We start from the raw sequence: 55,480 nt of genomic DNA, 5'->3' as shown, positions 1-55,480 counted from the left end.
GGAAAAAATAAGTGATAACCCCAGATCGGAATAGTGCTGACAATAACCTATGTTGCCTAAACCCAGCTCAAAGTTTAGTAATCACCTAACACTGACAGCAAAGTAAGTCAGCTAGTCGGCATTATGCCTTCCAGCTGGGACTTTACAAGCTCATTTGCAGCCACTTCTCTGACCTGTTTGCTTCATTCCCCCTTTCCTAGTGCTGTAGTGAGCCCTGCACTACATCCTCAAGACTGCATGGCCTAAAATACCAGCAAAACACCACAGCCTTACTGCTCCCACCACAAGGTCAATTTGCAAGCATGCCCATTCAAAGGAGCAGAGGGAGCGCACTCTGTAGTAGGGAAATGAATAACAGACTCTTAGCTGTGTAAATTGTTACAATATCATCATCAAACCCAGTGAAAGAAGAAAGCAAAACAATGAACAGCATCAAGGTTAGGAAGGCAGTATTCATGTGTTAGACACACAACGAAATATACTCACCTGGGTGAAGCTTAAAAATGCCACAGATAACAAACAGCAGGCAGCAAATCAGTCCTTCAGATTGCAGGAGAAACTTTCAAAAAGCGGTCATTAATTTGGCTACTGTGATGAATTCCTCTGTGGAGAAAGCAGCAACTGACTTCACTGCTTCACAGATTCATTGCCCAGGAGGCCCTGAAGAACACTATGATAATTTAACCTGTCTTCCTGCATAAGACTCTAGCTACCAGCAATCTTTTAGAACGCCTTCATCTGGCAGTAAAAGGGTGGTTTTGATGAGACATCTTTCATACCCTTGTGTTCAGCTGTTGCCTCCCTCCACTTGAGGAACCTCCTCTCAACTTCCCACACAGGCGATGGAGAGAAAGCCCTGCTGCAGAACCTCTGCAATTAGCCCCATTTTGCTTTCCTTTCATACTCAGAAAAATACAGAAATGTCACACCAAAAGACACACTTAGCAGAGCAAAACTGCACTGTGCGGTCTCCCTACACATCCCATACAAGGCCTATTACACAAATGGCTGAGCAGGTTACTGCTGGCCAGGTGTTCAGCCACATTACACAGTATCATAGATGATTCTCACATTGGATATCAGCCCTAGATATGTAGTCAATGGCACACACAAGTGCAGGACTCAGGGGAGTCTGGATCTCCTAGTGGTTATCCTACCCCCAGGTAAGCCTAGGTCAGTCTTTTTCTTCTTTATCCCTTCTCATGCTCCATATGTTTGAAGCAGTAACTGCTGATACACAATTTCTGCTCCCCAGATATGTTTTCAGTGCTTTGCATTCTAAGCTATTCTAGTTAGCTTGATAACATAAGAAAAGCTGTTACTCACTGAAGCAATGCATCAAGTCCTTGAACATACCTCCCTTATATCAGACTTATGCAATTAAAACTATCAAATTCCCTTTTTTTCAGCTTTACTCAGAAGCTCTGCTTGTTGTTACTGAGTGTAAAGACACTGGAAATATCCATCATGTGTGACTGTTGATGACATAGAGGAATTAAAAACATTGCTGTTTGAGAATATTTCCACGCATCCTGACAATTAACAGCTGTACTGGATCCTGAGATTTCCTCATCTTTTAGACTGGGATCTACCAAACATCAGTATTCCATGCCACATTTCAAGTCTCCCTCAAGCTTTTTCTCCCTTAACCACTTGATTTTTGCTCTGGTGAGATTGCCTCTTTTGCTTTCTACCTGTGCTATTTGGCTAAGAGCTTTTCTGACTCCCAGTTAAACTTTTTCTCTTCCATAGATCACATCTGTCTTACTCTCTCAGTAGTCCAACTAAGTGGCATAGCAAAGGCAAATTCAGGGCAATTGTCATCTGCCTATATCTAGTTTTGATGCAGGCTACTGTTATTGCAGGCTTGAAGGGGAGCTTGGGGGCACAAAAACTCATGTGTTTTCCTCATTTCTCAGTTCAAATACTAAAACATGTTACCTTACCTGGCAAACCTGATCTATACTCTAAGTTCATCCTAGCTAAAACAATCAAATGCACTAAGCTGTCATAAATGGTAGAGCGCTGGATGGTTTGGCTTGCTTTTGATACTGGAAAACAAACACACATTTACCAGGCATTTCCCTTTGATGATGCTCCTTTACAGTTCTGCCAACTGGTATTTGTCCTATCACAGTGCAATTGGGTGACCCAAGTTTAATTTCTCGAAGTGACTAAATGCAAGGCAATGTCATAAAAATTGTGTCATGGCACTATTAATGAAGAGATTCATCCTCTGATGACTGCAAAACTCCACTTGGCTTGGGCTGTATACAGGCAACCAGTACCACCATAATTCATCACTCAAGACTAAGATATATGTATAAAATGCTGTTGTGGTTTAACTCCAGCAGGTAACTCAGAACCACGCAGCCTCTCGCTCACTCCCTCCCCTTCCTCCCCCCTGCTCCAGGAGAGATGGGGAGGAGAATTGAAAGAATGTAACTCCCACAGGTTGAGATAAGAACAGTCCAGTAACTAAAGTATAACACAAATCACTGCTGCTGCCACCAATAATAATAATGATAAGGGAAATAACAAGGGAAGAGAATACAACGGCTCACCACCCACCGACCGATACCCAGCCTGACCTGAGCAGCGATCTGGGCCTTCCAGGTAACTCCCCACAGTTATTATACTGGGCATGACATGCTGTGGTATGGAATACCTCTTTGGTCAGTTTGGGTCAGGTGTTGTCTCTGCTTCCTCCTGGCTTCCCCTCTTCCCTGGCCAAGCATGAGACTCAAAAAGTCCTTGGTCAGATTAAACATTACTGAGCAACAATGGAAAACATCGGTGTTAACAGCACTGTTCCCAGGCTGAAAGTCAAAACCACAGCACTGCCCCAGCTACTAAGAAGGAGAAAAAATGACTGCTACTGCTGAACTCAGAACAAATGCTAGAAGAAGCTGCATTTCAAAAGAAAAGCGATTACATGAAGAGAAGCAAAAACAAAATCTGATTTCCTGTGCACTGTCTCACTGTTCATTGCAAGTTCCAATTTAAGTTTTTCTTCTGCTTGGATCATTTCTTGGGGAGCATCTCCCATGTGGTCTTTCTAATTTCTAGTATGATTTCAGTCCACATTGTAGTTTTTCTTTTTCTTTTTTGACACACACAGGATCTGTCTCTCTCTTCCCTCTACTTTTCTACACACACATCATCAAAATAGAAATATAATTATGTTTTAGATGGCTATCACTCTGTTAAATTTGGTTTGAAAGGTCAGTGGAAAGGGACACACAGACACAGAGCATGAGTGTGCATATCTCATTTCCACAGGAAACCAGTCTTAAAAATTGAAGATTTACAAAGAAAATCATCTGCACTTTAGCTAACAACAATATACTAATTTGAAACACCAGATATTGCTGAATATAAAATAATTATCTATATCTTATCTATGTCTTATCTATAAGATAACCCTGTGTGTTGTAAATCCTCAGAGCTCCTCTGAAGTCATTGGATTTACATTTATTAATACGCATTAATGTCATATTTCTAAGGGTGTGTGTCAGTTAAGGAGATAAGACTGTACCCCTAGCCTGACACACGTGAGTATGCATGTACACCTGCACACTCAGAGCATTCACTAGAAATACCACATTTCCATCCTAAAGGACAGAGATTTGCACCCAAGTCAAGGCCAAAGCTGCACCACACTGATAAGGTTACCCAGGGAAAGAAGGGGAGTGCAACCCATTCATTTTTCTCCCTCTCCTTCACAAGCTCATAAAAGTGGCTTTCTGATGGACCATTTCAAAGTCACCTCCACCCACCTGAAACTTGGCTGAGGATCTCAGTCTTCCTTTATTACTGCACAACTCTATTAAAGCTCCCAGTGGAACCGATGAGTGAATGTCCCAGCCAATTTTACTTTTTCTATTGAAAAAGAAAAGCACACACTAGTCTATTGAAAAGCATTTTTAAGAATTTTAATCATAGGAAATGTGTCTGAATAGGTTTCATTAAAACAGCACTTCCACATATACAAAGGACAAGACTGCAGAAACTGGCCTACAAAACTATCATGTGTTGAAATGAAATGGTTGGGAGGGGTGGTTAGAAACTTAGCAATTTTTGGGATGCTTTCTAGGACAGACAAAGCAAGCAAAGAATGCTTCTCCAGACATTCATATTTATCAACAGCACTTTGATTTCACCTTTACAAAGTCAATATTTGACAAAGTTTTGACATGGCAGCCCAGCAGCTCACGTATCTATAGCCCTTCACAAGAAGGGGGAAGTTGTCTAAAACCAAGTTTCATGTGCTCTTGCTTCTGAAACATGTCAAGGACTTCAATTCACAGCTACTGAACAGTGCCAGCCTGCTTGTTTAGCTAGAATATAATTAACAAGAGTTGGGGATGGAGCCTAGGGAAGGCAGGGGACCATGTAAAACAGAGTGTAAAACAAGGAGCAGAAATGGTAGGAGAGCTGTAGGAAAGCCATGTAATACCTGTGTGCCTGAGGCTAAACTCAACCTTCCAGCTTCTGGTTCAACTGTTCTTAAAATAGAAGCCAAACCTTCATTCAGCTCTTGTTTTAATTAATGTACAAAGTACATGGATACATGCACACATCTTCAAGGTTGGCACTGAAACAGAGAACTAACTCTCACTTCAAAGCTGTGCTGAGGACACTTCAGCTGACATGAAGACTGTTCAGTTATTTCCTTTCCCTTCTTATTTTAATACTTGTCAAAGTTTATTTGCCTTCACCAAAAAAAAAAACAAACCCAAATCTCCCCAATCATTCAGTATCCTCACTCCTTCCTATCTACCTTAGCAATGCAAAAACCTTTGTTCATAGGGATAGTGCAAAGAGGCCTGTGGGATGGGCTTTTTAGGTCTGCTTTAGGTTACAGCTCTCTTGCAATGCCTTTGGAGCAATTAGGGATACGGTAGCTGAAGTAATCTAAACTGATATAAACTGCAAGTAATTCAAAATACACATCAGGAAGCTGACAAGCAGCTCCCCCAGAGAATACATGCATGTGTGCAGTCAGTCTTGCCCTTTGTCCACTGCAGCCCTGTGCCGTACCAGACCACTGCTCTCTAACCATAGACTGCAGCAGGGAGAATGCCTCATTGCAAGGACTGCCACTACTCCTTCTTCAGTTTCCAGCAATCACATCTGCTGACTGCCAGGACTTAAAAATAATTTTCTTCTCAGAGGTCCTCTGCTTAGCAAGGTTTATTTTCCAAAACAGGAAGCTTACTGAGATCCATTTGGAGCATAGTTGAAATTCGGGGGCACCTCTCCTTTCTCCTGATGGAGTTTAAATAGCTACAGAACAGATGGCATAAACGTGTCCTGAAAGAAGAGCAGCTTTACTCTTCTTTTTTGTTTTTCCTAGTGTCTGTTTTTGTTTTTACAAAACATTTATAAGCAAAATGAGGGTGGGGGAGGAGGAGGGAGAGTGAAAAACACTTTTTAGAGCCTCCCATAAAAGAGTATCCAAGCAGCACGCTAACCCTCAGCACAGCAACAGATGCAGCACCCTGCCATGACGCAGCCTACCTCAGGGCTGCCTTTCTCATGTGGAGCTGACTAGAAGGGCAGGCTCTCCAGCCTATGGGATAATGGGTGGCCAGGAAAGCTCTACATTTGTGACAACTTAGAAAGCTGGCGGAATTTACAGAAAAGTTCTCATGTTTCTTTTAAATCTTTAAAATCGTATCTACAGCAGAGGGCCCACTCTCTGAACGGTGATGTTGGTTGGACATTCCAGCAGGGAGAGTATTCTCATTAAGTCCTTATGTGGCTATTGTTTCAAGAGAGATCTGTGGTGGGTTACATCCATGCTTCAACGTGTTCAACATCTGCCTTGAGACATCTCCCCTTTGGCCACCAAGAAAGTACAGCAAGAGTGGACTGTGCTGGGATGATTTAACCAAACTCCCATCTTCCTTTGGCAAAAATTGGGTCAATGAACCAAGCAAGGAATTAGCAGTCTCTTAAGGAGATGGATAATTTGCTGACAAAATCACTAAATAACTCCTTATCAAAGGCTGCTTGTTTTAGATCTATAAAATGAGGGCTGCCACTGCATATGGGAAATATGACAGAGATCCTCAGAGGCCGGGTCCACTAATGGCTTTAAATGAGGCATAAGACTCAAGTTTGATCTCTGAGAACTGACAGTCACAACTAATTCCACACATAGTGCTCTGTGTGTTCGACATCCAGGAAGTCCAGGATCTGCACATTTCAGCAGGCATTTTGAACTCAATAGGCAGCACATGACATTTCATTAAGAATCTGGTGTTATTGCACTTTTCAGCTGTTAGGAGGTTTATGAGGTATTACAAAACAGAAGCACTTACATACATTTTGAAACTCAGCAGACATAATCCAAGGCATGAACGTGAGATTTTCTTCTGCTTTGTCCCCCTTCCTCACCAAAAGAAGTGGAATCACAAAATTCATGTCACTGACACACCAGAATAAAATTTAAAAAAAAAAAAAGAAAAGAAAAAAATCCTGTTCATGAATAATTTTAAAAGCCAAACTGTGAAAATGAATTCTAGGCTCTGTGCTGTTCTCTCTTGCTTTGCTGTTGCTTTAAAAAAAAAAAAAACTAGGTCTACATTAAAGAAACAATAATATAAAATACTCATTTAAAAAGGACCTATGGGAATAACAACAGGCAGAGAGGTATTGCAAATAAGACTGCAGGGAGCCCTGGAGATGTTCCTATTTCTGGGGAGACTTGTTGCCCTTTTCATCAATGGAAATGCAGTAGAAATTTGCAGTTGCTTATATATACAAAGGTAAGTTTCTCTTTGCAAATTTGCAGGGCAACGGGATGGCCAAACACGCTGAAGAAAAGGAAACAGCAGACGGCATGCTCGTAAGGAAACAGTACAAAGTGCTTTTTAGACTTCTTGTAAAGGACAAAAGAAAAAAACTCAAACCCAAGGATGTCAGGCATCAGCAATAGTAAACAGAGTATCTCGGTATTAAAAAATATTCTCATTATTCACTACTCTTGACATTTCTCTCGATCCCAGGGGTTTGCTGGAGCATGCTTGTTCTGACTGGATGGCTGCCAGAAGACAGTCAGTGTTGCAGTTCTTTGTTTATCACAAAACCATGCTCCTTGCTGGTAACATTTTACAGCTCTTATCACACTGTTCAATCCAGCTACAACTATCCAAATCTTGTCTTCTTTCAACCAGAGGAGGTCAGAAGGAAAAGAAAGCCGACTCTATGTATCCATTGCAGTTAGCCAGTTTAGCAAATATAATTATTAAGCAGGGATTCAGTTTTATCAACCTGTAGGTTTAGCAAATCCCCCAGCATTTCAGCACAGGAGGAAAGAAGCGATTAGAATTCAATTTATTTCTCCTGATATTTTTAAATCATCAGTCTGGATTCCTAGGGTGGGCTTTGGTGGGGGTCTGAACTGCAACCTTTTTTGTTGTTCTTATTTTTTATACCACCAAGATTTAAGAATTCTTCCCTATGTACAATGACCAATTAAAAATGGGAGTTACGGAAATACAGGTTTCTACGCTCCAGTGCTTGAAAACAGCAGCCTTGGGGTATTACAGAGCCTGTCTTAGTCAATATGCTTTCAAATTTCAAAATAAAACCTTCCCAAAAGCAAGGCTTATTACTTCAGATGTTCTTTAAGAATTGTGCAGACCAGCCAGGTCTCAAGAAACAAACACCTAAGTGTAAAGTCTACCTCTATTCAAGAAAGTAGTTAAGCTTGTCCTACCGAATCCCTTCAGCTTCCTTGGATTTAATGCTTTAGTGCTTTCTCAGCATATTCTCCTGAATTATGTCCCAAATACTGCAAGACATCCCTTAAGCAAATCTTAGAAAACATCTGTGACCATCATTCCAAACAATTTAAGCAAGAAATTATTCATTTGCAGTTCAATCAGCAAAGTGGCCATGCTTGGGAACTGAGCTCCTTTTTACCCTCAGTCAGCCACACACCTCTGCTATGTGACACCCTGTTTTGAAAGTACTGTAAAACCCCAATGATTCAGACCTCATCAGTGCCTGCAGGCTCTACAGGGCAATGCTTCCAAAACTGATCAGAGCAGTGACAATACACAAATAATTTTGTATATTACAAAATACACATATTTTATAATTCCCAAGGTGATAGGCAGGTATATAACCTTCACATAAAACTCAGGTTTCTTATTTCTTTGATTTACTCCATCTGAAAACCAAGCCAGGAAGCTACAGACCCCTAACCTAATCCTACTATATCTTATCAGTGCAATAGCAGTGTCAAATAGCCACTTCTTTTTCCAGCTTTTCAGATCTAAGAGGTTCAATACATGTCTTTAGTTGTTTGGCATTCATTAAACGTCATCAACTTCATTATTTGACTTAGGACATAACAACCTGCTTTTTGTACATTCAGGCAACACACATGCAAATAAAAAAGTTTTTACTTTAAACAACATGATGCATTTGCACACACCAAGAATTCAAGGCTTTGCTCTTTTATCCCAACTTCTTCTTGCTGAATTCCTGTTCAGCTTGTGTACCTGAGTCCTGAGCTTCAGTGATGATTCAGCACCCTAAAAAATTTCTGCACACCCATCAAGTTTTTCAGTTAGGTGGAAAGCAGCACTTCTGAAATAGGCTGCTTCCCAGCTCAAAGGTGTTGAAGGAAAAGCAAGATCTGGAGTTTCACTGCCATCCTAGAGATCCAGTTTGACAGAAATGACATATGCAGGCCACTGTAAAACATGCCCAGAAAACGTTTTTGCACACACTGATCTCAGTTTCCAGGCTTCTGCCTAATTGTTTGCTCATTTCCAGGTGTCTGTCTCCTTCTGCACCCTTTCTTCACACTTTCAAACCAGTTCAGGCCAAGTCTGTATGTTGTCGCCTTCAAGCTTTCAGGAGTGCTTTATGCAGCTCTGTTTTGAAAGACCTCCGCTTGAACTTACAGACCTCCGATAAACTAAAAGGCATCTGACTGTTCCTGTTTGGGTGGTTATTCCCAGTCTGGAGCCACAGAGAAATGATGTGGCTCCTCATCTGAATCCCAGAAGAGAAGTCACCTGTGAGTTCCATCCAACAGCAGTACAAGTCAGTTTGCAGTAGATAGCCCAGAGGGGGCTGTAACTCATCCCACATGAAATAGATAGCAATACTTAGGCTTCATGCTACTAATCTATTTCAGCACCTCATCATCCCAGGACCATACAATACATGACCATATCGCGATATAAGAGCCCAAGGCCCTGTTACTAATCCTCTTGGCCTCTCCCTACTGTTTGTGAGCATGTGCTATGTGTATACCCTCCCCAAGTATGGAAATATGTTCCTGTGATCGTAAGTGTAGGCATTCCATGCATGCCCAGGAGTCCCCTTTCACCCCCATACTTAGGTGCTTCAGTGTAACATAGATGAGGAGAGTGAAAACAGACTTGTGTAGATCTGTAGGGGACTGTGGGATGGATAGGGGGAATAGGAAATATTTTCTTCTGGATGTGGATCTTACCTAATCCCTGTGAATTGCCTTTGCATATTCAGGAACATGCTTAGCACAAACATTACACGAATTATAAAGAACTAAAATTAAAATGTAATGAAGCACAAGGAAATACTTTAAAAATGCATTTTCTGAACATTTATTAAGCATTAAATTTCACTGAACTTGAAAGGTAACTTTTTCATTAGAGATGCTTGGGGCAACTTAAGAAATGACTGTGAAATCATTCAACTTGAGGATAAAGCAAGCAGCTTTGCTTGTTGACACAAGCCTACATGAGGTAAAGTGACAAAGAGAAAGAATGCAACAGCCCAAGCTGTCAGGCCTACGGACAGTGTACAGCACCAGAAAGGTCACCAACATGCTGTAAATCCATTGCAGCATTTCCAGACAATGTTGTCCTACTGAAACTCTTGCACAAAAATCTTTACCTTCAGGGCAGGCAGATTCTTCAGCAGCCTCCCAGATGATGCTGGGACTCATTTGCTGTCATGTAGCTTCTTCTCTCCCTCTCCCTACACCTATAGAAAATGTCTGGAAAAACAAATCTGAAGCCAAGCTTTCTGTGTAACTCAAATAAGAAAGCTTTTCAATTCTAATATTTACTTCAGATGTGTTCACTTGACATATGAATGTCTCCTGCAGTACTTACGCAAGTGACTCATGCCAGCAGGGCACGCTGCCTGGGGGCAGTTTAGCTGTGGATGATGGGCACAGCCCCTCTCTATGACTGGGAAGAGGCAATGTCCTCTGCTACATGGCATTGCTGTGAAAAGATCCAGGGAACATACAGTACAATACATACTTAAGGCCTCCATACATCCCTCACCTCCGTAAGTGAAAAGTTTACTTAAAACTTCTAAGTAAGTCACCTGTTTAAAACTGAAAAAAAACAGAATAAAAGTTTTGTGGCTCAGTTGTCACCAGCTACAATTCTGTATTCCAAAGTGATTAAAACATGAACAACCTTTTACTATTTACCACAATCCACACTTGACACTTTGCCTTACAAGTGTCCTTTTGAAGATGTTGCCATTTTTACTTAATGGCAAAGTAAAAGAGGTACCATAATTCACTTGATATCATTCTTTTCCCACTAATGTTTTATTCATACTGAGCTTCATTAATAAAGATGAAACTCTGGACTCATGATTGCTCCATGTTTACAAAACATCCAGTCTCCTTTACATCTTGGTTAAGCATGAACAATCACTGAACACAAGATTTCCTAAAAAAATACCACATACCAAAATTGCATATTTTGAATTTTTAAAATTCACTAAACAAAATTTCACAGAGTGAACCCTAAAGTCTGTTTGCCAGCAAAGCACAAGCCAAAAATGGAAGTTGGGGCCCTCTAGAAAAGAAAATTAAGCCAGACCCCAACACACATCCTTCCCATTAAACAAGCAAATTAAATACACATTCATACGGAGTAATTCGCTCTAAAAATGCAGGTGCTTGAGTAATTACCCACAAGTTTTAACATAAATTTTGATTGCTTGAATAGCACTGTGTCACAGTAAGTTTCTTCCTTTTTTGGTGGAACTGGGCAGTGATTTCTTACTGGACACCAGAGAACAAAACCTAGCCCAGAATATGACACTTTTGATACAAGTCCAAATGCATTTTTCCACAGAGAAAAATTAAAAAGATAAAGCTGTAAAAAAAAAAAAAAAAAAAAAAAAAGTAAGTTAGAGGTGTATATAGCAGTATCACATTTTTAAATGTCAGGTACTGGACCAAGGAATGGGACAGACTGCACTGCATTTTTAAAGTAGTATGACTATTGACATACTAGGGAAACATTTTAACACTGTACATTACAACGAGCTATTTAGTTCACTTCTACACAAGTCAGCAATAAAGCTAGGTGATCCAACATGATATGGCAGCTGCAAATTTAAAATGATAGTCACAGTCTAAAGCCAGAGTGAAAACATCTCTGGAACCCCTAGTTATAAAACGAGATGAAGGTACGCACCATGCGTGCACACGCAGGCAAAAATCTTGAGGTTTTACTTATTGCTCTTACACAAGGCTGTGAGCAGGCAAATGTCTGGATCAGAAATTAGGTCAAACATGCATTTCAGCAGGCAAGAAAAGTACAGGAAATTCATATTAATGAAACAATGTACTGTGATAATACAGGATGGTATTCTGCCTAATGTAATACTTATGTCATTAATACCGGATAAACTCCAGGTCTGCCTGTTGCATAATGTGTTATGCAGTGTAGTATTTTAACCTAATTTCTGATTCCTCTTTCATACTTCACACCCCCATGTAGGGACAGAAAAGGTGCTTTTCAAGACAGCCATTCTTTGCAACACAAGAGAAACCTTGATTTCAACAGCTTCAGGCAGGCAGGTACAGCCGGAAGGAGGTTAAACAGTAGAAGGAGGTTAACAGTATCAGCACTGTAGCTCCAGGGCCTGCTCTTTGACTGCCTCATGGTCATTGACAATTTGGATAAGCTGGTGAGAAATGCATCAGTGCTGTTCTTAGAGCATTTTCCAGCTATGCCATACACCCTCTGGTACTCCTAGCCATTACTACAGGGGATAAGGCAGTAGAGGGTTGAGTCCCGTATCTGGTCACTTCCTCAAGTCTTAGAAAGGCAAGAATATTTTTGTGAACTGGCTTTCATTTACACAATAAGCAGCGTAGTGTGGGTGTCATAGAAACCTGGCTTCCTACTGGCAACATGAGACTAGCACTTTCACAATACACATTTTGGAATACCTGTTGTTCCCTACTGCAACCAAATTAAACATGCTGTGGAGAGGTGTCCCTGTAATTACAATACTTGTAAGCCAAGTTCAAGGCATACTGCACATGGGCCTTGCACAGAAAAGGCATTGAATGTGTTATCTGAGGATCTTTTTTTTTTTTTGCTGTGCTATGCATACATATGACAGGAGATAAAAATCAGCACAACGGTTCCTCTCCATATGTGAACCAACACACACCGTAACAGTTAAGCACCATATATGCTGTTCTTCAGTTGACAGGAATCAAGGAAGAAAACTGTAGTTTGGGAACAGCGAGGGGAAGGAATCCAGCATGAAGATAGAGGTATGTTCCTGACAGAAGTCCTAGCTAGGAATGTTTATTGTGAGCCAGCAACTGGATTTTGTGATATAAGCAGGAAACCACCAACGTCTACAGGGCCAACTTGAGCACAGCAAGCTCAAAATTATGTTCTCTAGTGTTGTAATACGGCACTGAGCAATCTCTAATTAATTACTAGAAAGAGCAGTAGGTAAATGACAAGAGGTCATGCTTCAGGGAGGATACACTTTGTACTTGCAAAAAGAAGCAGTTCAAATCAATAGATTTTTCTGTCTTATTAAAGGTCTGTCATATGCCTTGATCCAATCCCTAAATCTCACACAAATTTCAGCTTTGCCAAATACCAAAATTCACACTGAGCTCTATTTTACTTATGAACTACTGGGACTGGTTAGAGCAAGGCGCTACTGCAGCAAAGACTCAGGAATTGGGCTCTTTCCAGGGAGTGAACTGCAAATGACTGGGGTTTCATGACACTCATGGTGGAGGGAGACAATTCCTGTGGGCTTTATTTCAGATCTGTCCTTATGAACATCAACATTTATTACACTGAAATACAGGAAATGGCTCCATTATGCTTACCCAGATATTTGACACCAGGACAGCCACAGTGATGTAGGAGGGGAGCCCACCCAGTAGAGGGTTAGGTTGCCATGGATTCTCCTCCTGGCTATTGTCACAGCCTCTTACTAAATAATTGCATATAAAGGTCCTTGGTTTGTTGGGATGATGAGGCTTCCTTAGGGGAAATCCTCTGTCACACTATCCATGGGTACACAGTTGCATCTCCTAGGAAGGAGGGAGGCAAAACAGATCCAGATGCTTTAAAAACAATTAGGAAAACTTAAGTTTTAGAAGGAGAAACAGAACAATCTGCTATCACAACTTTTCAGGAGGAGTCCTAGGACTTCTTATGACCCATTTCTTCACTAATAGCTCCTTCAAATAGAAGATGCTGGAAGTGCCACTTCCCTGGAGCTGAAAAAAATCGGCGAAAAAAAAGAGAGGCAAAAAACACACACCACAGAACAAAATGATTGCTTGCAAAACATTTCCATTTAAAAACTATTGTACAACTCCCTAACTTGGTTTAATTAGTGTGCAGTTTAAAACATACAAAATGCTTTACCAGCTAAGTGATTTCTTGGTTTTACAAGTCTCATTCCCTCCCCCTGTTAAAAAACAATGCATGTGTGGACTGGTACTGAACACCTTGTACAGAGTCACACACCAATTCTCTTTCAATTCTACATGGAGCAGTTTTGATTTTAATCTACTGTGTTTAGAGTAGAGCTCATTCCATATACTTTACAGTATAACCAGCTACATAGATGTCTTTAATCTTGTAACACAATAATAAAAAAAAGATCACTGTACTTTGCAGTCCCTTTGATAAATGATTATGGTGACGCATGCAGCCCTCCTCAGTGCCGCTGCCGCCAGACACAGGACGCGATTTTCTCCGCACACTGCCAACAGGCCTGACGCCACACTGACAGGGGCTGTGGCTGGGCTGGCACACTGCTGCCCCGATTCTGCAGTCATTGCACAAAGCTGCGCTGAATTGTCTCACTCCATACCACCACCATCACCACCACCGACCCAACCCCCAGGGAACACACACCCCTGCCCACCTCAGCCGCAGGAGATCACTGTGAAGCGCTTGGAAATGCACGACATGTTGTGGAGGACGATGCCCAGGAGAAAGACTAGGACGCAGGCCACCAGGATCACAGTGCAAACCCCCGACCAGGTGGAGCTTTTCACGACGCCTCTCCGGTCAGGCTCCTCTGCTCCCGCCTCAGTGGGAAGGCCACCCTGCAGTGGCTGCTGCTCCGGTGGGATTGTCACCACCGCCAAGGACTTCTGCTGGCTGCCAGGCAGGAGGCGGCAGCCAATGTCTCCAGGCAGTAGCGCCCTCTCCTTGGAGAGGGGCAAGGGCAGCATGTAGCACCCATTGCTGGGGAGTTTGATGAAGACGGGGGTGTGCTCGGAGGTGTGGGGGATTGCAATGACGGCGATCACCTCAGGGTCATCAGGCAGCTGCGACACAGAGTACCCCGGTGGCAGCTTGGTGATCCCGCGGCACCAGGGGCAACGCAGGTCCTTCTGGCTGGTCCTCATCTGCTGCAGGCACACCGAGCAGCACGTGTGCTTGCAGTCCAGCAACTTGGGCCGCCGGCGCGGGCTGTAGTAGTTGAAGCAAATCTGGCACTCCAGCAGAGAGTCCTGGGACAGGGTCTCCATGGTGCCTGGCACAGGGCAGCAGGGCAGGTCTCGCGACAAGTCTCACCCCGTGACCAGTCTCGGGTCAAGTCTCACACAAGATAAGTCTCACAGCCACGGAGCAGCTGCTGCCTTCCTGCTGCTTCTCCTCAGGGTGGTGTCTGCCTTCCTGCTGCTGCTTCTTCTCAGGGCAGCACCAGGCAGTGGCTATGGAAGGGGCAGAAAAACCTCAGGCCTGAACCTTCCAATACCTGAGACAAACAGATAAACATGAAGGAACAGGTTACTTACAGGAACCGTCAGGAACAAGAGTCCAGCTAAGGGGGGAATGGAAACTAGTGCTGACCTTGTAACCTGGAAACAAATTTGCCATGCTTAGCAAGAAAACACCTTCCCACTGGCTTCACCAAACTGCCCAGCGGCAAACCTTCAGGTCAGCCATCACTAGGTCTCCATTTGCAGCTATAAAATCTCTACCAGTCCACCAGTCACCATTATATTTGTACCCATATCAGGGGAAGCTGTAGTTCACTAAGCAGGTCCTTCAGCATCTGCCTCCTGTCATATTTTGCAGGACCTGCACCTCTAACTATTGTTCTCATCTAACCCTTTAAACTCCTGAGGATTTTTAGCTATTTGGCTCAACCACTAAGTTTGTATGAAAGGTTGGGAAATTAAAAATATGTGAAACGGATGCATTTCTACAGGCTCCTGAACTTACTCCTGTGCATGAATAAGCAACCAAGTAACTACACTGAAATACCCACATTTGCACACAATGAAAAGGAACGGCATAATTTTCAGTCAAATTAATTTCTTGCCTGGCTACACAAGCAGCTTGTTCAACATGGCCCTTCTCACTGATGAAAGTTTCACCCAAGACAAAAGGCTCCATTTAGACCCAGAACCATCAAATATCATGGACGACAATCTGTTAATGCATTAAATTAAAGGCAAATTGTTACTAACCTTGCTCTGAACTATTCACTATATAGGAATTCTTTGCATTTCCCACTTAATACTTACAGCTATGCAAAAAATGGCAACTGTGTTGACTTTCACAGTGAGCTATTTAGTTTTGTTTAATTTTGGTCACTCCAACATGTGATAAATATGAATGGGTAACAGTTTTACAACTTTTTACATTGCCAGCCTTACTGTGTTTGAATAAATATCAGCCTGAATTTGCACCCAGATAACACAATAAAGAAAACACAAAATATTTGCACAGTGAACTTTGATCTTCTCTTATTGCAGTGTTATTCACAAAATAGAGTTAACACCTGAGGACCACAGCTGTCAGAGGTTCTCTTCCTTTCCATACAATTATTTCTCTCTCTTCCCTCCGGTTCATAGCAACTAGGTTGCGACATGCTAACCAATGGGTGACATTAGTACAATGGAAATAACATAGTTCAAGAAGAAAAGGCAGGCACAGATATGCAATTTGCAATGCAGGACAGCCTTCTGGACCACACTGTCCCACACATCCTGCTTCTGGCAGCTACTGGTATTTGAGCAGGGAAAACAAAATACACGTCATCTCTTCAGATGCTAACGACTGATATCACTGACATTGGCAGAACTAGCCCTGCTGTAGATTTTGTAACAGCAGCAAGTTTTGGCTCACAAGGCACTTCAACAAACATCCAGTGACAGTCCTGAGTCATGAGAGAGAAGGGGCTGCAGTTATGAAGGCAAGAGCTCATGAAATGTGGGCAATGGCTGCAGGGGAAAATGGCATATGCCAGCCACCCAAACAGCACTTGTGGTATGCTTTGCCTGAATGCAGCGCAGAGACCACTGCTGAGAGAGAGACTGATGTGAGCATGAAGCCAGCATGGGTCCTTGTGGTGCCTGCTCTGCACCAGCACAGTATTACACATGGCATTAATAAATACTCTAGCGCAGAGGGAACCTAACTCTGCCACAGAAGGCACTTTGAGTTCACCGCCCGCATGCAGGCCATACTGAGGGGAAGTGGAAGAAAACGCATAGAAGCTTTATCTTCTTTATCCTCTCCTTCCCATCACTATCTTCACATCCCTAAAGTACAGGAAGTCACAACGGAAGACTGGCTGAAAAGATCTTTAAACAGCTAGCGTGCAACTGAGAGAAAAATTACAGAGAGCTATCCACAATGCTGGGCAATTCATGGCTGAAAAACATTAACAGACAAAGGCCAGATTAGGAATTAGGTATAGGAACTCAGGAATGAATCACCGAAGCTATCAAATCCAGGTCTCAGCCGCAAGCAACCCAGCAGGTTTACATTTTGCACAGAAGTATCCATACAAAATCCTCAGTTATGCACTGCCCAAGCCAAACTTGAGCTCAGACATCACAGAACACAAATTTGATCTGCTGTATCTGCAAATGTGTTTAAAAAAAAGAAATAAAAAAAAAAGGCTCCAATGCCTGCAAATCCAGAAGGAAAGGCTTACATTTAAAGGCAAAGTTGAAGTACTCCTGCAGATGTAAATCAGTACGCCTGCATAGAAGCTCTGCCCTCCACATTTTGGATGTCAGTGCACTGAACTGCTGAAGTTCTCTGACCTCATTTGTCTGTCACTTACAACCATCTCTCTCCACTTACAATGTTAAAGGTAAACCAGTTTCCACTGAGGCAAACATGACTGGGTTCAAGATAATTTTTCTGACTGCATGTCCTTGTCCAAAAGTCATATACTCATGTGCTATCAAGCCCCTCATCCCTGCCCCAGTGACATTCTTACAGCTCAGCTTGGGGATAAAAGAAAATCAAGCTATTATGTACAGTCCAAACTAAACTGCGTAATGTCTATTTAATTCATTTCACAGTACATATGTAGGAAGGAAAAAGCCATGGGAGCTCACTCTGTACTCTTCTACCACTTCAGTAACTATGCCAAGAGGAGCAGACCTCCTCTTGGACAGAGGACTGAACTCTCAACACTCCCTCACACCAGTTGAAGGTACTGAGCTGTCACAGGTGAACACCTCACTCAAAAGCTTACTCAGACTTCACTCTTCTTGGTGCTCTGAGCATGAAGACCAAGAGGCAGCCAAGTTGCACATGAGGGCATGGCTCATGTCAAGCATTAGCCAAAAATACTGTTTTGTCATGTTTTGCTCTTGTCATCCATTGATGCCCAAGGGGGGTGAGGAGACTTGTTGACAGGAAAAGGGGGGGAAAAATAAGAAAAGCCTTCAGGGTTATCTGTAGGCCTCTGCAAGAGAGACAGCATATATGTATGTGTGGAGAGGGGAATGCATGTGGAAAGGAGGGCTGGGAACTATGACAGGGAAGCTATACACGCAGCCAGAGAAAACTGCAACTGTAAGTAGTGACTCTGCCTGGCACAAACCTCACAGCAACTGGAAGCTCTACAGGGCTGAGATCTATCTAGTGACTCAAATGAAGATTAACTGGGTATAAAAATACACAAGCTCCAAAACTCAAGCGTCAGGGTTGACAGTGGCCAGCGAGAGATTTACAAGTGGTTACAGAGACCCAGGGAGGAACCTCCAAAGCTGATGACCCCTGCAGCAGAAGATCAAAGTACAGCGAGGTGCCTGAGAGCACAGCACAAAGGTCTTCCTTGCAGATTTGGACTGCCCTCTGTGTGAGCCAGGATTTTTTAACATTTGAGAAATGATTGTGTAACTCAAGAGCAATAAAGGTCTGGAGAACAAACCAGGTATTTTAGCGGTTTGCCAGTCACAGTGTCTGTTCTGGTGATACCTTGTTGGAGGCCACACCAGAGCCCCAAGTTCTCTTTTTTTTTTTAGAGTGAGCGGGAGGCCAGGACCTCCAAGGCATCAGATTCCTACTCCCCAAGAAGGTAAAGGCAGAAGGGACATTTGTTGCTCTCTTGCAATTTGTAGCTTCCCAGCACAACTTAGGGGGTGTTGCAAGAGATTAACAGATGAAGGTTGCTGCAAGTAGTATTGCACAGCTATAGATGAGAGGAGGAAGAAAGCACAAGTTTGCTGCACAAAAAGCTCTGCGCAAACCCTAACTATAAAGAGGTCCCCAAACTGGCAGGGTCAGAAAAAAAAGGCTATTTTTGGAACCCAGTGCATAGAAGACATTTTACATCCATGACGGGAATTGGACAATAAGTCATTGAACAATCATAGCAAATCTTTGCCTATTGACATAATATTTTTTCTGTGTAAGGACAGTCCCAGTGATACTAAGCAATGGAAACCACAGCCTTGAAGGGGTGCCACCTCCACAGGAGAACTTAGAACTATCTTCACACATGCTTCCCAGCTTACTAGGGCCTAAAATTATACTAACTTGGAAGCCTCAAAAATATACTTTAATGATGCCTGTGGAATCTAATACAATACATGGAAGATTAAACATTATATCACATTTTTAAAGACTGGCTTTGGGGCACACTGATGTAGTTACCTGATCACTGAAATAACACCTCAAAAACTTTGCACAGACTTACACATGTACTTAGGCATGCTCTACTTGCTGTACAGCAAGGTTAATAACAGACTTTCAGCAAGTCAGTGTATCGACGATACTTCACCTTTCTCAAGGAAGGTTCATTACGTAAACTCCCCAAACACATTAAGAATTCTTTGACAGTATTACTGAGTATGCATGATTTATGATGAAGAAAGATCCATTTATTTCAGGTGCCCTTAGGCTTGAAAGGAGATGGGGGTGATGAGGGAGTACTGTTCTCAATAGGGGGACTAATTGCAAGAATCATCTGCCCACAGATATGGAAGGAAATGTGTGCTAGAGTGGTTTCAAACTGATAGTGAGGAGGAAGGAACATATTTCATATTTGGAAGCATGTCTGCTACAATATTCAGCATTTGTGTATGTTTTCAAAAAAAAAAACAAGTTTGGACAAAACACACTGGGGCTGCTGCAAATGCCCAGGACATGCTACCTGATTTCCCCTGAATATCCTTCACTAAATGATCCTATTTATTTTTAGGCTGTTCTGTAGCACTAATTACCATAGTAACTGAGAACATCACAAAGATTAATTAATTTATTCATCGCAACACCCTTGTTAAGAGAGAAGTATTATCATACCCTTTCATCATCTAAGAAAAGAAGTACTGAGAGACAAAGCGGTTGGTCCAAGGTCATGCAAGCACCACCCACATTGCCTCAAAGCTCCTGGACAACTTCATAATCCCAGTTCATCTTTTCATCTCTTGAGCCCTCAGGCAGAGGTGACAGATTCTGGGCAGATATTTTTTTTGCAACAGAGAATCAACAAAACTCAGAAAACCATCCATTTCTCCCCATTTCTTCCATCTGGCAGTATCTCCATGGAATGAATGCCTGAGATTTTTTGTGGCTTTCATTGAACATATGTGCTTTTCCACAGACCATGAAAATTAGGAGAGACTGTAATCCAGAAACTCATGTTTCTCCACAGACATAGTTCATCCACCATGTAGATTACAACCAAAAGACTACATGCATTTTGAATGACATAAAGCTAAAAGTAAAACAAGGTTAATCCATTCTTCTCTCCAGAATTACCTATTTTCCAGGCACCTTCTTTTAAGCCAGGCAGCCTACATCCTTTGTATTTAGTTATTCACAATTGCACAGAAATATTGTAGAAAAAAAAAAGTGTTTTAATTTGGCTAAATCCTTAGCCAGTCCAAGCTGGTGCTGTTCCTTTAGCTTTAGGCCAGCCCTTGCAAAGATATGAATCAGGTGTACACACTCCTGAATGCATAAAGCCACAAAAAATAAAGCTGAGTGAAACTGTAGTATATGAGCATACAACATTCTATGAACCAGTGCCAGGGGATCCACGCTGATGAAGAGAGAACCTGCTCTGGATGACCTCAACAGTTCAGTTAAAACAGGACAGCAGTTGTCCTGCTTTTTTGGCAACTGATCTGAGTGAACAGAGGTGGATCACAAGAAAGAAGCCTAGCTGCAAGGTATCATCCCACAGCATTTTCCTTAGAAAATGTCACCAGACAACCCTAGCAAAGGAGACAGAGGCAGAAAGATTACCCACAGGAATGAAACTAGATGTAGAAGTTTATGTGTTTGGAGCAAAAACATATCAGGTAAAAACACCAACATTTGGTGTTTATAGAAAACAGAGAGAGACTCACATGCTGCTCCATGGTCCATCTCATGTTACCAGCAGTGCTGCTCCCTCCTTTTATCTGCAAACTTTGACATGTCCACATTCCCTCACTCCAAAGACCTTATTTTGGTCAAATATGACCAAGTTAAGTCATCAAACGTGCACTTTGTTCCAACAGCAAACACTACTAATCACCTGCAACATACCAGGTCAGCAAATGATTGGTACTGTTTCTTATTGCTGAGTCAAAACAGTATATCTACACTTACCAGACAGTTTCACACGAGGTGCTTTAATACTGTGCAGAAATATGCCCATTTCAGAGGGGTAGAGGCAGAAAGCAGACAGTTTTCCTGCCCACCCAGCCTCTCAGCAGTGCTCCGTGCAGATGGAACTAAAGCCAAGGCAGAGGGAGCTTGACCTGTTCCTCACCAGCCCAACTCTGACATACCTCCAGGTTTTTGACAAGGTTACTTGTCAAACTGCCCCAGATCTACATTTTCCTAAATCTCCCAGGTTCCCTCCAGCCTGGCACAGCACAGAGACCCCCAGGTGCAGCTCTGTGCTGCTGGAAGGAGTGTGAAGGTATTCATCACCGCTGCTTCTGTCCCCAAGTCCTAGTGTTTCTCTTCCTGCATGAGGGATGCACTGACACGATGAAAGACATGACTGCGGTCCTAAGACATCCCAAATCTGAATATTTCCCAGCAGAGGACAGATTCCTCACAATTTACAAATAAAAAAATACCTCCAGCACTCAAAGCATCCCAAGGGATGGTGCTCATTTCTACAGCCCACTCCAAGCACTGCACTTGCAGGGCCATTAGCACTTCTTCAGTTTTGTTGGCTGCACTTAATAATGCCTGACTTGATCCCAAACCCCAGGGTAAGAGGAATTAAAAGACAATTCTTTTCCACGACCAACTGAGATCCATTTGCCATTCAAACTGGAATCAAGAGGAAGGGGAATTGGAAGGGTGGTGTGAAAAGACATCTACCCCTCACGCAGCACCTGGAGTTATTTACAACCATGACATAAGGAGCAAGTGTTTAGGTGGCTGGCAAAGAGATTTAGAAGTTGCTTCCCTACCTTAAAGTGAAGTCACAAAATAAATCACTAACACCAAAATCCCACAACCTTACAGCAAGAACTATGGGTGTGAAACTCGCTCTCAGTTACAGCATTTAGATGCAATGCAATGGAATATCTTCTTTCTAAGAGATTTTCATTTACAGCCACATGACAGAATTCTGTGGCATTCAAAATCCTGAGAGAGAAAGAGGCATGAAATACCTGATCACTTAAGTGAAAAATTCTGCTCTGAAAGAGCTTTGAGTTTCATCTGCCATTGATAGTATTTGCCTGATACCTGAAGAGAAACTTAATTAAAAGAGTATCCCGTCCCTCCCCTAAGGATTTGGTATTTTACTTACAAATTCACCATCCCAAGGAAGAAAAAAAAAAAAAAAAAGCAATTTCAAATAAAGCTCAAATGCAGATGTTTCTCACCGATACAGGTCAGTGGGTGATTGAGTGGGTATCACCTTGAATTAATGTATTAAGATACCAGTCTATAATTACAGGAGAGAGTGCTACAGCTTTGCAGGGCCATTGAGTGGGTTTTGATAAATCCAGGTCAAAAATCTACCTGCCTATGGGCCCAAACAGAGGAGGAAAGGAATCAATACTTGCACATTAATACACTGCCTATACAATGCTAAAGCTGAAAACTCAATTTCAGACATACCTCAGGAAACATAAGTCCTTCAAAAGACAGTTTTAATTGTTGCAACTCTGCTCTGTGTTTCTGCCTCATACACCCCACCTGCCTAACATGCTCTGCACTCTCTACACTCATCCAGCACAGCTTCCTGAGTACGTGATTCTGTGACCCACATCACTGAACAGCTATCTCCACATAGCTGCTCTCAAGGGCTGCGATGGTTTGGGGCTTATTTTGTTTGTGTGTGGAAAGGGGTTGGGTTTTGTTGTTTTTTTTTTTTGTTTCAGAATAAGAAAACAATATAGTGCAATAAGCCTAAGGGAGGCAAAATAACAAATCCTTTTACACTGAAAAAGATGGGGTTAAGAAACTGGAAAACATTTTCTTAGAAGCCACACAACACTAATAAGGAAACTCCCTTCCTTCATAGACCATAAAGAAGTTGAATAAGATTTCAAGGAGATTAGATGGGGCAGGGGAGCTTTTTGCATATTTTTAGCTTTCTCCTGGAATCAGCTAAGTAGGCAGCACAATGGAGTAAAGTCCCCTTTTTGGGAAAAGGTGTAAGAGATGTCCTAATGTAGGAGAACCACTTCCAAGAACTTATCTTCACAAGACACTGGAAGATAGCCAACTAATATGCCTCCTCAAGGTCAACTACTCTGTTATTTACTAATGCACGCAAATTGTGATCTTCATTTTTAGTCTCTGATAAGCACAACAGATACTGCAGGTCACAGCACTGGTCATTCTGGTTTGCAGACTACACCAAAAGGAACTGGAACCAGTCCAAAAGCTCCTCTCTTATTGGAAACTAATCATTCACCCTGTAACAGTCTGCCAGCTAGTAATATTAATACTACCCTCTCTTCCTGAATTTAGGGAACAGTTCAACTCTCACTGCAAATATGGATAACAAGCAGTTAGGCAAAGGCTGAACTGCATACATATTGATGATTTCCTATTTCATGATTTATCTTTCTGTCTTTACACCAGTAAAATCCTCCAAAAGCGATTTTAAAAGCTATACTGGATAAATTATTTCTTCCAATACTTTTCCAAACCACATGTTTCTACCCATGACTATACACACTCCACAAGCTTGTTCAGACAAGTTACAAAGTGCATGGCCTGACATTAGCCATGAAAGTTAACGGGATGACACATGCTCTTGAGGTCAGTTGCACATTTACATACTTAACATACTATCCTTCAACACAACCAATAAAGAATCCAGTATCAGCAGCTCAGGCAGATCAAGGCAGATGCCTTCAATTCCCCTGTGTCACCCTGAAAACATGCAATCTGAGGGAACAACACAATGTTCCCAAAACAGCTGCAATTAAACCAAACTGGTTGCACACCAACCTACCCCACCAGCTCCACGTCACGACTTGGTGTCGCAGTACCACCACACAAAATTTCAGACCAGTGCCGAGACAGCAAACTGACACCAGGAAAGGCTCTCCGCTCTTTCCTTCATGCCCATGAGAGAAACAAGAAGATTCCCATGGATGGACTTACAGAATGAAGCCTAGAACAGAGTGAGGGGCTTTGCATCAAGTCTCTCCCTCATATGAGCCAGCACCATTTTCCAACAAAAGTAGCCTCACAGCTAAGCAATGCAGGGCAACAACCATAATTTATATTAGCACCACCACAACCCTCTCCAGTGGGCTTAGATAAATTACAATCTGGGAGACAGAGCTCAAAGCTGCAGAGCTGCTAGCCTCTCTGCTCTGACAGTCACACTGTGATGGGGACTGCAACTGGCTGCTCAAATGCTCAGGCACAGGAAGATAAACTATTCTTGCCCATATTATATGAAATCTACTGTTGCTTTCCTTCACAGAAATGGTATTCAATTCCAAGAGCCACTCACTTTCTGTAGCTGCAAGAAGTTTATCAGACATACCAAGCTCTGTCTGGTTGTATTTCATTCTTTACAGTGAGTCTCAAAGTTCAGGCCAGACATCACCTGTCATGCTCCAGCCGTCAAAGTCTGGCTGCTTTTGGAACCTCCTTGTGTGAAAATACCCTCCCATTTGGCAGCACCTGAGCATACAGAACTTTTGCTGTATGAAGGAATGCAAATGCTCAGAAAGGACTGTGTTATTCTAAATAGAGCACAACAATCAAAATGAAGCAAACTTCCTTAGCTCTTAATTTTGGGCCTAGTTCTGTAGTCCTTGCAATGTAAAGGCAGAACAAACTTAGAAAAGATAACTAGCATAATACTGCTAATGCTCAAGGCTTCATCACAGTCCTTATAGCATATGGCCATGGTGAGTCCTAGGTTCACAGGATTATGGACAATCAATTCAGTACACAGTAAAAAGAAAGCTGCTAGCCCCATTTTTCTGAAGAAAAGCCTGAAAACATGGACTTCAGAAGTCCCAAATCCTACCCAGTTAGGTAGAACCACTAAATTTCAGTGCCTGTCTTGCAAGCCAGTCTTATGACTCCTGCATGTGACTTAGAGCTACCTGAAGAAAAAATAGTTTCAAGGTGAACAAATTCATTGGCAGTTTCAGCTCAAATTAAACAAATACTTTCTCTTTAGGCAAAGATGGTCATTTCCATTAAAATGTCAGCTCATTTCGACTTTCAGTCTAATCTATTTTCTTATAGAATAAATTTATAAAAAGGTAACACAAAGGACAAAGCTTTTTGTACTGGAGCAATTTTTCTTCTGGTGTGGTCAGTCACTGAGTGAACCAGAAGTATCTCAAGCTCATATCGCTCTACTGATGAATGTGGAATGCTTAAGCCTAGCAATACACCATTGTATTCTTCCCCAGTAAAAATCACAACCTGGGCATTTTGAACAGACAAGTCATATTTCATGATGCGATTGAAGCCTGAAGAGGACTACGTGGTTGACAGAATTGCTGGGTTTTACAGGCTGTTTTAACAAAGGCGCTAAAGGATCTTTGGAGTGGGGTAGAAAAGGAGGCTCAGAGACCTTATTACTCTCTACAGCTACCTGAAAGGAGGCAGTATCAAGGTGGGGATCGATCCGTTCTCCCAAGTAACAAGCAATAGGACATGAAAAAATAGCCACAGGCTGCACCAAGGGAGGTTTAGATTGGATATTAGGAAAAATTTCCTCATCAGAAGGGTTGTCAAGCCCTGGAACAGGCTGCCCAGGGAAGTGGTTGAGTCGCCATCCCTGGAGGTATTTGAAAGATGTGTAGATGCGGCACTTTGGACACGGTTTAGTGGTGCACCTGGTAGTGTTGGGTTAACAGTTGGACACAATGATATTAAAGGTTTTTTGCAACCTAAATGATTCTGTGATTCTATTCCATGTGCCATCGCACAGAATAGCAGCAAGGAACCAAAGAGGTGCCTTAGGGACAGCTAAAAGAAAGGAAGAAAGACCTAAAATGTATTTTGCTACTCTAGAAAGTGTTGCATTGAAAGAGACAATCTAAGAAGGCATGGTGAGCAAGCACACAGCTTAATGCTTCTATGCAGGATTTGACCAGATTCTGCTCAGTTGAAGTCTTTATTCCATTATTGTAGTATTATATCTGTGGGTCTTACAGTGGTGCACTGAACACAGGGAACATCAATGCACACAACCAAACACATGCCAAAGGAACCACACTGACTTATGCCCATAGAGGATTTGGCCCACAGACAGAAAATTTTACAAAACAGATACAAAAAAAATACCTCTTGCCTATTGCCAAAACAAGTTCTTGACTCAGAGGGCAAAAAAAACTCAGCTCTGGACTCAGATTTGCATTGTGCTACAAACTACAACATCCCTTGCTATCCAGACGGAAGGTTTTCAGAATACTTTAATTTACTGACATCATTGCTACTTTTTAGAGTTGAGGCAGCATTACCCTAACTTTGCTTAAGTGACTTCACTGTCAGGTGTCTTTCACCTTCCTGATTACCGCTTTGTTTTTTTGTTAATGACAGAAATGATCAAAACATCTTACTAAATCAAGACATTGTGAAAATAATTATTCATACTTTGCCAAATAACAGCATGAATTATAAAAATCATTTTCTATTCTTTAAAGCACTCCGTCATATTGTACCCTGTATATTTTAAGCAGTGAAGGCTCTGCCAGTTTCTTTCACACTCAGTTTCCAGCACACCTGCCAGAGTGAGGTCTTTGCCAATAAACAGGGTTCTTAAGTACTATGACAATTAAGAAAATAATGTAATGATCAATATAAATAATTAGTGCTATTATTATTACTGGCATCCACGCTCTTTGGTGTGAGCCCTCATCTTCCAGAGCAGCTGCCTCTAGAAAAGAGCAAGTGAAGAGAGCAAGTGCCAGCAGGTGGCACTCCAGAGTATAAAGCGTTAAGCACCAGGGTTTGCAGGATGAAAAAAGACAGTTTTGCTTGGCTATTCCACTAGCTTGCTTTAGCACCCTTCAGGACGTTTGGTTTAGGTAGGATGACCATCTCCACTTTCCTACTCCCAAACAGCATGGACAAATGCTGCCAGTACCAGCTTGCCGCACCATAAGATTATCCTGGTGCTGGATGGGATGCATCAGTAGGGTGAGCTGCACCTTGCATGGTCATGTCTAAAGGAGAGTAGAGTACCAGCACACCAAAAGCACTGAGCTCATTACTAGCTCCCTGCCTGAGGGGAGAGCTCCCACAGGACAGCTGGAATTGCTTCCCATGTTGTCAATGGAGAAGTGGCAGGGCCTTGCTGCCTCCTGCCACTCTCCTGCACTCCTCCAAACAAGCAAGCTGGGATGTATCTAAAATCATGCTGGCCTTTATTGCTTAAAGACAGCACCAACAACTACAAACATACCCTAACGATTAGGAAACCAGTTTTCCTTCTGTTTATTTACAGGTATGCTCTGCACATACATAACAGCTACAGTGTTCACCTTCAAGGTTAGGAAGCGTCACTACAGACAGTTTCTTGAGGCGTGTTGCAGACTGCCACCCTCCACTGAGCCTTCTGCCTTGCTCCAACACTCATGCTCCTCCTACAGTCAAGTCAGTCAAACCAGCACTTCCTCCAGTCAAACATGATTGTCAGGAAAGCCTCTCTCTTACAGTCTCGTCAGCCAGAAGAAAGAAATCCACCTCAAAGGGCTGTAGTTCACCTGGTCTTTGCAACTCTCATCCAGCTGTAAGAGCAATTGCTTGTTTTGTTGCTGCTAGAAACCCTCCCAGTCCTTCAGTCTTCAAAATGAGGCCCTTTAAAACACTTCAACTTGGGGGAGATAGGAAGATCTTCCTTAAACTTAGGAAGATTGTGCTGTTACCTTGGAAAATAACATTTTAAAGAAAAACTGTGGAAGCCAGTTGCTTTCTCCAACTCCAGGCATTAAGCATAGCAGTCAGCATTTAGAGAGGTAATGGACTGGCTCAGTTGACAAAGATGCAATTCCCACATCTCTCTCCCCTGGAAAAGGTGAGTTTAAAACACTGAAGGTCATACAACTAGGTGGAAAAAAAGCCTGCATTTTTATCAGAAGTCTCTATGAATTACCTAAAAGCTGCACAAATACAGAAAATAACCAGTCTTCTTGCAAAAAACGTAAGTATTTCCTGCTTAAACTCTCCTTAAAGGCAAACCTGTACCATGGGATCCATCTGCTCATGTGGAAATAGCAGAAAAGATCTGTCAGAAAGCAATTTCCTTTCCTCTCCTGTATATGTCAGTGGACCGCTGGCATTTCCCCTGCCCCCAAATTGACCCCAAATATTAATAGACACAAAAGTGGAAAAGTTTAAGGTTGTCTCTGTGGACATGAGGAACACACAAACCAAATAAAGTCAGGCAAAGTAATGTCCCCTTCTTGCAGAAGGGGGTCCACAATCAATGCCACATTCCAAACCCATTTCCTCACAAGCAATAAATACATATCTTTTATCTTGAGGGTTCACTGACATCACCTACTGAAAAAAGCACAATTCAGCTCAAGGTTTATGTACTATATGCACTGCGCAAATTTGCTCAATACATAGTTTTAGAGCAAGTTATCTTTTAATACACAAAGATGGGCTGATGGCATGGAAAGTAGAATGAGGCAAAGAATGTTTTTGTTTATTCTGCCTTCCTAGCTGCTATCCCAGTGTGGATTTGGTTCACAAAGTATTCACCTGTGGAAAAGCAAGTCATGAACATAACTGTAACCCATACCAATGTTAATACTGAGCAGCAGTGAAGCATGTAACTGTCTGGTGATTATCATGAGACATCAGAAGTATTTCCAAGTCAGCAAGTTGCACAGTTGTTGCTGTAAGAATTTATTCGGATCCCCTGTTACCATGTATCTCCCTGAACAGATGCATAGGTGCTCTCCTGATATTCCACACACCTGGTCGGGAACCTGAACTAAGGGGTGCCCAGCCTCTAGTATTCTCCTCACTATTAGGTACAACGAGCCACCTTCTCTTATAAGCAACCTCTCTTGGTAGAAAAGACTTCAGTTAGTGTGGACTGTTGGGAGCTTTAAAGTTCCAACGCAACAAAATGTAGGCAAGTGCATTGTAAATGGGTTCAGAAAGGAACACCAAGTTCTCCATCACTGACTAGTCAACAGATATGAAAAGGATCATTCCTTTTTAAGTTCTGAATTTAAATTTAGAAGAAAATATACATTTAGTGGAGGTGAGGGACTAAATAGGAAAGGAACATTAGAACAAAAGCTTCTTGCTTTAAAGATGATCATTCTATCCACTATATTCTTTTTTTAGCTCAATTTTTGCAAATCAGATTTTGGAAATAGACTTTTAGGCTCCTCAAAGTAAGTACGCAAGTGCATGTAAGTATGCAGGTGCAAAACACAGCTGCTTAAATGTGAGTACTATAACCACAAGAACAGAGGCATAAGACCTTTTAAGAAAAAGAATCATTAAATATTTTCACTCCCTTATGTCTGATTGCATAACCCCTCTAAAGCAAGCAGTAAAGGTCACTGAAATGCACAGGCCTTTGCTGATGGAAAAAAATGCTATTGTATATTGCTTAAAAATACACAAAAGAAATAAGTGCTAGAAAATGAGACCTTTGAAGGACTGAACTGAAAAAAACCCAACTCAGCATGATATCCTGATTTAAAATTGCACATGTAGGGCTTACAGCCACCTCTGTGTCTCTCGTAATTGAAAAGACAACAGGTTTATAATCTTATTAAAGGACAAAGTTGTAGATTCTTACCACTTCATTGAATTACCAGTGCATGATTTTTTATTTTTTATTTTTTAGTTGTTGTTTCATAACCAACCATTAACATAAAAAGAGAAAGAATTATTCTAAAGGACTACATAGAGGAGTTTCAGCCAGCAGAGGAAGGAGTAGCACAGGAATGTAACCCTGTAACACTGAAAAAAATTAGGTCCCTCAAAATACTAAGGTTTTTTTGCTGTAGCTCCTCCAAGGACTACAACTGTAAAGTTCCTGCAGTTGTGGGGTTGTTTCCATTGCCCTTCATCAAACACCACCACTCATTTTTGTGTCATGTTCATTCCAAACAAGTGAACATAAGGAAAAAAGCAAACATGTCACAAAGTTGTAACCTTTCTTTAAAAGCTCTTCATTACCAAAGTGAGACCATGAGCAGCGCTTAGCTCTCACCTTCTTGTGTCAGGGGTGTGGCTGCATCAGAAGAGAGAAGACCTGGACTGTGTATCAGGCTTCTTAGAGATAAGTCAGTGTAAGTTTTTCCCCTAAACTACTTTCAAACATGGGCACTGTGTCCTCTTAAAATGCACATGTCCTCACCTAAATCTTTTTCAGTAACTTACTTTGCCCTTTTTGCAAGGATGTTCAGGAGCACCAGTATGACAACATGAATTGATTTATGTATGAAAATACTTAGAAATGTATATATGGGTTAAATATATATATCACAAGGACTTTTCAAGTGAATAAACAATTTCTTTGAAGCCTTATTTCTTTAAATCTGTGAAAACCAGCATTTCTTTGTGCCAGTGACCCATCCGTGTGAAGCAGTTCTACTGAGCTGGGTAAAGCCTCTTTCAAAACTGTTCTCAAGAGCTGATTTGCACCACACTTGCCCAGAAATCCTTCCAGTGGAGAACTGATCATCTCACAAGCACTCTTGCTTCCCACAGCTGCCAACTATGTGCCATGCTGTGTTTAAGAGGAAAGCCTTGCTGCTCTTCCAAAACTTTCGAAGAGAGAGGTTAAATCTCAAAATATTCTGAAAAAAAAACCTTCAAAACAGGCAACTGGTAGATTTTAAGACCACCTCAGAATCACCCTGACATGCCCTAGATATCCTGCTCTATTTTAAAATTCCCTTTCAGATGCTATTACTTGTGTTTTCTGTGGAAATCATACAAACAGGGAGAGTGGCAGCTCGCAAAAGGCTGCAAGATGAAAGGCAGAAGACACTGTGAAATTGAGAGAATAAAAAGAACAAGTTTCTGTACACTTCAAGGCTTTTGGAAGAGTCAGGGAGGTTTTCTGAAGGGGAGGTGTTAATTAGCCAATCATAACAGTAGCAAAAGTGTCCTTGTAAATAGCTCATTGCTTATTAAAAGTAAATTTGGGAGCAATGCAACTTCACTGGATTCTCACCAGTTTGCTATTATTGACCAAAATCTGTCTTCTAGACATGCTTAAACTTCATAAACTGACATTTCATACTCTACAGACAGACTATAGGTCAGTCTGTTCAATTAACACAGCTCCAGCATTTCTGTTGATTGCTGTTTTAAAAAAGGAATCTACTTCAGAAAGTAAAATCTGACGTTTGAAGAGTACTTTATTCCCATTCCCAGTCTAGCTCCATCCACATTTCAGAAGTATTTATGCCAGACCAGAAAGAGAAGTCTCCTCAGGCAAATCAAATCACCATCTCCTACTTGCTGTGCTTTGAACTTACAACAAATTCCAGTATCCAAGTATCACGCTTATTACTGCAGGGCAAAACCCTAAAAAAAAAAATCAGCATTTTGTGCTTGGAGACAAAGCCATGATGCTGATTTAAAATAAAATGAAAGTGAATTTTGATGGAAATTTGGGGTTAGAGGAACACCTTATGAATAAAGTGAAACGAACAGCTATGTCACCTGTACTAAGAGAGGTGCTGCCTTTCTACTAAATACTGGAAGCTGGTAACTCATTTTCAAGACCATGAAATGTTGCTTATAGCAGCTCAAGGTACTTGCATATGGGATGACCCATGTTCCCATTCTTCAACAAGGACTGGGTTTCCTAGCTAGATTACATCTCCCATAACCACAATGGCAACTCAACATGAAAACAGGAGATGGAAACCAGACATAAAGCCAAGCCCCAAGGGAAGAATGGGAAAACAAAGTATGCCAATTACAGTTCCCATGGGAGATGGTGCTAGCGTTCCTAAACCTAACCCTTCAGTTTTGTTAAGTGAAAGGAAATTTGGGAGGGTTTTTTTCCCCTCCATAAAATAAACCAATGAACTCTGACAAAATAAGGATGCAGGAAAATCTTCCAGAAGGTACGCGGATAAGTCTTCAAAACAGCTGTAAAACCAACTGAAGAGGTAAACATTCAGCCTTTTACTGCTTAAGAGCTAAAGAGGAATGACTTTTCTGCTCCAGGAAGCTTCTTGAGGCTTCATACCAACATATCACCAACTCCATCCTTCACCACACCATTCTTCCCATTTTTAGTTTAAAAGAAAACCAGTACATAGGACTGATCTTTAAACCCTTACTTGTCAAAACTCCTTTAGGCTTTAGCTAGGATGTGCCAGTGTGACAGAAAAAACTTCATCTACAGTCTTCACGTCAGTGCCCCAGTGCTTGCTCTAAAGTGAAATAGAATTAGAGGGGCACATGGTTTCCGGATGCTGCAAGCACCCCATGTCCTCAAACGGCAAACATCTCATCCTCAAATTAGAGTATAAGTGGGCCTGCACTTTGCAATGGCACAAGACAGCCAAAACATGGTACCCCGTTATATGTGAAGGGAAGCAGCCTCATAATCTCTTGTGCAAGTTACTGCAATGAAGAAAGACTCAGAGAGTTAGGTACAAACAATGTAGGCTGATGAAAAAACTCATTATTTCAACACAATTCAATAATCTGGAACATCAGTAGTGCTGATTACCTGCCCACTTCAATGGCCCCTTGTTCTTCTCCTTACTCTGACAAAAACCCATTCTCTGCTGCAATATAACTGAATGAGCAATGAATGTGTCAAGCATCGGTCTTTCACAGGGCTAGCTCACCTGTCTAATGGGCTGGCTTATGAACTGCAGTGATCTCTTCAAAGAATTGTATAATACTTACTTTCATCAGGGCAGAACCTCAGGCATAAGAAAATGTTTGAATTGACACTTTTGCATATAGTTCCCCAACAGGCTCAACAGTGGCTGCCTCAAAGGGACCTGGAGAAGGTAACTGAGAAAGTAAGTCTGTTGACTGCAAGCTTAAATTCTGAGCAAAGATTACACCACCATCAGTAAAAAAAAATATTTGGAGGTACTATTTTCAAAAAGTTTTAAAATGCATAGCTTCAGTACTGGGTCTGTGGTCTGCAATTTAGAAAGCACCTCTATTAAGAGTTCTGCACTGGAGACAAGCATCAGAAATGTTAATACTGCCATTACTGGATGTCTCAACTTTACCTGCACTATGAAGATCTAAGATGGCCTAAATTTAGCTTCAGACAAGGCTTCCATCCAAACTAATCTGCAACAGGGTCAAACTTCCCCAAGCCACATGCCAGTGACAGATTCAATTCAAAGGCACCTGGGTATGCTCATGGCAGAAGGAAACTTTCATTCACTATGGGTGAATCTGACAAAATGATATTTTTTCCCCTTCTCACGAATGAAAGTTTTAAGTACCAGCAATTTCAATAGCTCAGCAGAGCTCTTCCAATGCCTCCTGCTGACCCCATTCCACTTTGAAGTGTGCAATTCAATATTGAGGTCAGAAAGGAAAAGCAAGTATGAGGGAAAAGCAGAGACCTGGGTTCCTGTCCCTACTCCAATGAATATTTAATTATTTTATATTAAAAATTTATTTGGAGAAGGGCTAGAATCCATGCAAACTAATGGGTTTACCTGAAGAGAAAAAGATCCCTGATCAAATGCTGCCAAACCAAGGTGGAAGCTGAGTCTCCACTTCTTTCAGGCTGAGTATGAGACCTAACTCAGAGAGAGAAGCCATTATCTCCTCCACTGCTTACATTTCAGCAGAAGGTACCTAACTCCAGAAAAGAATAAAAAGGAGCAGTTTACGACATTTTCCTGGAAGAGGGCTGCCAGCTTAAAAGAACTCCTCTTGATTCTTCCTTGTGTAGCCAACCCATCATTTGGGATGTCAGCTTTTGCAAATCTCACTCTTAGGTCAATTTTTCTCCTGGCATCACAGAAGAAGCCTCATTATCTGAATAGAATTTCCCATAAAATACAGTGCCTGGAAGTTTCATAGGTCTTCTATGGATTTACTCTGTTGAAAATGTTCTTGAGTTGCTTCAGTGTTTTGAAAACTTTGAGCTGTGAGATTGTAAATGACAGCCAACCCAACTGAGCTAAACTCTGAACATCAAGTGCTGTATGCTGATAGCCACTGTTTCCCCTCAAGTGACAGAAGTCCAGGGGGGTGCAAGAGTTCAAGTACTCAGATAGTCACGTCTGAAGAGTAGGTCGGTACAAAGGAAGAATGGAACTATGCAGAGGCATTTCACAAGCAGAAGACAAAAGTCAGCAAGTAAATTATTCTGTAGCAAACAGATAGCAGCACAGGTAGCTCTCAATTCAATACTTCTCAAAAACAGGGCAACCCAGCAGACTTTCTTGCCAGTGAAGGTAAGCCTCCAAATAATCACACCAACATATAAAGGTTAAAAAAGGTGGGTGGAAGGAGATGTTCTCTTTGCAGAAATCTGGAATTGCATCTCCTGCACAATCAGACATTTGTCAAGCGGGAGCCAGGACAGGGACTCACTGGGCTGCCTGTCCAGCCAGGCACCACCAAGGCAACCAGTGTCACATCAGCTAGTGTGTAGGATGCTGGAAAGCTCTGGGAAAGAGCGCACGCTAAGGATGGCTACCTTCCACCGGCACTGAGGTATGGCTTTTAAAATCAAAGCATGAGCAACCATACCACCATCTCAACACAAATGCACGTCCATCCACATCAAACTTAACAAAAATTTGTTTGCAAAAAAAGCTGCTTATTCTTGTTGGTTGATTTGTTTGTTATCGCTTATGATTCCTCATTCAGCAACTGGCACCAGCATTGCCTTCAGCAAAAGCCACTAGAGTAAAGGATGACATCCCAGGCAGTTTTCACCATGTGACATGAGGGTAGAGAGGAAGGGCATTTCCTTTACTTCCTAGAAGCAGATGAACTCCCATTGAACATCTAATTCAGACTTCAAGCTATCTTCACCAATCACTTGAAAGTTAAATAATTACCCTGTTTAAAGAAACCCAGCAATTATATTTTACATTCCCCCCCCCCCAAGCAGCTACTGCTGTTGTGACAATATTCATCTTGTCCATGATGACTATTATCTGCTGTATAAATATTGATGATCTGAGTAATTGCTGCTCTGTACATATGCTTCTCACAGATATAAATTTCTCTGCCTGAAGTAGGCTGCTGACAAAGTGCTTTCCTCCTTTTGCATGGCAATGAAACATTACCGGAGGTGCCACTGAGAGTTGTTAATCCTGGAGGAAAAAAAAGAAAAAAGCAGCAAGTAACAACTGTCTTTGGAGAGGGGGAATGAAATGATGTTTGCCTTGACTGGGAAGACTGAATAGTCTCAGAGAACAAGTTAGCTAAGCTAGTATTCAAGAGGCTTAAGTTTAGCTTAGACTGCAGCAACATCAGGCACAGTTCAAAGGGAAAGAACTGCTTTGGACTCAAACACTGGCCACCACTGCTAAGCTGGGCGTGAGGTGTTCTTGGGACATGTCATGTATGACAGACACCCACGCAGTGGTTCACTGATGGTGGGGGTTACTTCTTCTGGATCAAAAACCAACAGAAAAACAAGCCACTCTTGTTCTGGGGAAGAACACCAAGCTGAACATTATTCTGGGATAAATAGACCCCCAGTGCCACCCTGCAACCTTCACTGGCGCATGGCTGGTGTGTCACAGAAAAGCAAAGCTGATCTTGAGGCACCCAACGCACCCAACACACACATTCACAGATAGCACTGGCGTACAACATAGCATCACTTCAAACTCCTTTTGCTGGTTAAATGTGTTTGCCCAGGAGATTTTCTGACCAGTCAGGTAGTTCTCATGTCTTCCTGCGATCATAAAAAAAAAAAAAAAAGAAAAATCACAAAAACCATCCCACTGCATGTCCTGGCTAATCTGATCATATTGCCCCAGGTCTAGCAGTATGAAGACACAGTTGTGAGACAGAGCCCTCTCACAGGCACCCAGCCTCACACTTCCAGACATGATTCTTGCCTCTGGACTTTAAGCTGTCAACAGTATATGACAGATAAAGGCTTTTCCTTAGTGGACACAAACTTTCTATATATAAAACCTAAGAATCTGAACCTCAGTAAAACCTTCGTCTCTTCATTGGCTTGCAGAGATGAAGATTTTTTTCTGCCATGTAAAGGTTGGCACGATTTATAAGAAAAGAGTTTCCTTGTAGAAATACTCTTTTCCCAAGGTCTCTACCCATCCTCTACAGTATCTGGAAAGAAACACTGGACAAAGACCTTATAATTATTTAAAAAAACAGTATTTCTAAGATATGCTGCAGAAATTAAGGAGAAACTAAAAAAAGTGCCTTATTTGTGCATTACTGAAGATTAAGAAGAGTATGTAGAGAATGTAGAAAGCAGGACAAAAGACACTGGACTCCCTATGGGAGCTGGAGGCTAGGGCAGGAACAGGAGGTGGGGGGTAGGGACAGAGAGCAAGCAGGAAGCAAGGGCAATATAGATAAGGCGCAAGCAACATTTCAAGTGCCTGGGGGTGGAGAGGGAGGAACTGAATACTTGTAATGAGCAAAAGAAATAGGAGTCTGGAAGTCACATTCTCTGTTGCTTTCTTCAAACAAATACGTAGTAAGCCATTACACATAACCACAGCAGCAGTAATTTTTATATGTACATTATATGCACATAAACAGATTTGGTGAAAGTAGTTACTAAACACCAATACAATCGATCTTCTCCCCGTGACACTGAGTGCTAAGCCATCCACTTGTTCAGTATGGCTCTTGTCATATAATTAATTCCCCTCCTACTTTCTGCAGCGTCTTTCCTGCCTCCATAATTTCTACAGTGCTTTGGGGTTTAATATGTAACAATCTCTAATGACAACTGCTGTACATCTCTGAATCTTGAAGGGAAGTTGCTTCTGGCAGAAAATTAAAGGTTGAACTCTTAGCAGTAACTCTGAGCATGCTGAACTAATACTAGGACACATAACAGCCTAATTAGTCAAACAGGTCTACTCTAAAAAAAAAAGATCCACATGACCTGTCAGTTCTTACACTGAGTCATTTCGGAGACCAGTTGAAACAGAGCCCTGCATAATTCTCTAACATCAACAGTGCCCTGCATGAATTGAAGTGGACTGGATCCCAACTACAATAACCAGGTCACCCCCACCCTCTCCACTCAGTCTTTTTTTAACCCTTCTGTTTTTAAGACAAGACACAATCTAGCAGCCTCCAGCAAGTATCCAGTCTTACCTACATAGCCTCCTACATTTCCCAGATCTAATTTGTCTGCATGAAGATTACTTATAACACAAGCTGTATGCACACGGAATGGTTTATTGCTAGGGCAAATTATTTTGCATGCAAACACAAAATGTAGGCAGCCAAGCCACCGACTGCCCAATTCACAAGCACAAACAGCCTTAGTGCTCTCAAACTTTTACATGCATATTAACTTTAATGCAGTGAAATGCACCCACAATTTTCAAAGACCTGTTAAAACGCCTCTAAAAATATGACTCAAATCTTAGGTGTTCCTATTTCTAAGTCAGTAAAAAGCAAAATCAAGTTGCCATCAAATAATACTCTATTATCTAGGTAGTTATTAATCCCATGGTTTACTCCAAAATCACGGTCACGTAACTTTGCTAAAGTTATGCCTGTCCAACATACCTTTTCCTGCACTGCAATGCCAGTCTGGAGCATAAAGAAATACAATGTCCATCCACTACAGCTTAACTGCCAAATTTCCTTAGAGAGGTTGCAAAACTGCAGTATTACCAGCTCAGGCTGCTTTCATCAAGAGAGTAGATAGTTTCATCACATCTGTGCCAGTCACTATGTCCACGAAAATAAATGCTTTGCTGGGTTTGTATCCTGCTAAAGTATCTCTAGTGGAGAAGTAAAAATGCAATTTCACTATAAAAAGAAATACAGTGGAGTTAATAATTTCTTGCACTGGGCACATGGCCATCTATTTTCATTGCTTCCAAACAGCCACTGCAATCTTAAGACATAGGAAGCTGGCAATGTACAGACTTCAGGCCACTGCTTCTCTAGCTTTCCTGGGGTTGCAGGATGGTGTTTGTACCTTCTGGATGCCAATCACCCTTTCTTAATATGTAAGGACAGGTGGATGAGACATTTTGCCTTCCTCTACTGATGTGAGGTCTTTAAGTAGGTTGTGCAGTTGCAGCCAAGACACAGTGAAAGAAAAACTTTTGTACTGTGATGAAGGAATGGCTAATTCATGTGTTTGTCTTCTCAAACAGGCACAGAGACCTGTACATATCTGGGAGGTGCAGCACACCTACTAGTCTTTCCCTTTGCTAGAACAGAACTATTTTGCACCATACACAGGAAGAGATTTTGCCAATACCTGCAGGTTTTTTTGCTTTAAGAAGCTAGAAAATCCACCCAAAAGACTGATGGAAAGTGTATGAGCACTATTTAATCAAATTTATATATTATGTACTTCTGAAACAAAATACTAGGAACCAAATACAACACCCGATAATTCAAACAAACCTAATAAGCGGTTTGAGATTCCAAACAATCTCCTGAAATTGCTACTCCTACAAGCCTCTTTCTTCTCGCTTTCTGGTTGCAGAAGTTAAGGTGCCAGCAATCAATCTTAGAACAGGAGCTGATGAATTGAGGACATTCACAAAAATAGTACTAAAATACAGTTCACAAACTGGTTGCTTACCAAGGAAACATGTTCAGCATTTTCCTTTAATGCAGCACTAAAGAATTACAAAACCTGTATTTCTTCTGTTTATGATTATTGCAGTGGCCTAAGACATTTTCTTCTTTAGCTAATGTGTAAGTGACTTCAGGTTTCACTTCAAATATGTTCCAAGAATATTCAAGCTTCAGAGCCTAAACGCATGGATCCTGATACGTGAGAATAATGCACTACAACCAAACCACAGCTGTCTTTCCAGGTGAAGCTGATCTTCAAAACCTTTTAAAATGTACTAATATAAGGCCAGCAGTGAATGAGGGAGTGTCCTAAGGAGGAATAGTAGTGGTCAGTCCTCCTTGTAATCAAATGTTGAAGATTTTGTGTTCTATTTTTTTCATTTTGCAGTAAAGTTTAAATGGTTTAAACAATTTCCCACAATGGTCACCAACATGGGAGAAAACAGGAAGAGCCGCTGCTAGATGCCGCTTCTTTTGGGCAGTTAAGTGCTTTCAGTAGAAAACTTGCAGCTTTCTACCTATTCTGGGGGGTTCTGAGTCGAGAACACTGATGGAATCCAGTGGAGGTCACAAAACACTGCCAGGAATGAGATGCAGACAAGAAAGATGCACTGAAGAAGTAAAGCAAACAAAATCCCAAACACACTAGCTGCTCCTTTATCTGACTTCTGTTTTTCTTTTGCTTCTTGCCTGCATATCTTGTCTGCAATCAGAAAAGTGGCAAGAAAAGAACATAAAAAGGTAATGTGGTCAGAGGTATTTATTTAACCCACAATGTCCCAATAGCTTTTAAAAGTACTGTCAAGGATATTCTTCTCCTCGAAGAGACACATTTATTTCACACAGAAGGTTAGAATTTCTGTCATGTGTGACATTACTGAAACAATGTTGATATTTTCATCCACCTAGATAACTGCATGTGTTCCTCGCATCTTCTACTAAATAAGCTAGCCATGCTGAAATCAAATAGAATCTGCACCTTATCCTCTTTAATCTGATTTGGAAAAGAGGGAAGCTGATACATGGAGAGAGTATGCAGCATATCATACCAATGATTCTCAGAATGCAGTTGCTGGCTTTTGCTCAGACCCATGCATTATGAACAAAATGGAGAAGAGAGGCTCCTGAACTGGGACGAAGGGAAAGTGAAGCAGCAGGCAGGTCAAGTCACTCGAAGTGCATGGCATACTTTGGAGATGGTAGTTGCCACCACCTGTGGTACTAACAAATGTTAGATAAGAGGTAGTGAGCTCATAGAGAAATAGTTGGACATGGCTGTCCAATACCCTAAACTAGTTTTAAATCAATGCAACCGTGCTGTAGTTAGAAAAGGATAAGCAAGGGCAAAAAAACAGAGATTCAAAGCTATGTTTATGTACCTGCAGAATACAAAATAGAATTAACTTGTAAAGTCACTGCCAGTTACTAAATGCACGCTTTTCATAAAAGTTTACATAAATCACTCATTTTCACTAGCTTTTTTGTGCTAAGTCAACAATATCCATATATTTCGGGCTTTCCTCCATACATGCATGTGTGAGAACCCACACAATCTTTCCTTTCCTTGAACCTTTTACCACTAAGAGAAACATAGAAGAAGGAGGGTGAGAGAAGTAGAAAAGAGGGACCTTTTAATATTTGGCTTTTAAATGTAAAAAGCAGGTGGAATACATTTTTTTTGTGGAAGTTTTCTGACTTGGGAAATCGCGTTTTCTGTTTGGACTCATTCAGTCAGCTGAGCATGCAACAAATAATTAAAATAGATTTGGGCCAAAAACCTGGTCCTTTGATTTATTTTACCTATAAAGACATTTCCATATAAAGGAAGCCAATTATCAATTCTAAACTAACATCAGAGGGTATGAAAATCAGATCCCCCTGCACTCTTCCTACACTGGCCCTGCTGATGATCCATGGTGACATCAGCACCCAGGAGCATTGAGCCTCTGCAGAAAGCATGATACAGCCACCTTTGTTTCTGTTTGAGAGCACACAGCACAATTTGCATTTCCCAGCTTCCTTTCCCCACTTCCCTGTGTGGAAGATGACAAATAAGGATATTAAGAGGTTTGCGCAGCAGACCTCATAAATTACACACACACACACACACACACACACACACACACACACACACACACATATATATATACACCCTCTCTGTTTGATTCCAATCTTCCAGAGGTCTCTAATGAGAACCATGAACACAGTCTATTAATCATCTCATCAGTAATGCAGATAACCATCTTGGCCTCCCATCAAGCATCTTCTCTGGCTTAAATATGCCCTTAGGTTGCACAGCCCTGGATGCAAAAGCTGCCAGGTCTCTGAAATTTCATCAGCATGACGACACTAGGCACGTCACGCTGCAGCAGCCATGAGCACAGCCATGTATCGGGAGCCTGAGTGATCCCTCAGCTACCATAAAGGCTAACAAGCACTTCTGTCCCCAGCTCTGCACACACAGAACAGCCACATACTGCAGATGCAGTGATCTCAAGGAGGAGGCATTGTTCAGCTACAGCAACATACCTTCAGGCCTCCTAAAACAAAACACTGAATAAGCAACAGAACATGGCTAGAGCACTAGACTGGCACTCAAAAAATAAAAGCAGGACCTTGTTTTAGCCCCCCCAGGGCCATCACTCCCTGCTGCAAGGATGCCATAGCATTGTTCTCCAGCCCTGTCCCTGGATGGTCCTCAGGCTCATGCCTGCAGCCATGTCCCTAGCTCTGTCTCTGTCCCCATCTCCTGCTGCTGGATGGACCCTGGCTCTGGTGTGTTGCTTGCCATGCCTGAAGCTGAGGATGGACCCCGTTAGAGCACTTTGAAATCAAATTATGAAAAAGGCATTTTTCTGTGAAGCTTCATTACCACCCTGCCAGACAAGCACAGATCACAAGAGTTCCAAAATAAAAAGATACATATATTTCTTAGCCCCTTACCCTTGGTATCAGGCCCACACTCCCCATTCACATAACATTTACAGGAAAACTGGCATACAGAACAGTACAGTAAATAAAAGGAAATTCTGCAACAATCAGGTCAAAGAGTACCATAAAAGCCTTAATCCCACAAAAGCGAAGACAAGTTATACCTGGGCAAGCTACTTCAAGCTGTAGTCACTGACGTTAACAGATCTACCGTGGCGAAAGGAAGAAAACAGGCTCCCAAGCATCTGCAAAATAGCATAATTGAGGTTTATACTTTTAAATAATTATTTTTTGAAAGTATTGCTAGGAAAAAAAATAATCTTAAGGAATTTAAACATTCCAGATAACAACACCAGCACTTCAGCACCCCCAGTCCTGCTGTGAGCACACATGCATGCATTGCCGAGGACAGCTCAGCTGCCGACAGCTCCCTTCCTTGCTAAAGGGAGAATTGCTGGGCTTCCAGTGCCACTCTCAGCAATTTCTACCTTCTAAGCAGCAAGTGTTTGTACAATAGAAATACTCCTATCAGCATTACCAGCTGTGTTCAAAGCACAAAAAACGCAAGTGCATACACTGCAAAACCCCAAAGTTTGTGCGCATGTAAACAGTGTGCTTCTGGAAAGGCAGAGAGAATATTTTCAGAGTAAACACCACAAAGATTTCAGCTCTTTCAGGATGTCAGAAGGCTGTCGTGATCTGCTGCTCACCTTCATTACTTGCCACCTGCTCAGCCAAGGCACTGCTGTAACTCACAGGGATTGCAACCACAACTCACAAACCCATTTTACCACCTTGCAAGGACACCACCTTTGAGAACAGAAGAAACCTCCTCCCACAGCAGTCCAGCTTTTTAGTGTGCTACCTTCCCTCGTGTTAGCTTGAAGCCGTCAAAATACCAACCAACATCAGAGCAAGAAACGCAGCAAGAGGGAATAACTTTTGCCCCTCACCACTCGGATTGCAGCCACTGTACCAGGGAGATAAGCAAGCAGCTCCTGCACCTCCACATTCCCATCAGACCCCAGAAAATCTTCTAGAGGCATGAGATAGAGGGAGAGAACAGACACACTAAAAGCACTCAGGCAGAACATCTCCACCCCAAATTACTCACTTTTAGAAATAGAGCTGCCCTCCAAGCCCCTGAGCATACCTCCTCTTAAGAAGCTTTACCTGCAGCTGATGGAAGCATAAGGCTGAAGATACCAGGACTTGTGAGACTTGGACATTAAAGAGTCCATTCCTGAGCAGGAACATCTTGAACAGTGTCTCTTCCTCAGCTTTTGACTTGGGAGAAAGCAGGATCAGTCAAGAGAAAAGACTAATGCTTTCTCCTCTTAACTAAACCACCTACACGTATGCTTTGTTCAAAATATGCACAATTAGGGCGAGTTATGGCTGGGTTAAGGAGGCTGAGGAGGGAAGCTATAGTCCCAGAGGAGAGAAAGGCCAAAGAAAAATGCTACAAAGAAAACTGTTTAATGCCTGAAGGAAAACAAAATTGGGTGGAGAGTGCTTTGGTCCGATCCTGCAAGAAGCATACTCAAGCAAAACACCTGTCCAGGAGAAAACCTCAAGCAGCATACAAACATCTGGCCCATATTTTCAAGACAGCACTCATTAGACGTTAGCTATCTACTGCTTCCAGCTCACCAACATCCAGTATGCCCCAAATCATTATTTTCCTATTGTCAGAGCTTTCCCCTTTGCTTTGCAGGCCACCTAAACATACTACTTCTGCTCAGAGGAAAGTGTTTGACCACAGCGGCTATCAAGACTGCACAACTTATGGCACAAAGACACTCCAGTCATGCAAGCCAGCCTACCAAAATTATTGAATGACATTTGGCAAAGGCATCAAATTAAAAATGAACTGCTGTCTCATGAACAGCCTAAAAGCACACTTCACTGCATGCTTGTGGTCCTTCTCTACATACTGCAGGGTTCAAAATGGACCCATGAAGCAAAGGTAGCTGTACCAGTGACAGCAGCTCAGCCATAGACACAACCAGGGCAGAAACAACCCTGAAGGGTGCAGCATACATTCAGCCTCTATCCCTGCTCGTGAATGATGTGTCTGCACCTGACATTCAGTGTAGACAGATCAGGGACCCAGGAAGGTGTTCCTCCTACCAGAAACAAAGAGTAGTAACAAGAAAAACTAGAAAGAAGTATGTAAACTGAAGTGCAAGAACCCTTCCACTGTAAGGCAGGCCAACCATTTTGGAATGCTACTCAGACTGAGCAGGGGCCTTCATCAGCTGGAAAGGGATCTTTCTCCAAGTTAGAGGCAAGCAGGGATCAGTTGCCAGAAGGCTGGTGTCCAGCAGGGAGGAAACATGGACCCACACTGCAGGTCACCACAAGCCAAATGGCTTCAGCATCCTCATTCCTCTCCGCAGTAATAAAAGGCACACAGGGAAAACTTAAAGCCCAGCACCTAAATATCCCTCACAGGCTTGGGCACCTTGACACCACAGATACTTGCAATAGGCTCTTTTTCTCTCTAGCTGCATCAAGACAGTATTTCAGGTCTGATTCACTGTCTAGACACAGCATGATACCATGCAGGACAGCTGAGGAAGACTGAGAGCACCAGAGTGTGAAAAACAGACTGGCCCCAGCTTTTTCTTTTTCTTTCTTAGAAACAATACATCGTGCAGTTTGCATCAACATCCTCACAAAATGGCTCAATCCATCCTGCACCTCAGAGGCTGGCTGCTGAGGAAAATGCAGAATGCAATTAAAACATGGCTTCCGCTAAGTTTCACTTTCCTCTGCAATTTTATAATCGTCTCATCCATCAATTTTGAAAGAATATTAATACTGGCATCAGCTGGCTCTCCACCTCCTCTGCTGAGCCAGCTTTTTTGAAGCCCTGTCCCTGCCTCTCAGCATCCAAACACAGATGCTGTGAGGAAGAGAGGAGGAGGTAAACCAAGGGTGAAGAGAGGCCAGTGGGGGATAGCCAGCATGGGGGCTACCCCAGAAAGCTGCTGCTTTCCCAGGGGAGCCATGGCAACTTATGGTGCTGAAGATCTGCCTAAACATGCTTGCTTCAATAGAAAACCACACACACAAAATACAGAGAACAAGGTTGTGTCAGGGATTACCTAGTGCCTACACAAACACCAGACCAGATCCTTGGCATGCAGACTCACCACCACCTTCCAAGCGGGAGATGGCTAGGCCAGTGATGTACAATCTTTTTTTTTTCCCCCCAAATTCTGAAAGATGTGTAGATCCCTCCACTGACACAAGACATTTCTCAGAGTTACCTTTCACAGACTAACATCCGTGGCTCCCAAGTACCTTCAGACCACAGCTGAAAACCAGTCCATGCTTTTAGTAGTTTCTCCTTTTCAAATAGGTGAAGTTCAATACTTAGATACTAGTTCTTGGACTTACACACAGTGGTAATGCAGGGAGAATTGGCTGGTGCCATTTTTGACATCTGGCTTATTAATTATTTTATAAAGGTGCACAATTCATTGAGTCAATTGGAAATTTTTAAGACACTGTTTTGTTATTACCTTATGACCTAGTTTGACGTGGTTTATATGTATCATGGCCATGATTTATATCACAAACTCCAAAGAACACAAATCTAACTTTAAAATCATTCTCATCCCAACTGTTTCATTGCAGGTGAGCCTGGTCTGTTCCAAGACCAGATTTTCTTGGCAAATGTATTTTCTTTGCTAGTATTATCCAGCTTTCCTCATCTACTTTAATGAAACAAACAAACAAAAAAAAAAAAAACCCAAAGGACATGAAAAAGGCAAATAGTTATACTCATCTGAACATAATCAGAAATCTCTGCTTCATCTTCTCTTATTGCAGCATGAGGTTTATAACAACAGCCTTCCCCTCCTATGAACAAAGCTATAAGAAGAAATTCACTGTAAATTGGTCAGGAGACTGACATGCAGGCCAAAAGCATCTAATGGCTTGCTGGGATTACAGACATCACTTCTCCGGGAAGCAGCTGAGCTGCACCAACTTGCATTTCAGCTGGAAGCCCAGCCTCTCAATCTGCACACTCCTGCTTGAACTATCATGTTTCTATTCATTCCCAGAAAACAAAAAATCACAAGCAGCCAGTCTTCTCACTCTATGAACTGATGTAAATTCTATCACATATTCAAGCCCATAAAATGACACATCCACCTAGGCTTAATTGTAGAACGTAGGTGGGATCAAACAAGACTGCATAAAATGACATGCTGAGAAATGGGGCAGAAAGCAGCACATTCTTTAGGTGTAAACCTTTTTTGTAGAGTTGGTCTGAAGAAGCTGTTTATCCATTGTCTCATCTCAGAGAATGCCCACAATAATGGCTCTGGACTGAAAGTAAGGAAGATTAATCCCCTAAAATGCTTCCTACAAAGGTACTGGGCTGGGCTTTACCTGCAGTTTCAAGCAAGCAAAAATTATAGATCTAAATTGGAACCAAGACTGTACACAACCCTACCAGGGCACCTAGGAAAATTATACCTCTGGAAAATTACCTCTGGAAAATTATAGGTGGCACCAGCAGTAACAAAAGATGGGCACAGGCTAGAGCGGTGGTACAAGAAAGCAATGGGAGAAGAAGGTGACATTTGTTAGGGATGTACAGGAATTGAGAGGAAGAAGGGGGAACCGGGAAGGAGGAGTTCAAGGGGATGAGAAACTAGGCTGCCACAGAGGGAAGAGCAGGACAGACACAGGCAAATCAGAGAGGACTTGGAAAGCACCAGAGCTCTACAAGCTCCATCCTTAAATGGGATCTGAGGGTATCCTAGTCTGGGCTGCAAAACCCCCAGTACAGCAGCAGATGACCTGCTGAACATGCCACCCCTCTCTGGCAACTACCATTATCCACAGCCAAACAGTGCCCTTATGGATTAGAAATTAATGCTACAGCCCAAAGGTCTTCACCCTCTAGATGACCTAGGCCACTGCAGATTCATGTGACAGGACTAATTTTTATCTCCACCTTTTCCCTTTGTACAGTTATAAAATTATGTTTAAACACAGTTATGTTAATTTTTTTTATACAAAGATTGCAAACTTCAGCACTCAAAATTAAGAGGTATCATAATGAACATTGCCCATACAATCTTAACCCAGGTCCCATACATGTCTGCACCGATTCTGTCTCCAATACAATGTTTGGAAATCATTTGAGCGTGGAAATGAACAACTTTTGGAAAAAGACATGGTTGTGTGGTAAAATAAACTGCTGTCTCAGACCACTGCCTCACCCAGGTCGGGAAGATCAGCAAACAAGGCAACTCAGGAAGAAAAACACAACTCCCTTGCTTAAGGAAGCTGGACGTAGCACCTGCAGGCAGGAATTACCTCTTTCTCCACTCCACAGTCTGCAAGATGCTCAGCAAATCCCTGAAACTAGTTTTAATTCAGGTGACCCCTATCAGGACAGTCTCCACCTGTGCAAAGCTAAGACAACTCAGACTAACCTACAAGAGTGCTAAAGATAAAGCTGAGGTCAATTGTCCTTGTGCTTCGGCAAATGAACTGGTACATCATGCCAGGCATTCTGGAGTGAGTGAGAAATAAACTCCTCCCTAAGTATCATTTCAAGCAGCCATAACTGAAGGCATTTCAATCAGTTGAGCTTTATTTGCTCCTTGCCTCCATTCTTCAGCTATGAAAATGAAGACAGTGCCTGTACCTGGGATGCTGCAAGAATAAGAACTTCCCCACCTGCAAAGCCCCCAGGAAGGCACTGGCAGCACTGCTCAGTTCAAGGTTTGGGTGGAGCGTAAAATAAACAGATGTGGGGACACACACAGAAAGTACATGAGGGGAAGATAAAATGAATTATGCAGTAATTACCCATCCACTGAAAGAGGGACTCTGTGAAAGGGAAAAAATGATGCAATTATAGAATTAAAGATTGCATCATAATGCAGATGCAAAGGGGAGCTATGCAACGTTAGTCCTGGCACATCCTTGCTTCTGTCCGCGTGATTTCATAACCCCATTGTTCTCCTAATGTCATTATTTTGTAAGTAGTTTTAATGTAACATAATTATGAGCTCATATGTTTATATCTTTTCATCATTAATAACATATGGAACAACTGACAGACTCTGCTCCCAGCATGATTGATGCTTCCAGCAGATGGCTGTGAATGGCTCACTTTCTTCCTGCTCTGAGGTAAAGAGCAGGGACGAGAGAGGGAAGCTATATTTGAACTTCAGTCCCATGCACTAACATTTGGAGATCTGGGGGTTCTCTCGGAGAACCATGTCTAATATTAATCAATTGCTCTGAAACCAATTGGAACAGATCAGATTTAAAGAGCAGAATCACTGAGCAGCTGATGTGCTTTGCCCAAGGTCAAAAGGAAAGCTCCCCAAAGCTTGGACCTCAAATGACCCCACTGACTGCCTTCTGCCCAAGCTGTTGAATCCCTACCTCCCACATTAAAACTTGTTGAAGTATAATTATTGCTGTTAACTGTAGGTCAGGGAAGAAGCTGATCACCTCCAGGCTGTGTTTGCTGCTGAATGCATCCAATGAGCAACTCCTGAGAGTGTGTCATAGAAAAAATACAACTGCAAGCAAACATTATGGTTGTATGTGTTCATCCTGGATGATAATTGTTATGTCAGAGTTTTTAAGTAAATTACCCTGCCCACCTCAGACTTCAGGCAAATTGCCAGCACATTTCTCAGAGTCAGATGCGCCTGGCTCACCATGCTACCTTCAGGAGGAAAAGCAGCTGCAATGCCAACAACCTAACTTGTTTTATTTGCAGAGGATATGGCAAGAGGCAGTGCATCTAATAGCATGCTTGCTTTGCGCTTTATACTCTTATTTGTCTTTGTGTGCCCCCATTTGTTCACATACACACACTCCCTTTCTTCTAGAGTAGTAATTTTACCTTGTCTAAGGGTTGCTGGCAGCTTTACAGTACAAACTTCACACACTCTCTTGTTGCTAACAAACCCAGCTTCACTTCCATCTTTCCCCATCCCCATGGAGAGCAGATCCTACAAAGCCTGTGAGCTGCAGCCAGTCAGAACCTGCAGTGTCCCATGCTCTCAGGTCATACCAGCTCTCTCCAGTCCACATCGTCAGGAAAAGCTCCATCATGGAAAAGTCAGTCATGGTGGTGGAAGCATTGCAATCCTTCCCCTTTGACATGCAACCCACTCAATTTGGTTTAAAACCTAATGGAGAAAGCACTACGACAGCATTAAATGTATACAGTTAGCATTATACAGTTACGAAGAACAGGCAGAAATGTTACAGCAGCATTTTACTCCACAACTGCCTGTTTCAGGATTTCTCACACTGAAGCTTGGGTGGCCAGTGGTGTCAGAGGAGGGATATGCACAGGATGTATGGTCCGAGCCTCAGAGCCCATTCTTAGCTACCACAGTCATCCACCATGCCGTGCTGCCCATGGTATGAGTTGATGCCCAGAGGGAAAAGTAAGGGAAGCCAAACACATTCTCCTTCATCTCTGTGGTGCAGAGACTTATGATCTGACGCCAAAGATGTCCAGCCCTGCTTCTGGCAGGCAGTTTGTGTGGCAGGAGAGGGAGTAGTGTCCCCCTTTGCCCTGGTGGCATGGCTTAGTGCTCCACATCCTCCATAACCCATAATGGGTTATACAGCTACGCAGCTCCTCCCTTCATCTCACCTTGACAGATGCATCTGATCCCAGCTGCATCACAGGCTGCCTGAAAAGAAGTGGCATACGGGTGCTTGAGATTCAGCTCAGCCCTCTAGGGTGACACTTAGTATTTGACATTACAGAGCAACACTGGCAATCTCAGAAGAGCCACGCTCTATGCCCCAGGACAAACAGGCATGTATTGCCTGAAACTCAGCAGCAACAAAGAAGGTAACAAAACATGCACTGGCTGAAGAACGGCAGTGTGCATCCCATGTATGCTCCTCAACACCCTATTTCTTATGCCACTGCCTGAGCAGATGCTGGTCTTTTTCTTCAGTCCAGGTCTGGAAGAAATGTGCCCATCGCACCCAGCACAGCTATACTGAAAAGCTGTCTAGCACAGGCACTGCCTGGGTGAGGGCAAGGCTGCTTTTCCTAGTATAGCTTTGCCCAGATTCCTGAGGCAAACCACCCAACACCCATGCCACACCAGCTGCATCTACACAGAGGTGCTTAGCAAAACAAAAGCATGTCCCAAACATCTCACAGCACTGCATCTGCCCAGGTACATACCTGCCTAAAGTACCTGTGGGGAGGGGCTGTGTGGGGATCACAGGCTGTTTTCACTCACAGAAATTATTTTGAGAGAAACGTACAGCTCTGAATGCCACCTTCTCATCAGTGTCAAATTAACATTTAAGTCAACAGGATGACGCTGGTGAACACCCAGATAACCACGCTGCCATTGCACACTTCAAGTTTGCGCACACACACCCCTCTGCAAAGTCCTGCCCAGGCTGCACATTCCCGTCTGCTCCGATACCCACCTCCGTTCAGCCCAAGGTGTCCTGGAGGTCAAGGAAAGGAAGCTCCAAGCCATGGCTGTCAGCCTGCCAGCCTTCCTAAATCTCAAGTGGCTTGACAAATAAAAGGGTAACAGCACCACAAGGAGGAATAACAAACAGGCCCCGTCTGATGGAGATCTGTGTCCTCTGCCCCCCTACCCCTCCACTGCAGCTCCCTACAATATTGCCCAAACCTTCTCCCCTGGAGACTACACACACCTTGCAAGGTGGCAAGGGCTACAAAGCTGCTGCCTGTTTGATCACCACCACACGTGCAATGCCTGGCTGGGCAGCTGCTATCAGTCAGACTGGAGACTAGGTGAAAGCTGTCTCCTTTCTCTTCAGAGAGAGCATTGCTTCAAAGATTGCCCAGCCAGGCACTAATCCGTACAAAAACAAGTGGGAAACTAATGATCTTCAAGACTGCCAACCATTGGTGCAATCTGGTTGGAACTGGCCAAACGCAAGAGGCAGGAGACAGACAGCACTTGTTTCCTGGGGAAACTAAGTTAAAATGAAATAAAATAAAACCAGATGAAAACTATGGTGCATTTGATTAGTGGTGTCTCAATGTTCCACTATGTCCCAGGAAACATCACCTTAATCTAGCCTGCGAGCAGCACAACACATGCTGCAGTTAAACTCTGTAACTGCCCAGTTTCTGTGCATTTGGAGCAGGAAGGGGCAAATTACAAACTCATTTACAGCTGAAGGTTATTCTGAAAGGGTAGTTTCTGAAGTAGGAGGATGGGGACAGCAAGGTCATTTGCATCTGAAAGAGGTGAAATACCCCCTGAGGGCTGAAGGACTATTATTCAGCCCTAAGCATGGAAGCTGTTGGGGCTCCTCTCTCCTTCACAAGCCCTAGCCCTGGAGGTGATCTCATCCCAGAGATTTCAGCATCTTTCCTCACCATCCACAGCGTCCCTCAGCACACACTGCTGGCGCTTGGCCACTGGGTCTCACACCAAGAGGTGCCTTTGAGGCAGGAGTCAACTCTGCTGTGGCTGGACCAGCCCTTGCCCTCCCAGGATCAGAATGTGGGGAGATGCTCCACAAGTAGCTGGTGCTGGGAAGGGCTGCAAGGGTTTCCTCTAATGCCACCTGGTTTGACAGACCATACTACAGAGTTACATTGGTTCTAACGGCTTCTCTCCTTTCTTCGCAGAGCCCAGCACAGCAGCAGCAGCAAACATATTTGTGCAGAAAATAGCACCAGGAAGGCAAGCAGGCAACTCTGGACAGACTCTGAAACAGCTGCGGAATTTCTCTGGAAGAGCTGCTTACTGTGAAGGGGGTGGAAGTCCAGCCTCCCATCTCACTTCCAGCCCACCCACTGGATAGAGGCAAAGCATAAGAACAGGAGAGAATTTAAGGCATGCCAGGATCCCAGGCTCTGGGAATTAGTTTCCCACATTCTCCACAGAAAGAGAGCACTCACACCCAAAATCTACTGCCTTGAACTCAGATCACACACCATTTACTCAGCTGAATAACCATGCTCAAGCCAGTGAAACTACTTGCCTGAATCACTGCTACTTGATGTATAGAAGGGCTGCAGAACTTTGGCTGATAAATACAGGTAGGCAGAAGGCAGTGTAAGACCATCTAGGCCAGATCCCAGAGTCAACAGCTGTGCGGTCAACACCGCACATCACCTGGTCTTCAGTAGTTATGCCAACTGGTCAGGGTATCATCTAAATCATATGCCCCCTCTAGACCTGTATCCTCCAGGCACTGTCAACTGATTGGGGCCACAGTCTGAAAAACATTTCACTGACTTGGAAAGCTAAATTCTGCTGGATAAGATGGCATGAGCATTTAAGAAACTAAGCTTCATTAGCTTCCAGTAAGACTTCAGTTCCCATGTGCAAACTAATGCTCTATAAAACTCCAGCAGAGAAGCACCACTGCTCCTGCTCTGTCAGTGTTGGTCCTAAGTAAGGTTAGCTCTTCCATACTGTACCCAAACATGACATGGCATTTGTTCTCAGCACCGTGCAAGTAAAAAAGCTGTGCACTGCACACCCTGGGAAGCTTACAAGAAGCAGCCCTGAGTTTACCCTTGCATGCAAGCTTGCTTGTGAGCATCCCTCTTTTGTGTCACTAGGACAACACACATGACTAAAGTTAAAACTGTGCTGAAGCCTCCATCTGTCAGACTGTGGCTGATGGAGCTCCTGCTTCAGTTCATCAAGGGGTCAAGGTGAGAACCCTGAACTGGAGCCAGGAACAGGTACCGGCAAAAACATACCCACAGATTCTGGCAAAGCTGGAGGCTCAAGTGAGTCACTTTGGGAAGGGTGACCAGCACCCAAAAGCATCTACCTGCTATTCCCTGTGCACTCTGCTAAGCCACAGTGTGTCTTGGATGACTGGCTTATTCTGAGTTATTGTATTTGCATGTATAATTTAAACACACTGTATTTATTGTCCTGCTGGCATTTCTAATCTGGATATTCCGCTGCCCAGTACTTCCAAAGATACTTCATAACGTGCACATAGAACTTCCACCATGTGTGGCCCAACCAACTTTCCTCTCCCACGACAAACAATAGAAAACAAACATCTTCACCTTCACGTGCCTAGCAAGCTGTCCAAACTCTCCAACAGAGCTCACAGGTTTCAGAGGTTTGGGCTTTTCAACTATACTGCCAACAACAGCATGTGCATGGGGAAAATTTTGCACAGAGCCCTTTCCCAAAGGTTATGGACACCCCAGGCTGTCCCAGCTCTGTACTCCTTGGCCAGGGCTACTTTTTACCTTTTGCCTTTCATGCATCTAACAAGAAGCTGAGATCCAATTGCACACCGTTAGATAGCCAAGAACAGCGTTCCCGGCAGAAGGCTTTTTCCTAAATTGCTATTATTATCATCCCATGAGCGCTGCATTAGTTCAGACCCAGTGGGCATTTCAAAAAAGCCTGTGACCCCAGCCTGGGTTCAGAAAGGCTGAAAACAGGACCTTCGGGTACATCACAGCTTGGAAGGCTACAAGTATTTTCCAGTGGCCTCGACCAGACCTACACCATAAAGCAACTCTGTATCAAGAAAGATCTCTGAAACATACTATAAAAACAAACAAACCAGCCATGGAACATATCAGTGAGAAGGAGGAAAAGAGTTTCAGAGAGGAAACAAGAACTGTGTTTGTAGTTCAACAGAATTACTGTGTTTATTCTTCAATTAATAGAACCTTATCAAAAGCCTGTTTGCTTTTTTTTTTTTTTTTCCTCTCTAAGACACCTATTACACAAACACACCCCTTCATGCCTCCCCACCTAACAGCGACACATCCTAGGCGTATCCACAGCTCAGAGGAGGCAGAGAGCCGCTTCCAAGAACTCCCTCCGCCGGACGGCATGTCGGAACCCAGCACCCGAGTGATGGATGGCGGCAAGGTTCCGAAATCATATTTCGGTAGCTCGACCTCAGCCGGGTGGCAGCACCTAACCAACACCGTGGCGAACTCTGAAAGCTGCCACTCCGTAGAGCGGGTCTGCTACCGGGGGCAGGGGCTTTGCTCCTCTCTTCTCTGCTTAAAAGAAAAAAAAAATAAAGCTATTCCCTAAAAACCCAGCGAGATGCCTGGCACTTTGTGACAGCGCCCGAATTACCGCGGACCTTCTCCGCTAACTGCCATAAGGGAGGGAGGGGGAATCAACCAAAAAAGGAGAAAACACCAACCCAGAACCAACACCGAGCCTCTAACAGAACCAAAGGACGCACCACACACCCACCCAAAATCACCCCGTCTGTAAGTTATCTGGGTTTACTTGCTCGCGAAGCACAAGGAGAACCCTCCTCCTCTCCGAACCACGCCGCTGCGATCGGTGCAGGCGCAACCCCGCCGGGTTTCAAAGTAACCTTCCCGCCCCGCCACCCGCCCGGGAGGCGCCGAGCACCGGGCAGCCCCGCGCACGTTTCAGCGGATCACCTGCACCTCGCACCGCGCCTTGGCTTCGCCCTCCCCGCGGGGGGACCGAGCGGCGGCGGAGCCGGGGAGCGGCGGCTGCTGCTGCTGCTGCTCCGCCTGGCAGAGGCTGCTCGCTCTGCCTGCACCCGCCGTGTGCGGCGGGGCCAGGCCGGGCAGGCGGTTACGAAACCCTCGGCTCCCCCTCGCCCGGGAGGGAGGCGTGGCGGGGGGCATCCGCGCCCGCCGGCCCCGCTCCCCGCCGCCGCGCCGTGAATAGGAGGAATGAAAGGCGGCCCCGCCGCTGCATCTACCGCACACGAACATCGCCCGCCGCCCCCCTCGGGGGCAGCCGAGAGGAGCCCCGCCGGCGGGGAGCGGGCGACCACTGACCTTGCCGCCATCCGCCGCCGTGCCTGCCCGCGGGGTGGCAGCCCCGTGCCCGCCGCCGCAGCCGGCGCCCTCTCCCCGCCAGCCGGCACCGCCCCCCGTCAGTCCCCCCCGCCCGCCGGGGTGCGGGGCCAAGGCGGAGTCGAGGCGGCGGGAGCTGCGGAGCCGCCCAGAGCCCCGGTGCGTCCCGGGCCGGCCGCGGCTCCGTCGTGAGAGCGGCGGTGAGAGACCCCCCCACCGCCGCCCCTGGCCGGGAGCCGGGCGGCTCCGCAACAGCAAGCGCAGCCGCTGCCCTGTTCGGCCAGCGTGGAGAGGGCAAATGCAGCGCTTGGGAAGGGCTCACCGGTTTGAAGATGCAGCTCGTCCTGCCTCTCGGCACAGGGCAGGGATGATCGCACCAGAGTCCTCGGTGCGGCTGGCGGAGCAGCGTGTCCTGCGCACCCACCCCAGCTGCCTCCCCGAAGTGCGGGGTTGAGAAAGACACGGCACAAGGCAGGTTCTCAAGCTCGAGTAACTGGTGCCCTGAGCCTTGAAGACAGGGCTTCAGACCCAGGTGCGTTATTTACTGCACATTAAAGTAATTAATAGGTACATGTGGCATGTTCTTACCGTAGTGGACCTAGGGCTGGGCTGGGCAATAAGATCTCCTTTTTATTCACTGCATCAAGGCCTATGTCTGCTACTGAGCACAGGACCACAGACTCGTTTGTGCACTGCCTGCAGAGAAAAAGAAAAAAAATCCTACTTACATCAACAGTAAAAGGGAAAAAAAAAAAAAAAAAGCATCTATACCTCCTGGTGTCTCACACGGGATCGGTAAAGGCAAGCAGCAAGAGCTACAGATGGCAAGGGCAGACAAGCGTCTTTCACTCCTCATTGGCTTCTCCTGCAGAGCCAGTGTTGTTTCGGGGCAAGCAATTGCAAGTGGTGTGAAAGCAGACCTGCAGGTTATCCAGTTTTTAGTTAGAATCCCCTCCTTCCCAGGTCCTGCAGCTCCATGCCAAAAGCATTGCCTAGGTAGGAGTAAGAACTCTATAATCGGCAAAACAAATGAATAATTTTCATTAAAGCCTACTTGGTTTCCACC

General features: G+C 43.4%; 1 protein-coding gene across 11 annotated transcripts; it reads right to left on the bottom strand.

Moving 5' to 3' along the window:
- Window positions 1-13,607: 13,607 nt before the first annotated feature.
- On the bottom strand, window positions 13,608-55,163 carry RNF152 (ring finger protein 152). Of its 11 annotated transcripts, none has more exons than XM_061346668.1 (3): window positions 54,397-54,484; window positions 41,771-41,851; window positions 13,608-15,027 (listed from the first exon to the last, which is right to left on the bottom strand). In XM_061346668.1, the coding sequence occupies exon 3, from the start codon at window positions 14,795-14,797 to the stop codon at window positions 14,186-14,188; it is 612 nt and encodes a 203-aa protein (XP_061202652.1). In that variant the 5' UTR covers window positions 14,798-15,027; window positions 41,771-41,851; window positions 54,397-54,484; the 3' UTR covers window positions 13,608-14,185. The 11 variants fall into 11 exon arrangements, 6 of the variants coding, with proteins under 6 accessions (XP_061202652.1, XP_061202654.1, XP_061202655.1 ...); XM_061346670.1 differs by lacking the exon at window positions 54,397-54,484 and adding an exon at window positions 54,028-54,335; XM_061346671.1 differs by lacking the exon at window positions 54,397-54,484 and adding an exon at window positions 53,831-54,006.
- Window positions 55,164-55,480: the final 317 nt, after the last annotated feature.

Source organism: Neopsephotus bourkii, unplaced genomic scaffold, assembly GCF_033783945.1.
Source record: "Neopsephotus bourkii isolate Nb327-2 ecotype Australia unplaced genomic scaffold, CSIRO-AGI_Nbou_v1 NB_272, whole genome shotgun sequence".
Lineage (NCBI taxonomy): Eukaryota > Metazoa > Chordata > Aves > Psittaciformes > Psittacidae > Neopsephotus > Neopsephotus bourkii.
Note: the sequence above shows the minus strand (reverse complement) of the source record. Positions and strands in the feature narration are given on the sequence as shown.

Coding starts and splice junctions, on each gene's coding strand:
- RNF152 (XM_061346668.1), bottom strand. CDS start 14,797: ATGGAGACCCTGTCCCAGGACTCTCTGCTGGAGTGCCAGATTTGCTTC.